Consider the following 72,089-nt stretch of genomic DNA (forward strand, 5'->3'; position numbering starts at 1 on the left):
TCAAGTCTCTCCCCACTCTAGCCCATCTTCCACTCTGCTGCCAAGATGATCTTCCTAACAAGTAGATATGACCACATCACCCCTTCCCCTTCACTTAAACGACAGCAGCTGCCTATGGTCAAACAGACAATTCTTGTTTGGCCTTTAATACTCTCCGCAATGTGGCCCCTTCTGCTTTGACTCCCTTTCCTGAACTCTACAACTCAGTGACACTGGCCTACTCTCCATTCCTCTCTTTCCATCCTCTGTCCATTTCTGATGACTAATTTTCAACTACATATAGAGAGGACTCTTGTTCAAGAATAGGTTGGACTGTATGTCCTAAAAGTCCTTTGCAAAAATGAACATTTTTCAGTCTACCACCACCCCAGTATAGATCCACTTGTCACTACAGCAGCTTCTCAATTAATGTGTCCAGGCTTTTTCCAACTCCCAATATACTCTGTACATTACTTGTTGCTGTTCAGTTGTTTGGTCATTTCTGAATCTTCATGAACCCGTGGACCGTATCACGCCAATCTTGTCCATAGGGTTTTCTTGGCAAAAACAATGGAGTGGTTTATTTTCTTCTCCACTGTATTAATGAGAGGTGTCTGAGGCCAGATTTGAACTCAGGTCTTCTTGACCCCAGGCCTGGCACTCTATCCACTGAGCCATCTAGCTGCCTCAACATATTACTTACATCTTCCAAGTGAATTTTTTAAAAGTACTGCTTTCCTCATCTCATGTTCTATTTCTGTCACTCCCCTGTTTAAATAGGTCCCTTGCCTAAGTCTGAACACCCAAGTCTGGCATATAAAGCCCTCAATTATCTCATTTCAAACTTATTTTCCACACCTCAAGTCTTCTGTTTAAGTCAGGCTGTTTTTCTTTGTATACCTCAAACTCACCCTATTCTTTTCCATTCCACGCCCTTTTAGTCACACTCCCTATGACCCATACTACCGTTTCCTGATAATACTCTGCATGGTCCTCCTTGTATGTGGGTGGGTTATTCCCTGTGCCTGGAACACACTCCCTCCATATCTTTCCTGATGAGCTCTCATCCTGTAGGCCCAGCTCAGGTTTGACCCCATCCAGGCATTCCTTACTCTCCCCACAGGAAGTAACCTGTCCTAAAATCTCTTAGAGAAGTTTTAGATTCTTCCTTTGCCATCATCACATTCTGCTTTAGATAATTAGTTATCTCTAACTAATGGTTAGTACACAGCTTCCACATTCTAATCCCTATCCAGCTAAGCCTTAGTCCTCCCCAGTCCCTACCTTTCTCTAACCTCTCCATCCATTGGGCTCTCTACATCCCTCACTTTATCATTAACAAACTTCTCCTAATCCCTTAATCCTCTTAATCTCTCATCCTTTTTTTTTAACATGACAGGATTTTAAATATTTTTTATCTTCAATTAACAAGCATTTACTCTCACTTCCCTCACTTTCTCCTTACTTCTACCTCCTGTAATCCCCTCCCAGGAAGAGAGGAGGGGAAACATGGAAAAAAAAAAGCCCCTTTTAACAAACACACACAGTGAGGCAAAACAAACTCCCATATAGGCCAAGTCTAAAAATGTGTCTTGTCCTGCATATTTAGTATATCACCTCTCTGTCAGGAGATTAGGCGCATTTTCATCATTAGTCCCCCGGAATCATGGCTGGTCATTGCCTTGGTAAGAGTTCTCAAGTGTTTCAGTCATTTGCCATGATAGTCAGACATCTCTTTCCAGTGTGTACTGCTCCTTCTCACTTCTTCCCCCACTCACTGAGCCAGGAAAAATCGACATAGCTTTTGCTCTCCAAGGCCACTTCCAGAGCCTCCCTCTGAGGCTGTTCACTCAATAAACCTCTCCTTTGAGGTTTATCAGTCTTTATCAACCAGTCCAAATTCTTGTTGCTGCCATCTACCTGGCTCCAGTTTACTTTCAATTTTACTCAAGGACTTCACTACCAGGCTCATAACGTTCCCTCCCCACAACAACCTGTTTTCAAACTCGGGAACTTCAATAGTCCTGTTGATGTCCCTTTAAGTCCCCTGGCACAGGAGTGGTAGTACCTTAGGCCTCACCATCACAGAATGATCACATCACATCACATCAACAGCCCTGATGATGTTGAACCATGAAAGTCCTGTCTCTAATTGCAACCTCTTGTTCTTCCATCTCTCCCTGTGCCTCGTTCCTTTTAAACCTTTACCTGATCTTCACTATAACCTCCAGTCCTGAGTCTGTCACCTTTGCTCTGGCCTCCCTTTGGTCTTTGCATTCTTAGGCCTATAATCAAGTTGAAATAGTCACTGCCCTTTAGCCTTTACTCCCTTAGCCCCTTGTACATGAGCTGTTCTCAAGTGGCCAATGCACTGGCTGCTTCTTCTTGCCAAGATTAACCCTTCACTAAGGCCCTTGATCACAACTTCCCATACACGTTCAGGTCTTCCCTATCCTTAAAAAATCATTTAACCATGCGACCTCATCAAGTTATTGTCCTTTGTCTTTCATCTCGCTGCTAAGTTGCTAGAAATAGCCATCTACACTTCAGCTTTACTCCCTTTCCTCAAACTTCTCTCAACTTCATGAAATTGAGCCTCTGACTCGGTCACTCTAATGAAACTGCGTGCTCAAAAGCTCTGATTAACTTCAAAAGTCTTTTATCAGTTCTTTCCAGATGGCCCAGAGGGATGACAGAACATGACATGACTGTGACAAGAAGTCACAGAGGTAGTGCCAGAGGTAGAATTTGAATCTTCTGAGTCCTAAGGTACCACCCACATCCATCTCCTTTGGAGGCTGGGGACCTGTCAAAGCCTGGTCTTGAGTCCAACCTTTGTCATTTGCCAGTACTGAAAAACAAACAATCTTCAATCAGTTGCTAATCTTGCTGAAACTTTTTAAAAAATTGTTTTAAGTGTTTTTTAGTTATTGGTGGGAATGTATGATTTCGACATTGTCAGGAACTCCTAATGTGGAAACTCACTCTGCTGATGGAGATTAATTCAATAATCATTTATTAAGGACCTACAATGTGCTAGGTCTTAGGGACACTCAAATGTATCTGTGATCTCAATTATTTTGCGAGGTTACTCCAATAATGTGGATTGAAACTCATCCATGCCTTCCCATCCTGTGAGATTCTGGTCCATGTGACCCAACAGATTTGAATTGACCCAACATGTTCAAAACTAAAGCTCATTTATCTTTCCCCTCCCCCTGTCCAAACTTCCTATTACTGTCAAGGGCAGCCCCCTCCTCCATCCTCCCAGTCCCCCCCCCCCAGGCTAGCAACCTGTCATCCCCAACTCTTCACTACCCCTCCCCCTCCTATCTAATCTGTTGCCAAGGCCTATCCATTTCATCTTTGTAACACGCCTCAAATATGACCCTTCTCTGACACAGCTACACTCTGGTGCAGGCCATCATCAGCTCATGCTTGAACACTGTAACAGCATGCTGGTGGATCTGCAGCTTCGGAACTCTCTCCACTCCAATCCATCCTCCGCTGAGGTGCCAAAGTGGTTTTTCTAAAGCACAGGTTAGCTACCTGGTACCTCCAGGCGACCACATTACCTCCTACTCACTAAAGTCCTCCAGACTCAAGTACATTATTCTCCGGCAAGAGAATTCCTCCTCCCCCACCCCACTCCACGGCAATCTTCCTACATCTCGAACCTGGGTACATACTCTTTGCTCCAGCCATCCTTCTGGCTGTTCCCCAAAGGAAAGCCACTCGATCTCTGTGCTCCAGGCATTTTTTCTGTCTTCCTCGCCTCATCTTTGTCTTTTGGCTTCCTTAAATCCCAACTAAAACCCCATCTTTTCCCAATCCCTGTCATTTTTGGTGCCTTCCTTCCGTTAATTATTCCCTAGTTATCCTCGGTTGTACAACTCTGTCTCCTCCGTTAAGTTGTGATTTCCTAGAGAGACTGTCTTTTTTTCCCCATCCCCAGGGCTTAGCACAGTGCCTGGCACATAGTAGGCACTTAATAAACGATTTTTGGCTGAGTGACTATAATTAGACCTCAGCTGTAATTATTTTAAAATACACCCAAGGGATACAAGCCACAGGTGCTCCTCATCTGTTTTCCTGAGACAGCTCCCCGGTAGGTCAGGCCCTGGGAAATTCTAACTCATTTTCCTATTGTTTTTTTTCTCCTCCGCAGTGACTCGTCCCCAGGCTGGAAATTCCTGGGGGCAGTTTGCCCGGGAGCGGGGTATGGGGGCGAGCGGCGGGAAAATGAAAATAGGCAGGGCAGAGCGGGGGAAAAAGAACTTGAGACGTTTCCAGAAGGTGCCCTCGCGGCCTGCACGTGGGCGGCACCGTCAGGCGCCCACGGGGTCCACGGGGGCGCGCAGACCTCCAGCCCCCTGCAGGCGCCCAGGGACGAGCGGCACGGAGGAGCTTCGTAAAGCACGGAAGGGGCTTTCCAAGACGAGCGGAAGTGGCTCTCCTCGTGCCTCCCTCAGCTTCCGGTTCTCTTTCTTACCCCTCCCCCCACCCCCCCCCCCCCCCCCCCCCCCCCCGCAGTTCCGCGAGGGCGGAGCGGCCTTTACGGGCACTGCTAGGGCGGGGTCGCCTCCCGCAGGAAGAGCTCCCCTTCTCCACCCCCTCGCGAGGACCCGCCCGAGCTAATCGCTTACTTCTCCAGAGCCGGTCCCAGCCAGAGCCAGCGCCTGGCACCGCCAGTTAAACGGTGATAGGAACCGCCTCGGCTTCTGTCGGCAGAACAGAGCAGCCGCCGCGGCCTCCGCGCGCGGGTCCGAGGAGCCGGAGACCGCTGCGAGAAACGCGCCGCAGCCATGGGGGCGTGTCCCTGCCGCGGGGCCTGGCTCCGCTCCGTGGGGCTCCTCGGGGTGCTGGCGCTGCTCCGACTGCCGCGGGCCAGCGGTGAGGAGGGGGCGCGGGGGTGGGGGTGGGGGTGGAGGGAAGAGCCTGGGGCACGGGGGGGAGGGGCCGAGGGACGACCTGCGGCTCGCTCCGGGGTGGGGGGGCCGGAGCCGCGCTCCCTTACTGCTGCCCCCCCCCCTATGATGTATGAGCCTCAGGGGTGGTCCGCGCACCGCGAAACGGTGTCCACGCGTGCTTTCCATAACGCTCACACTTACGCTGTTGATTTATGGCAACGGAATCCGAGGCATTAAAGATTAATCCGGCGTTTATTGAGCACCTGCTGTGTGCCAGGCGCCGTCCTGTAGCTGGAGAGGAAGATGAAAGTGAAACGTATCTAGCAGACCTCCGTCCAAGGAAGACGAGGGCTCCTCGAGCTCAGTGACCTGGCCACGGTGGGGCCCGAGTGGGGAGACCGGCCTTCTGGGGGCTTTTAAATCGGCTAAAGGGGGAGTCGATTTCGAGACACTCCCTGCACCCCAATTTTTGTTCTGTTCTTGTTTTGTTTTTTGACCACTGGAAGAATCCTTAGAATAACCGAAATAGTTCCACCACGTGACTACTTTAACAGAAATAGAAAAGTTATACATATATATACATACATATACGTACACGCACACACATTTTATATATGTACACACACACACACACACATACACACATACAGATATGCATGGAGAGAGAGATACACAAGGCATTTTTATCACACTAGAGAGAATGCTTAGGTGGGCTAGGTATCTCTGCTTTAAATTGCCTGAGAAAGTTGTGTTATGGTGGCCCATATCGGGAGCTGATTTAAAGACTGCTTCAGACCTACAGTTGTGGGTTAGCACTCATCCTCATTTCCCTGAAGGGTTTTTGAGCAAACAACATTATTGAGAGAGTATGGAGCATCCCTTTTGTCCCAGCGATGTTATCTTGCATGGCTCCTAAGCTGCCATACAAGCTAATGTAGAATTAGTTTAGTTTTAGTTGTTTTTTTTTTAAATAAGTTATAACTTGCGAAATAACTTGAGGTTAACTGAATCAAGAAGAGGGAGGAAAAAGGTATTCACAGTCGGCAACAATTCCACGTGTGTCCTTCCTTTCTAAAACTATTTGGAAATAATCATTTCATCAATGAGTTGGGACACTACTCAGGATTCCACATTTGTTTTATAGTGATAACTCTTACTTCGTCAGAGCAGTTGAAAGCCCAAATCTTGGAGCTGTTTCCATTGAAATGAGACCAGAAAAGTAGCTAGAAATTTGTGAATGAGGTTTTGAAATCAGATCTTTGATTAACATATTGCCTCCCCAGAACATAGACTCATGTTAGCACATTCACTGTGATAGGACCCAAATCATATCATACCTTCTTTCCTGAATGTGTATGCCAAGGGTGAGAAGAAACCTGGTTCACGTTAGAAAAAACGGGGGAAGGGAGTCAGCATTTATATAGTGCCTACTCTGTGCTAAGCACTTTACAAATATTATCTCTCTGAAGCTTCTCAATAACTCTAACAATTGTCCTGCTGTTAACATTATCCTCATTTTCTACTTGAGACCTGCCCAGGGTCAGACAGCTAGTAAATGTCTGAGGCTGGATTTGAAAACAATGTTCTTAGATAATTAAGATTGTTTTAATGAATAAGTCTCCCTTCTTACTGGAATTGTGTATGGTTTGTAATACTTAAATCACTTTTTTTTAGGTGATTGTAGTACTCTGCCAGCAATTCCTCATGCTCATCCTGAAGAAAACTATGATGCTGATAAAACTTTTAGTGATGGAACCACCATAACTTACAAATGTGATACTGGTTATGTTAAACTACCTGGAAAATCAAACTCGATTACTTGCCAGGGTGGGGAATGGTCAGAAATTCCACAATTTTGTGATCGTAAGTTGTTAATTTAGGTTTGTATTTAAGGTAAATAACTTGTTTGTTAAAAACTAAGTACTTGACAAATTGAATAGAGGTAGTATGGCCTGGTAGATGGGACACTGATCTTGAAATCTGAGTCCATATTCTGCCTCAGAGGGTTACTGATCAAGTGGCCCTGGGCGAGTTAGGTAAACTTTCTGTGCCACATTTTCCTCATCTGTAAAATGAAGGGATTAGGCTCAGTGGAAGGTCCTTCCAGCTCTAACTCTATAATCCTGTGAATTTTAACACTTATTTAAATATCCCTAACAGCTTATTCCCTTTTCCTTCTCTCTCCTGTTGTTTGTCAATTATCAATATTTGTTATTTTTTTTTCACTCAATAGGACCAATTTGAAAGCTATATAGTAGTGCCTTAAATTGTTTAATTTGTATTTCTTTGATCTGTAGTGAGGTTGAATTTTGTTTCAGGTTGTTACTGACAGCGTGCTCTCACTTTTATAAATTGTCCTTTGACAATGCAAAGTGAACTGAGTATTGCCCTTTATTATTTGTGCTGGTTCTTTATTTTAGATGTTAAGTCATCACATAATTTGGGGGGGGGGCAGGGCAGTTGGGGTTAAGTGACTTGCCCAAGGTCACACAGCTAGTAAGTGTGTCAAGTGTCTGAGGCCGGCTTTGAACTCAGGTCTTCCTGACTCCAGGGCCAGTGCTCTACTCACTGCGCCACCTAGCTGCCCCAGTCACATAATTTTTGATGTGATATTCCTAATCTTTTGTTTTTCTTTTTGTGCCTTGCAGATAGTAAGCACTTAATATTTATTCCATCGAATTATTGGATAATTTTTGTTTATAATTTTTCATGCAGTTAAATCAGTTTTGTTCCTGATAATACCTTATTTATTTAATAATTTTCATATGTCCTTCAGAACTGAGACAGAACATTCAGGGGATCATTTTTAATGATTACATTTGCATGTTTACATCTGTAATACAGATGCAATTTTTTATGGTATGAGTTGAGACTCGTTTTGTATTTGTCATATCGCTGTCTGGTTTTCAAAAAAAAATTTGTTAAATAATCCTTAACCTAGTTTTTATTTTCCACAAATTCTATCAAACATATATACATTTGAATCTCTGTCGGTTTTGTTTCTGTGATCTTTATCCCATGCCATTGGTTTTTTTTTACCCCTGAAGAATGAAGTAATGTTGATAACCAACTCCATTCGATTAAAGATTTTATAGGAAGACATAGACAAGAGTTGAACAGGATTAAGAGGGTATATAGATATGTAACAAACTCCATTGGTGGAGGGAGTATTCACATTTAGTAAGATGTTTTCTGACTTATACCTCACTTATTTAAAGTCACTTAGTAAGCATTAGCCTGAGTTGTAATATAGCAAAGAACCCAAAAGTAAGCAAACATAAGTCTCTTAAGCCCAAAAATAGATATCTTGAAGTCTCTACAGTAGTGGTTCGTGTACTTTAGAATGGACCCTTTCCTCACAGGCTATTCTGCTTTACCCATTTCTGAGTTTGTCAGTTACCTGATTTCAAAGCCCATGCTAGGTTAGAAGAATCAAATTACAGAATCACAAAATCCAAAGTAGAAGAGAACTTAAAGGCCTCATAACCCAAACCATCCTTGAATAAGAATTTCTTCTATAATATAATTTATGAATAGTAATCCAGCCTTTGTTTAAAGACTTGCATTAGGATGGGAGTAGAGTGACTCAGTATATCCTGAGATATACCCCATTTCACTTTCGATAGTTATGATTATTAGGAAAAATTTCCATATATCAAACCCAAGTCTGCCTCTCTCTAACTTCTGTCCTGTTGCCCCTAGTTTTATCTTCTGAAACCAGGGAGAACAAGTCTAAGCTCTTTAAAAACTTGAAGACAGTGATCATGTTTCCTAGTCTAAATCTTCACATTGTCAAAGTAAAAATTGTTGGTTCTTTCCCCTTGTTCTGATGTGGCATAATTTCAGTGCCCTTCACAATCCTAGCCTCCCTTTCCTGTATGTTCTCTCTCAGTTTCCTTTGTGCTTCCTTCCACCTCAAAGTCTACATTCCAATAATCCTTCCTAAAAGGTGGTACCCTGAACTGTACATGTTTATTCATGTGTGGTCTGGCATTGACTCTCTAATGCAGCCCTGGGCTCCATCATACTTCTTTGGCTGCCATTCTATACTATTGATTTATTGAACTGTCAGTCTGCTAAAACCTTCAATCTTTGTCAAACAAATTTATACTCTAAGCTTGCCTTTCCAATCATGTACCCAAGAAGTATGTTTTTTGAAAGCAAGTATGGAAATTGAAATTTAACAGGGATAAATGTAATCTTACTAGAGTTTAGCCCAACAGTTGGTCATTCTTGATCTTTTTGGATCCTGACTTTGTTCACTGTGTTAGCTATCCCTCCTAAACTTCATGTCATTTGCACCTTTAATAAGCATTTTGTTGATTAAAATGTTAAGCTAGAGCGATCCTTGGGATGTTTTACTGGCAACTTCCTTCCAAGTTGACATCAAGCTATTAATGACTAGTCTTTGGGTCTGTTAGTAAGGCAGTCCACAAAATCTGTTCACTGTCTCTTCATCTTTTTTAGCACTGCCTTTTAGTGTTGTTATTGTAATCATTGTGGAACAAATTTTTTTTTTTAATCCAAATTAGTGAATGATTGGGTTCCGTGGCTAGCCACATCATTGTTTAGACAACTCCCTCCTTTTTCCACAACTGAGTGATTTCTGTCTTTAGAATTTCCTCTGGAGCTTCTCATTCTTTCTGGGATAACTTTATAGAATTTTTAGGCCTTGGAATCCTACCTTTCCTTCCTCTGAAGGAGAAATCTGTTCTCCTAAAATCTAGGGTGATTGCCAGACTTTCTAGCTTTCCTGGCTTTCTCAAACATGAGTTCTAAAGATAAGTAGTTATACAATGTTCTTTGCATATTTACTTCGCCAATTTTCTCTTACTAGAATCAGGTATAAAATAGTTATTCCCTTTAGTGGTTTCTATATTACTTTTTAAATTAATTAATTTTTAATTTTCAACATTCACTTCCATAAGATTTTGAGTTTTAAATTTTTTTGTCCTCCCTTCCTTCCTTCCTTCCCAACACAGTGTGCAGTCTAATATAGGCTGTCCATATACATTCATATTAAACATTTTCACATTGGTCATGTTGAATTAGAACCAATGGGAGGAATTGCGAGAAAGAAGAAACAAAACAAAAAAAAGAGAACAAATAATGTGCTTCCTTCTGCATTCAGACTCGATAGTTCTTTCTTTGGATGTGAATAGCATTTTCCGTCATGTGTCTTTTGGAGCTGTCTTTGAACTTTGCACTGCTGAGAAGAGCAAAGACTATCAAAGTCTTATCAAAGTTAACAGTGTGGCTGTTAATTCTGTACAGTGTTCTCCTGGTTCTGCTCACTTCACTCAGCATCAGCTCATATAAGTCAGCCTGCTCATTTCTTATAGCACAGTAGTTTTCCATTACATTCATGTACCACAACTTGTTCAGCCATTCCCCAATTGATGGACATCCCTTCAATTTCCAGTTGTTGGCCACCACAAAAAGAGCCCCTATAAATATTTTTGCACATGTGGGTCCTTTCCCCATTTTTGTGATTTTTTGAGATACAGACCTAGAAGTCATATTGTTGGATCAAAGGGTATGCACAATTTTGTGGCCCTTTGGTCATAGTTCCAAGTTGCTCTCCAGAATGGTTGAATCAGTTCACAACAATGTATTAGTGTTCCAATCCAACATTTATCATTTTCTTGTTTTGTCATGTTAGCCAATCTGATAGGTGTGATGTGGTACCTGAGAGTTGTTTTGATTTGCATTTCTCTAATAAATAGTGATTTAGAGCATTTTTTCATATGACTATAGATAGCTTTAATTTCTTCATCTGAAAACTCCCTGTTCATATCCTTTGACCATTTATCATTTGGGGAATGACTTGTATTCTTAAAAATTTGACTCAATTCTCTATATATTTTAGAAATGAGGCCTTTGTCAGAGACACCGACTCTAAAAATTGTTTCCCAGTTTTCTGCTTCCCTTCTAACTTTGGTTTCATTGGCTTTGTGCAAAAACTTTTCAATTTAATGTAATCAAAATCAGCCATTTTGCATTTCCTAGTATTCTCTATCTTGTTTGGTTATAAATTCTTCTCTTTTCCATAAATCTGACCAGTAAACTATTCCTTGCTCTCCTAGTTTGCTTATAGTATCAGTCTTTCCATCTAAATTGTGTACCCATTTTGACTTTATGTAGGTATACGGTCTAAGATGTTGGTCTACGGCTAGTTTCCGCCATGCCGTTTTCTAGTTTTCCCAGCAGTTTTTGTTAAATAGTTCTTATCCCCGAAGGTGCAGTCTTTGGGTTTATCAGATAGATTACTCTAGTCATTGACTGCTGTGTCTTGTGTACTTAACATATTCCACTGATCCACCACTCCCTTTCTTAGGCAGTACCAAGTTGTTTAAGATCTGGTATGGCTAAGGCCATTACATCTCTTTTCATTAATTCCTTTGATATTCTGGACCTTTTGTTCTTCCAGATGAATTTTGTTATTTTTTTTTGTAGTTCTATAAACTAATTTTTGAAAAAATTTTTTTAGGTTTTTTTTGGGGGAGGGGCAGGGCAATTGGGGTTAAGTGATTTGCCCAAGGTCATGCAGCTAGTAAATGTGTCAAGTGTCTGAGGTTGGATTTGAACTCAGGACCTCCAGGGCGGGTGCTCTATTCACTGCGCCACTTAGCTGCCCCTATAAAATAATTTTTAGTAGTTTGGTATGGCACTGAATAAGTAAATTAATTTAGGTAGAATTGTCATTTTTATTATATTAGCTCAGCCTACCCATGAGTGCCTAATACTTTTCCAAGTATTTAAATCTGACTTTATTTGTGTTAAAAGTGTTTTGTAATTGTGTTCATATAGTTCCTGGTTTGGTTTTGGCAGGTAGACTCCCAAATATTTTAGAATATCTGCAGTTACTTTAAATGGAATTTCTCTTTTGATCTCTTGCTGTTGGGTTTTGTTAATAATATATAGAAATGCTGATGATTTATGTGGGTTTATTTTATATATCCTGCAACTTTGCTAAATTTGTTTATCATTTCAAGTAGTTTTTTTACTTGATTCTCTAATTATATCACCATCATCATCTGCAAAGAGTGAGACATTTGTTTTTTCTTTGCCTATTCAATTTCGATTTCTTTTTCTTATTGTTAAAGCTAACATTTCTAGTATCTAGTGGTGATAACGGACATCCTTGTTTCACCCCCTATCTTACTGGAAATGCTTCTAGTTTATCCTCATTACATATAATGCTTGCTGTTTTCTCTGTGTTACTTTCGAAGAGTGAAATTGTCATTAAGGCAGTTTTGATAAAGGAGAATGGCTTTTAGAGGCAGTAGTAGCAGTTGATACCTTGTAAATGGAGTAGGATACAGATAAAAAAGCTGTCATAAGAACCAAAAAAAACCCATAAGTCTAAGGATGTTTAGTGTCAGGACAAATCTTACACACTTCTCAGTTACCTTGTGAGGGAGTGGGTATGGGTGTGTTGTGTGTGGAGTTGGTCCTTAAACAATTAATATCCCTCGCAGGCTAGTTAATGTAATAACAGATGGGGCTCATAACATGTTTTAAATGAAACACAAAGACTTGTTTATACCTTACTATATCTTTACAGAATCTGCAGTTTCACTGATGGAATTGGAAGGGTTCATCTTTGGTGTCTGGCAGCAGATTGACTCACCCAGTGGAGTACTCTGTTTCATGTAGGGAGCAGAGAGAAAGGGAGAAAGCCAAGTCAGAAAGTATATTGGTGAAGTGCTATCAGAGCACACAACAAGGAGTTTAGGTGGATTATATTTCTTAGCCCCACTGTCCATAGCATCTTGTCCATTGGTCCAGTAGGAAATACTGAATCCAGCACAGAATAGAGAATCAGTGGAAATGGTTAAAGGAGTATGACCCCCTAACAGCGGAGAAGAGAGCCAAGTATAGATTCAACGACTTAGCCCAGACATTGAGGAGAGGAGCAGACTAAGAGAACCTATTTGAGCAACCTGCTCAACAGACATGCTACGTAAGAAGGGCATTGAGGCCCTGCGGTACTGAAGGCATTAGTTAACCTAGGCCACATATCTTTCCTGCACGTATACTTCACTACCAGTATACTCTTAGTTTGTCCTCACTCTTAACTGATGCTTTCTGTATCTGGGGGAGAATGTACCCCATGTTTATGGTATATGGGGAGGTAGAACTGTTGTATAGATACTTACTATCCTATCTTAGTAAATGTCTTTTCCTTGGGGTCACTGTATTTATAGGCTAACTATTTAAAGATAAGTGTACTGGTTGGAGCTCATGAGCTATAATTTTAGGATTGTGAACCTATCAAGTTCCTTTAAACCCTGGAGGTATGATTTTCCCCTTTTGGGACCTAACCTACATCCTTCGAATGCTGGAGTTAGAAGAAAGCGCTACCAGAGAGGACTGCGTGGTATTATAACACTTAATTATAGTTATCATTAATTGATACCAGATTACCAAAAAAAAAAAAAAAGATTGAATTTTATTCACCATATTCTTTTAAGGAGGCAAGGGAATTTGCAATACAATTTAGATTTTTACCCAAAATACTTTTTTTAAAAAATTTAAACAATTTTAGTGTTTTAGAGGGTGAACTTCAACTACTCAGGAGGCTTATTCATATGGATTAGCCCATTCCCTGGAAGTGCCAAATAAATGGAAATGATGTTGTATTTTAAATGTTTTAGCACATTATCAGTTTAAAGTGTGTATTATTTTCAATTCAGTAAGTATCTCTTGAGCAACTAATAGTTTAGTTCATGCTTACGTTTTTTGGATATCCCACTGTGTAGAGTATTATGCGCAAGAGACATGAGAGAATATAGAAGACAAGTCTCCTGCATCCAGGACATTAGTCTTTATGAGAAGACCTAATGGGTGCTTGAAGTAATAATTAAAAAAATATTTACAATGCTGTTTGTCATTGAAATCAGTACAAACTAATCAATCCATTAGAGACCTGGACCTCCAGAGGAACTCTCATCTTCTCCCCCAGTTAGTCCACTCAGCTCTGACCTGGATCTGAGCTATCCTGATTGTTGAATGACTAAAAACCTCATTTAGCCCCTTTCTATCTACCTGGTTCCTGACCACCATTTGACCTCCCATATAGCCATGCATAAGGAAACTAGGGCCTGTTCAGCTCAAGCATCTGCTCTGCCACTATGAGAGTATTCTCGCTTCCTTATAACCCTCCTCGTTATCTTGTCCTAGGAAAAGCAGTCAAATCAGTGATACCTTAGCTACTAGAATGACTGTAACAATCGTTCGTCCCTATAGAATTACCCTCAATTCCTGTGACTTCCTTCTGCAGACCAAAACTCCCATCCCTGGTTCCAACTTCGTTATATGTGTTTTTTACCCAATTAGAAAACTTCTTTTATAATTATATCTCCACTGCCTAGCATATGTGCCTGTTGCATAGTAGGTACTTAATAAGGACTTTTTCATTCATTTGATTGTCAAGGGATTCCTGGAAGAAATGAGTTTTGAATGTAGTAAGAGTGATAACATTTTTTAAAAAAAATACAGAATGACAACTCCCTGTTGCATGTACTGTTGAATTAGAAGCTCATTCCTATACAAACATTGTGGAGAATTTTTTGGTACGCAGCATGCCAAGACATTGTAGGTTTTTTTTTCCTTGTAAGCTTTTTGAAGAAAATATTTTGCTCCTCTGTTCATGACTGCATTCTTTCATTCGTATGCTTTTCCTTTTGTTCTCAGGTAGCTGTAATGCCCCGGGTCGGTTCACTACTATGCAGCTGGATGCCGCCTTCATAAATAAAAATTACTTTCCTATTAACAGCACTGTGACTTTTGTATGTCGGCCAGGACATACTCTCAGTACATTCGGTCCGCTCATCAGTACTTGTCAGGATGATGGAACATGGTCACCGGTCTCAGGGTCTTGTAAAAGTGAGTAATTCTATCACATACATTGTATCTTAGTCACTATTATTGGAATTTTCCATTCGTTTAGGTTGGACTACTGAAACCATATTCTTTCCTGTGCTGCATTTTTAGACTTAACTACAGGCTACCATATACTTTTCAAAATATTCATTGTTTCCAGAGAATATTTGTACTGCTGATTTTTTTTTCAGCAGTAATTTTCATTGATGCCTTTTGTTTTTATACCAGTTATTTCAGAATGATCTTCCCTCCTGGCCTCCCCACTCTTTACGAATGGACCTTTGTACCCAGTGATCAATCCCTATAACAAAAAAACAAAACAAAACATTTATTTTGCACCCATAATTTCTTACTTCTCCACCAAAAAAGGAGATTCATTTCCTCATCTCTTTTGATTCAAGTTTAATAATTAAAATGACTTAGCAGTTGGCTTGATTTTAGTGCTCTTTTCTTTTGTTATTTAGTTGAGTATATTTTCCTTTTCAGTTTGTCATTCTGCATTACTTCATAGAAGTCTTCCCATGCATCTGTGGTCATCAGATGTATTTTTTTTTTCAAAAATTAAGTTTTTCAAAAGAATTGCAAATTTAACCATATGAAAGAATATAATTCTGAGGGCTGTGTGATAAGACAGACACCTTAACATGCTGTTTGAATTTATGAATTTATGTAACATTCTGAAAAACAATTCAGAATTATGTGAGAAAAATAATTAAATTCTAAATAATCTTTGAGCCAGAGATGCCACAACTAGAAAAAGAATGAAATACCTCAGTACTCACATGACGTTTAAATGCTTATGTTAAGCCATTGCCCAATTGGTGGGAACCTATTTTGTTTGTAATTTTTTGCTACCACAGATTTGCTGCTCTGAATGTTGTGGAATTGGAACAAAAGGAGCTACTTGGTCATTCAATACCTAGCTCTAGCAGAAGGCTATTCAGTAAGGATAGGCATTGAGGTACATCAGGTTGATTTAGCTGAGCGAAGCTTCCCTGTCTGAGATGCCCAGGGTGATCTATCAGCCAAGCATCAGAGCTCCCTGAAAGCGATTCCTAAGGTAGTGAGGAAGTGGCATCGACAGCCTGAACCTTTAGTTACTTGAGCTAATCAGGTCTTGGAAAAAGGCTTCAGCACTTCATAAGGTGTAAAACTTGCCTACCTAAGTGGGAGATAGAGTTGGAATATTGTTCCTTCCACACACCAGATACCACAACAAACCCAAAATGCTTGTGCGACTTGGATAATAAAGATCAGACCATAAAAAAAATTAGAAAAGAACTAGGTCAGGTACTTTTTAGCAGCTATGGCTAGAGGCAGAATTCTTTGACCAAGCAAGGCAAAAAGAGAGATGATCACAAAAGATGAAATTAGTTTTTAGTTGACATGAAATTGAAAAGCTTTTGCATAATTAGTACAATCAGGAAAAGAAGGGAAGGTTTTGACAGAGAAAAATATCTTTATATATCTCACAAATGTTAAGACCATTTTCTAGGAGATCAGTTCTTAAAGGATAGGAACATACAGTTCTCAAAAGAATCGCAAACCATTAAGCATTTGGAAGATGGCTCAAAATCACTAATAAGGGAAATGCAAATCAAATAATGTAAAAAATGAAAATCAAAAAACCCTGGATTTCACCTCGCACTCAAAAAATTGGCAAAAATGACTGAAGGTAGTCATAGTCATTATTGGAGGGGCCATAACCAGATATTATGCTGCTATGTGGCAACTAGATGATTCAGTAGATAGAGCACAGGGCCTGGAGTCAGGAAGGCTTGAGTTCAAATCTAACCTCGGACACTTCCTAGCTGTGTGACTCTGGGTAAGACCCTTAACCCTGTTTGCCTCAGTCTCCACAGCTGTAAAAAGAGCTAGAGAAGGAAATGGCAAACCACTCCACTGTCTTTGTCAAAAAAATCCCAAATGGGGTCATGAAGGATCAGACACAACTGAAATGACTGAACAATAGCAAAGGCACCTACCCAAAAGTAGTGAAAGAAATACGGGTCTTATTTATTCAGATATTCATAAAACACCCTTTTGTGCTAGCAAAGATGTATGTTGATTAAGGAGTGGATAAACAAAATGCAATATGTAGATGGCAATGGGATATTATTGTGCCATTAAGAAACAATATGAAGAATTCATTGAGTTGTGGGAAGATTTATATGAATCTATGTAGAGTGAAATAGGTAGAGCCAGGACCACAATTTCTAGTATTATGGCAGTGTAAGGGGAAAAGCTAAAAAATGAGACTGAATGCTGTGTAATTATTATGACCAAGATTAGCCCCAGGTAACAGCTGAGAAAATGTTCACACTTCCTTTTCTTGTAGAGATGGGGAACTGGAGGTGTGAAACATTTTTTATACTCTTAGAAAAAATTAATGTTGCTTGGATTTTTTTTTCCTCATCTAAATTTGTTATAAAGGTTGGCTCCATGTTTAAAGGAAAGGTGAGGGATCTATTCAAAATTGAGGATGAATAAAAGTTAAAATTTTCATAATAAAATTATATTTCATTAAAAAAGAACACTTCGTATCTTTTGACTTTATTTGGGGGGGCAGGGATAGCTCTTGGTCTTACATATTTATGTTAATTCCCTATATATCTTGACTGCTAGATTTTTATCAGAGATGTTTGATGCAGATTTTTTGCAGTTGAGAGTTTTCATTTCTATCCTAATTGTATTGATTTTGTTTGTGCAAAATTTTCTTTCTTAGTTTTATGTAGGCAATATTGTCCGTATTCTCTCTGTTGACCACTTTGTTATTAAGAATTCTGCCTCCAGCATAGTCTCCTTCTGTTCTCCTCTATTTTGTCATGATGCAGTCTTTCATTTAGTTTGCACATCCATTGGGATCTTACTTTGGTATGTGTTATAAGACTGTTGTAAATAATCTGTTTTTTTTCCATACTACTTTTTAGTTTTCCCTGCATTTTTTTTTTTTTTGGAGAGGAGAAGGCAGGGCAATTGGGGTTAAGTGACTTGCCCAAGGTCACACAGCTAGTAAGTGTGTCAGGTGTCTGAGGCTGGATTTGAACTTAGGTTCTCCTGATTCCAGGGCCAGTGTTCTACTCACTGCGCCACTTAGCTGCCCCTTCCCTGCATTTCTTGATAAGTTTTTTTTCTTTGTAATTATGAACCTTATTTATAGCCAGTAATGAGATCTATAACAGATGAATCAAGAAAATATTCTGGTGAATTGAGGATTTAGTTTGTGTTTGGGCACAGAAAGAACTCATTTTAGTCTTTCAGTTGTTGAGTCATGCTGGAAAACATCAAGGAGTATGTAAGCTCCGTAAGAGCAGGGGCTGTTGAATTTTTGTCTCTGTATTCTTAGCCCCTAGCACAATTCCCAACACATACTAGGTAGGCATTTAATAAATGCTTGTTGGTTGGTTAGTTTGTGTTATATTCAGTGCACTGAGCAAGTGGCATCCTTAATATTCTTGTGTTATTTGAGATGCTGAATTTGGAGGCAGGAAACCTGTGATTGAGCCTTGTCTCTGATACTTTGAGGCTGGGTGAGAGCATGCAAGTTACTTAGCCTTTGGGGCCACAGTTTCCTAATCTTTAAAATGGAGATAATGATACCTGTTGTGCCTTCCTCATTGGGTCACTCTGAGGCTCAGATTAGGTGTTTTGTAGATGATAGATTGTTAGATAAGAAATCTATAAAACACCTAATTTAATTTCTTGCTGTATAGATATCGATATCTATGTTCATGTGTGTATACCACTTTTAAAACTTTACAATGCTATGTAAATGTTAACTTTTTTTTCAACCAGAAAAATCATGCCCACATCCAGGAGATTTAGAACATGGTCGAGTTGATATACCAACTGATACCTTGTTTGGTTCACAGATTGAATATTCTTGTTTTGAAGGGTAAGTTGTTTCTTAAAGAAGTGGAGTTGAGTTAACTCATTTAGTTTTGTATTTTGCTTTGCTATTTTTAGGACTTGTAAAACATCTACCATAATAGGCATCCTTATCTGGTTGATTGTAATTCAGCGATGGCTTTACCTTACTAACTGTCATAGTGTGGATTCTTGACGCAATGCCTTTGTAAGTACAGGCTCTGCAGATCCCATTAACCTGGAAAGGCATTGTGGTATGGTCCCATGGTGGCTTGTATCCCAGTTGCTCAGAGACAAGTACAGCAAAGTTCAGAAGTGGTATTACTTGACCGACTTAATCTTTGTGGCCATAACTCTCAAAGGTTCTTTACTAAGATGTGGAAGGGTTGGTATCTGTTTTGGTGGTCGGCTCATCCACTAATGAAATCATAGATCATTGAGGCATTTCAGTATTTATTTGTATTCTCCTTTCATTACACTGATAACATGAATATGTCATTACAGTAGAGCAACTCTCCATATTTCCTATTTTCTGCTATTTGCAGTCTTTTTATCCATGTCCCAAGAAAAATGAGAGAGAGGCTATAGGGTGGGATATAGGTTGTTATACTGGGTGAGGGAGTTACTTCATCTGAGAGGTCCAGTCTCTATCCTTTTATCCTATTGACTGTCATAGCTAATTATAAATATAAACAGATTGCAAATATCTAGTTTAATGGTGCTCATTGGAGATTTTGTCAGAGACAAAAAACTGAGCCTGTTGAAGGGAGCAGTCATTAGTCTTGTTTAATTGGAGCTTCAGCCTAGGAAGCATTCCAGAAGGCGTTTATGAAGGAGTTTGCTACTTTTTTTATTTTTAGAAGATACACTCTTCACATTCCTGAAGGAGGCTGTTAGGTAAAACCTCAGTGGTGCTTACCTGCCTCCTCTCTGTGCTGGAAATGCCCATGATGAGCCATGAGCAGGAAGTTCTGTAAGTGGCTTACAGCCTGAATGGTCATCATTTGTTTGATTGTGATCCTCCAGAATATTAGACAGCTGCAAGGTAGTGGTGCTATGGTCCTGTTAGTGCTAAATATTCAAGAACTGTTTGTTTTCTATTCAGAATAATTCCAAAGCAAATGTTGGAGAGAATTGAGTACTGACTGCAAGAAATCATAGTACAATTAATTGTGATTCAGTACGTTATTCAACAAATATTTATTAAATGCCTACTATGCACATGTTGTATCAGACACTGGAAATACAAAGATGAAATTGAAGTCCTTGTGGAATTTAAATTTTTTCTCTACATTAGTAATATGGAGAAATTAATGGAAATATGGAAATAGATAACCCTGTAAAGGTATTTTCATCAACTATCCTTCCTTTAGATACTGTTTACATAATCTGAGTTAATAGATACTTTGTACATAGTAGCTACTTAGTAAATATATGCTGTAGTGTATACACAGACCTATAAGATGTGGTCCCTGCCCTCAAGTAGCTGACAGTCTGTTTGGAGATGTAAGTTATAGGCATATAAAAAAATTCATTATCCAAATAAGATTGGTATGATAGTAACACATAAAATAAACTAGAATATACCAGAATTTCTAGAGATTACTCTTGGTTGAGATGGCAAGGAAAGATTTCATAAATGAAATGACTAGCCCTGGAATGATGTGGGAAATTAGGCAGATATGATGAGGAATGGTATTCAAGTTGAGATAAACAATACAAGCTAATAAGCAAAGCATTTTAAAAATAAGGTCAGGAGCGTTGAGAAAAACTGGCAAGGTCAATTTCATGTTAAGTGTGTTTACTCTTCCCTTATTTAAGGGCTGGGTATCAGGGCACACTGTAAGTGTCTTTATTTGATTAAGTTGTAGGAGTTTCACTTTTGTGATGTATTTCTTGAACCTTTATCAAGGCTTTGGTGTCACTGTAGTTTAGCACAATGAAGGTAATGTACCAGTCAACTAGCCTATCCTAGAAGTCATATTGTTCTATAACATTTCCTCTTATCTTCAGCTACACTTTAGTAGGTGATGCTACTAGACACTGTCATATTGATGGAAACAAAGTTCAGTGGACTGGTGACGTTCCAGTTTGCAACAGTAAGTAAATAATGGAATTATACACTTAAGAGTTTTTTGGATATATATTCGTAAATTATGTGGTGTTTATCTTTTAATCTGTTATTCAAAATGTAAATTGAAATTCATACTAAAATGTTATTTGTCTTCGAATGGTCTTGACTTAGCATGGTAGTACAATAATCCCCAACTTATAAATTGGTTATGTTTCTAACATTCATTTGTGAACTATGACAGTGTCCTGGGTTAGCTTACCAAAATACATTTACTCATGATATAATTGACATATGCTAATAATACCAGCCTTGAATACTGTGTCTTAAAAGTTTAGAGGAGAGAGAGTATCATTTCTTGGGAAAAAGACCAAACCCAAAGTAGAATTTAGAAATAGACCACTTTTCCTTTTACATCCTCCTATCTCCTAGTGCCCTTCATGCTGCCAAAAGACTGACACTCTGAATCCAGGCCCATATTCCAAAATACTCCCTACTCTGAAATTATGTACTTGTTCTTCCTCACCTTTTCTGCAGTCAGGTATCCTATTCCTTTCATGTTGCCTTCTCAAGCCAGGAACAAAACAGTCAGAACTAATTCACACTGAATGCTTCAGTTCAATAATGCAAATATTTGTTAAGTACCAGCAATATAGAACACACTGTGCTAAGTACCAGGGATATAAAGAGAAAGAACTGTGCTGTCCTCTGAGGCCTTTGCTTGGGGGCAGCATTTAAGAGGAAGGTGGGATATAACATTAAGAATCCAGTAAGGTGAGTTGAAGAGTGAGAGGGCACTAACAACCAGGGGAACCAGGAAAAGCTTTCTGTCCTGAGTGGGAGGATAGCACCTGAGTTTTTGGTCTGGGAGGAAGCCTAAAGATTTTTGAAAGCGAGGAAGGTCAGCATTCAGGGCATAAGGGTATAGAAGGTAAGAAACAGATTTGAAATAAGTCTGAAAATGTAGGCTGGAGCCAGACTGTGAAAAGCTTCAAGTGTAAAGCTAAAGAGTTGGTATTATCTTGATCCTCAAGTTCATAAGGAGTTATCGAGACTTCTTTAACAAAATAGTTACACGACCAGACTGGTTTAGGAAGATTATTTTGGCATCTCTGGATGCAAGGAGATCAAGTAGAAGTGTGATGTATAAAAAGTTCGAGAGACATGATTTCTGGGTAATCATTTTATTAATAATGCTAGAATACTATTGAAAAAAGGATGGTCATTTGGCTGTGTCTCAGACTAAAGACCAATCATGGACTGGACTCAATGCTTACACACCCTTGGAAGAGAATTAATATAATGGGAAGTAGACCTATTCTAATGACGTGCTGGGGACATTTACTTACATTTTGATCCATTTACTTCCAAATCACCTCCAGCCTTGGGCAATTTAATCAAAGAATTTATCTCTACCCAAAGCTGAGTAAAACACAGGGCAGGAATCCACCTAGGTGGGGTAAATTTTTGGCAGAGGTCAGGAATGTCCTTCAAAGACTGCGCTTCAAACAACGAATTAGGACAGGGAAAAAGCCTGGATCTCCCCCATAATTGGTTGGTAATAATCATTTCTCTCAGAAGGTTGTAATAACAATCCAGGTAAGAGTTAAGTGATAGGTATTTGGATTACAGTGGTGGTCGTGTGGGTGGAGAGAAAGGGATGGAAGTAGGATTAAGTGGTTGGATATAGGGGGATGAGGGAGAGTGAAGAATTGAGGATGACAAGCTGCAAATTTGAGTGGTTGGAAAGATAGTGATGTGTCCTCAACAGAAATAGGGAAGGTTAACAGAGAAGAGAGATGGGATTGGAGGCAAGATGTTGATTGTTTATTAAGTTCTCTGGAGAGATTTGTGTTGTAAAAAGTAGTGTACTAACTACATTAAATCTCTTGGTTAGATTTCAGGCTTTTTTGACATAGTGAAATTAAAAAAAAAAATTTTAGAAACATCTTTTTTTAATTGGGAGACAAGGATTCTAGCCAGGCTTTGTTCCCTTCCGCTTATTCCTGTTTTTAGAGCAGCAAATACTTATTAAATACCTGTTGTATACAAAGTCAAAAGCACTGAAATCAAGACAAAACTGCCATCTAGGATTTTATGTTGTGTGCTTGATAGCACATGAACCCAGAAAAGTAAATATAAGATAATTTGAGGAAGGAGAGGGTAAACTAACAATTCTGGGAGCAGGATAGGATTCCCAGAGGAGATAGCACCTGAGCTGAACCTTAAAGAAATAGAAGGAATCTAAGAGGTGTGTGGATGGCGGGGAGTGATGAGTGAGAGGTAAGGAAGGGATTTTGTGCACAAAGGGCATGAAAGGTACAAAAGTACACCAAGGTTGGACAACAGGTAAAAAGTGATACCTAGATTATTGGCCATATGAATGCAGAGGAGAATGGATGTCAGAGAAGTGGGGGTAGAATTGGTAAGACTTGGAAAGTCATTGTAGATGAGGGGAGGGGTTTGGGAGAGGGGTAGGTTAGAGATAAATTTCAGGGTTGGGAGGATGTTGGTGCCCACAACAATAATAGGGAAGCTTCACAACTCCTCTTTCTCTGCTTCTGGAGCCACACTCTTCAAAGACTCACTTCCCCTCCTTAACCCTCTTCTGATTTCACTAAGCCTGTATAGTCTTGAAAAGTACACTGTTCATAGCTATAGGTAAATAAGTATTCAATGCCTAACGAGTGTGACTCCAGGCCTTCTCTCCCACTTTGTCTTCTGTTGGCTGGATCCTTTTTCCAAAGCAAAACTCATCTTTTACTTACCCAGCAAAAAAACTTCCCTAGGATGATGCTCATAATGCTCCCACCTAGGAGCCTGGCACAGGCTGTTTTCAGGATATGAAGAACAAGCACCATTTCCCCCTCTGCTCCTACCAAACAGATTCTGGTAATTATGATAAAACTGGTTTGATGCCCTGGGGAGGCTGTGGGCAGGAGCTTCTCTTGGCCTTCTTCTCTCAGCCTACCCTTTCACCTTCTTCACCTAATCCAATAATTGGGCCAGTACAACCTTAGGTTGAGTTTCAGCTAAATGGGTAAGGTTTTCTGTCCTCTTTAAAGTAATATTATTTTTGGTTCAACAAGTGAATAAAAGAAAATTCTTACATTTAATTTTTTTCTTTTCCATAAGTTATTACTTGTGCACCGCCTCCAGATATCCAAGATGGGAAGCACAATAGTGTCGACAAAGATTTCTTTAACTATGGTGAGGCAGTGACTTATCGCTGCGAGTCAAGTGGTCGAAAGGGATTGTCACTTATTGGAGATGCCACCATTTTTTGTGATAAAGATGGACAATGGAATAAGTCGCCCCCTCAATGTAAAGGTGATGGATTTCTTTAAAGTTTTTTCCTTCTTGATCTATAAATAGTAAAAGACTACTTTGAAAATAATCATAATGGGTTTAGCAGTGTGTTAGTAGAATTAATGCCTGTGTTTCATGATCCTTTTAAAATGTGCCTTTAACTTAACTAATATGGCAGGTATAGAATAAAAACTGATTGTGTTTCTGGAAATGTTATTCCTAGGGGGGGAAATGATTTGTGTAGTGTGTGCTTTTTGGGGTCTGTAATATGATGATGTAGATATTCAAGGTATTTGATTAGGATTCAATACAAGAAAAAAATTTGTACCAGTATTTTCACATAAAATTCGTTACTAATTGTGAGAATATCATCACTACAAATGGAATGAAAATTTTAATTCATTATACCTATGTGGTAGGTTTACGTTTGTGTCACTTGTATGTTGAGTGGAATTTGCTGGTTCAGCTTTAAACAAGTTTATTCATCATCCAAAGAACCAGAACTAGTATTAGGACACATGTCTCCCACCAGGCTAAACAGGTTTAAGCTATAGGCATTGTTAAGTTTAAAAGTACTTTAAAAGAGCTGAAATTAAACAGTAGTATTAAGTTCTAAGTTAATGGTGTTACATATAAAGAAAGCTTTTAATAGCTAATGGTTATATAAAATTTCTAAGGAAAAAATATCCAGTGTGTCTTTTGGCCCCTTATTTACTTATTTTTTAAATTGTTATACGGCATAATTTTGATCTGATTTTGGTTTTATTTCCAGACAGTTTAAATAGATAGCTCTTTACTAACCTTCCTTGAATCCTTCCATTGAAGTCATACCCCATCTAGGATTTATCCAGTTCTGGATTTTTAAAAAGATGTAACATCAAAAACCCTTGTAGGTTTTTACCGGTGTAAACTTGTTGATATTTTAGTTTCAGGCAGGACTTGAGAAAATTGTTTTGTATTTAGGAGCTAGTCCACCCCTCCCCAGCCAGATGCCCCTTTTTTTTTTTTTAAACATAATGACATTAACAAGTGTTTTCAAATAGTATAAAAAATATTTTAAATTGTTTCCCCACCAGGGAGTTTGTGAACTGGTTTAATTCTGGAGAGCAATTTGGAACTATGACCAAAGGGCTACAAAACTGTGCATACCCTTTGACCCAGTAATACCACTACTGTATCCCAAAGGGTTCAAAGAAAAAGACATATATGTACAAAAATATTCACAGCAGCTTTTTGTGGTGACAAAGAATGGGAAATTGAAAGGATGCCCATCAATTGGGGAATGGCTGAACAAGTTATGATATATGATTGTGATGGAGTACTATTGTGTTATAAGGAATGCTGAGTAGGATGATTTCAGAAAAACCTGGAAAGATTTACATGAACTGATACAAAATGAAGTGAGCAAAACCAGGAGACCATTATACACAACAGCAGCAATATTGTACAGTGACCAGTTGTGGATGGCTTAGTTGTTCTGATGAATACAATAATTCAAGACCATTCCAAAGGACTTGTGATAAAAAATGCTGTCCACCTCCAGAGAGAGAATGACAGAGTCTGAGCGCATATTGAAGCATTATTTTTTTCACTTTTAAATTTTTTCTTTTCTCTTTTTTGCAGCATGACTGATATGGAAATGTGTTTTGTATAATTTAACATATGTAATTAATATCACATTTTTGCTGTCATTGAGCGGGGGAAGGGTGGGAGGGAGGGAGAAAATTTGCGCTTCAAATTTTTTTTTAAATCAGTGCTAAAGATAAGAAATTTATTTTTTAAAAAATTTCCCTACCATGCATACACACAGAAAATTTCGCAGGCTTGAGTTCCCACTGTGACTTGATCCACAACTTTTCCCTCCCTTCCCAAACATGCATGAGAGATATTGTGAGAGTTAAGCACAAGATGGGAGGGAGCAGACTAGGTTAGAAGATTGGTGGGCATCAGGGTAGGTGTAGTGTTTTCCTCTCATGTGATATATCAAAAACAATATGGTAGATCCAGAGGAATTTGAAAGAGTGCAGCCAGTGCAGGTGTTTATTTTTATGCTAGAAACAAGAACAGGGTACAAAGTATCGTTTGTGATGGGGTAGAGACCTTGTGTTTGAGATCTTTTTTCACCTCCAGCCTCTTGCCCAGCCTGTCTAGTTCTCACAGTCCTCATGTCAGCACATTAACTGAGAGATACTTCCTCCTGTCCCAATGAGTAAAGATCTAAAGACAACACAGTAACTAGAATTGAGATTTTTATTGTACTTGTATGTGATGTAGTATTTAAATCTTTCTCTTCCAGTTTGCTATCAGATAATTACTTTGGAAAATAGTACACATTACCATGATATAGAATTGAATGTACTTCACAGGATTGCCTCATACGCCTAGTGAAAAATCACACTTCCCCCAAAACTCCTATACTTTGTATTTGAGAAGGTAGTGTATATTGTGCTCCTCATTTGTGAGGAACCCAACTCATTTGGTTCACTTTGTTTCTAAGAAGCAGTAAAGTATAGTATATAGGTAATTAATGCTATAATCTTTAAAAGATTTCTCAGAAATTAGTCTTCCACTCCATCTTTATCCTAGGTTCTAGAATTCAGATGGCAAGGCTGCTTCTATATCTGGAATGAAAATGTCATTTACTTTAGATTTTAATCATGTTTGTCATTTATTTTCTTGTTTTTTGTTGTTGTGAATACTTTCCTATTTCTGTTTTTTTGTCCTTGACATACCATTACACACACCAACCAAGTACTGATTACCCCTCCTTCTTCAAAGCAAGCTTTTTAAAAACTTTCTAAATTTTCTTTTGTAGAAGTCAAATGTAAAATTCCACAAGTCGACAATGCAATCCAGATGTCAGGATTTGGACCCTTTTATACTTATAAGGACACAATTGAATTCGCATGTAAAGAGGGTTATATCTTTCAGAATAACAGCAGAATTACCTGTGAAGCTGATAATAATTGGAGCCCTGCACTTCCAGTTTGTTATAAAGGTACAAAAATCAGTGTTTCACTTCTTTCACTTTGCTATGTCTAACATGAGTAACAACACATAGTGACTTTAAAGAAGCCATTGTCACACGTGCAGCTTGTATTCATTTGATATATTGGCCAATATATCCTGATTTAATTGGTAATGTTTTTCAAGCCTCAGCTCAATTATTGCTTATTATTTGAGGACCCTTGCTCATTCTCCCGGTTTTAGTGTTCACTTTGACTCCCCCCCGGAATAAGACTGTTTCCATTTGGCTTTATTTATTTTGTGTTTATTTAGTGCATGGAAGCAGATGTTTCATACACAGTTCAGATTTGGACCTAGATGGTTCTGGCTTTCAGACCAGATCTCTGTTAATCCCAATGATTCTTTGCACCTAACTGTCATGTAAAGTCTATTTTCTGTACCCTACTGCCTGCTCCCTTATTCTTTTATCCACCTCCCTTACTCTATCCACCGCTTCACAGCCCCATTCAAAATGTACCCACTCCTTCCATTCTGCTTTTGGAATGCTAGCAGCTCTCTAGGGACAAAACTTGCTCTCATCCTTTCCTGCTCCTTCCATCTTCTTTCATTTTACTGAAACCTGGCTCCCTTCCGGTGACACAGCTAACCTGGCTACCTTTTCCTGCACTAGTTGTGCTTTCATTCTCACCCTCCATTTCACTGGTCATGATTGGGGGATTTGAGAGTCCCCCTTGCTCCCTGTGGTTTCTTCTATGCCATCCCTTTATTTACCACCATCAATTAGTAACCTTCCCTCTTTTGAAGTTCACTTACTCCACATCTACTACCTAATTAAGACTGTTAACTATTTTCTACCAACTTCTAGGACATTCTTTTTCTTTCCTCACTGAGTTCGGTGCCTGGCTCACGTCTTTCCACTCCTCAGCTACTGCCCTCATACCTACTGATCCTCCTTCAAATACCCTTATCTCCATTTTCTTCAACTTACTCTTTTCCCATGACTTGATCCTCTACCCCACCTCATCTACACATAGAGATGGTCATACCTTTGACCTTGTTTTCACATACACGTGTTCCACTTTCATGTTCATGAATGCCTTCTCTGATCCCAGTCAGTTGTCGTTCTACCTCTTCCTCTTTGTGCAGCCCCAAACCTTGTTCTTTGTTTATGCCATGACCTCCAATCCCTCCACCTCTTCAGTTCTTTCCCAGGACATTACCCATGTGTTGTCTTCACTTGCCCTCTGTCCCCAACTTGACCTATTGATGAACTAATGCAATGCTATAGTGTCCTTTTGAGGCCCTTGCCCTCTTTTCCCCTTTCTAGTCTTTTTCTGTCAAGCCTCAGCCTTGGATCACTCCTACCATCTGTTGTCTTTTGCTCCTACTCATGTGCTCCTGAATGAAGCTCAAGAAAATCACAAAACCATGCTAACTGGGTCCACTACAAATTTATGTTACATCATCTCTACTGGGCCCTCATTACTGCAAGGAATTCTTTTTATACCTTCCTAATCAATTCACCATCCCACTCACCATAGCAGCATTTTCAGACCTTTTCATCCCTCCTCAAACTTCAGTTCCTTTCCCCTCCCTCACTTTCTAAGCTGAGAGCTTTGCCTCTTATTTCACTGAAAAAAAAAATTGAGGCCTTTGTCAAGAGCTTCCTCTTATCCCTTCTTCATCTTGTATCACTCAGGTGCCTTCTGCAGCTGTCTCTTTCACTCCGGTCTCACATGCAGAGTTAGTTCTTCTTGCCAAGACTGGCTCCTCTACCTGCAAAAATGATCCCATTCCATTCCTTCCTAGGGATTGACCTTCTATCATCCCAGCTCACTCATTAATCTTCAGTCTCACCCTCTCTACTGGTTGTTTCCCTGATCCCTTGAAACATTCGTTCATCCTTCCTAGCTGTTATCCCATCTCTTTTCTCCCTTTTGTGGTTAAACTACTTGAGAAGGCCGTCAACAATTGGTTCTTCCATTTCCTTTCCTCTCCCTCTGTTCTTAACTCACTGAACTGAAACAGCTTTCTCTAAAGTTTTCGATGATCTCTTAATTGCCAAATCTAAGTCTTTTCTTAGTCCTCATCCTTCTCGACTTCTCTTTCAGCCTTTTATGCTATTGATTATCCTCTTCTCCTTAATAGTTTCTTATCTCTTGGTTTTAATGACACCAATCTCTCCTGGTTTTCTTCCTATCTATCTAACCACTCCTCAGTCTCCTTCATCTTCATCCATATCATGCCCTCTAACTGTGATTCTGTGCTGGGCCCTCTTCTCTTCTCCCTCTACTGATTCATTTGGTTGTCTCATCAGCCCTCATGGATTCAGTTATTTCTTTTTTTGATGATTCCCAAATGCACTTATCTGGCTCTAACTTCTCTCCTGACCTTTAGGTTCTCATCTCCAACTGCCTATTGGACGTTTTCAAATGGACATCCCACAAATATCTTAAACGCCACATGTCCAAAACTGCACTCATCTTTCCACCTCAAACCCCTCTTCTTCCTAGCTTCCCTCTAACTATCAAACCTGACATTGTCTTTCTTCTGACACTGCCACTACAATAGTACCCTCATTATCTTATGCCTAAACTTGCAGTAGCTTGCTGGTTGGGTTCCCTACCTCAAGTCTCTCTCCACTCTAGTCCATCCTCTATAATCAGTTGTCAAATTGATCTTCCTAAAGGGCAGGTGTAATGTTGCTCTCCCCCATTCATTTAACCCAGATACAATATAAAATCCTCTGTTTGATGTTCAAAACCTTTCATGACCTGGGCCCCTTCTCTGTTCCAGTTTTCTGCACTCCCCGTCTTGTACACCCTGAGATCCAGTGGCACTGATGACCTCACACAAGATACTTCCTTCTCCCAACTGATTTTCCCCTGCCAGGCTTATCTCCATCTCCAGGCCTCCTTGGCTTCTGTAAAGTCTGAGCCAAAATTCTGTCTGCAAGGAGACTTTCTTTATTCCCCTAAGTGCTAGACTCTTCCTTCTGTTGATCATCTCTAATTTGTTTTATGTATAGATGTGTGTGTATGTATGGATAGCTTTTTTTTTTTTCAACCTTTCTTAGTATCCCCAGCTCTTAATGCAGTGCCTGGCCTACAGCACACACTTAATAAGTAGTTGTTGAATAACAATAAAGAAAAATTACAGGAATTTAAACTTTTTGACAAAATCTACTTTCCTTTTTTGAATTCTAGGACCTGTTATTCCTCCCAGTAAAGAACCGCCTGTCTCAAGTCATCCAGGTTCAGTAATTCCTCATCTAGAATATATTGTTAAAAAAAAATCTTACAGTACTTTGGGTTATCATTCATTCATCATCTTCATTGAACCAGAAATCCAGTGGTGATACAAATGAAATAATATGTGCAGTGAAAAAGGAAGGGGAAAAGGCGAAGGTTCAGTTCCACCTCCATGTATTTTTCTGGTGGTATTTAATGACCCTTGCTGACTAGTCTTCAGTACGATTCCTTTTATGGAATTCATCATAGTGTTTTTAATTTTTCAGAGTTCAATCCGTTTGTTGTGTTCTGAACTGTTGAAGGTGCTTGGAGCTTGGGAACTGTTCTCATATGACCAGTGCAGTATTCCTAGCACTCACCTGATACTCTCTCCTGATCTTGCTCAGAACCTTCCCATACCCCGCTGTTGCTGGGACAGTGAATGGGGATAGCAGATGGCACCTGGACATTTCATTTGTCATAGAATCATAACTGGAAGGGGCCTTGGAGGCCATTTAGTTCAATCCCCTCATTTTATAGATGAGGAAAATGAGGCCAAGAAAGGTATGATCACACAGATAATGGGGATTAAATTCCCAGTGAAGTACAAAAGCTTCCCAAAATCTTACCAAGTATAAATGTATAAGATTTTCATATTTTTTTTTTTTTTTAGGAACTAAGTAGTCATTAAAATACCTAGGTAAAATGTATAAGTCCCATAAATACTGTCCCACTTTCAGCGTTCCCTCTGCCCCAAGGTTTCAAGAGGAAATGTCCACTGTTTTTCACCTCTTTCAGATTTATTTTTTCCTTGTTGGGGGCCTTTGATTTGCAGTTAGAGTAGAAAGTATATGGTGATTGATAAAGTGGGAGAAATGCTATTTTCTAGAAGTAAATACGAAAGGACTTAAGTTTTCAACAGTTGTGATCAAGCCTTCTAGACACTGTCCAAGGGGAGATGTACTTCTGACTATGGCACTTGAGTGTTATTTTGAGGATCAAATATGGCAATATCAATATTTTGCAAACCTTAAAAATGCTCATATAAATGTTAGTTCCTGTCAACAGTGATAAAAAATATGCCTTGAATCTTTTTTTTTTCTCCTAAGAAAGGGCTATAAAATATCTGGGCTAGGAATTATTTTCATGTGCTGGTAAATACCGTAATTGAAAGAATCTTTGGTCTAGGATTCCAATATAGGATATGGATATGGTAATACCCAAATAGGATATGGGTCTAGATTCTGTGGATTTCTGTGGGATACAATATAAAATAATAGCCTACGTTTCATAAGGATTAGTTTTTATTTATTGGCTGTCACTTTTGCTCATTGGCAACTCATCTTATACTCTTGTGTCCATTGTGAATAGATGTTTATTAATGTATTTCACCTTATCAAATAATTCAGAATGTGTATTTAATTTGATTTTTATGGTTTTTGGTAATAACTGGAGTTTACAAACTATTAAATAGAAAAGAATAGTAATTGGTTAATAATCAAAGTCATTAGGCAAAGAGAAACGAGTTTTCGTTTTTTCTGGAGATTAAAAGTACAATACTTGTAACATTGTACTGACGAAACTAGAGCAATGGTTTCTAAAGTGGTTTTATTTTAATTAAATCTGCCTTTCTTTGGGGGGCTTTTCTAGGATCTACTATTACTTCCCAACCGGAATCACCTGTCTCAAGTCAGCCAGGTTCAGTACTTCCTCATTTAGCAGTTTTTATTCAAATTGTAGTTGTTTATGATGCTTTTCACCCACCATCTTTTGTTGACCCAGGATGATACTATCCTATCAGTAAGGAGGGAAGTGGAAAGGGATGTGTATTCTTCTCCTTCTCTGTCTCTCTTTAGGGATTGGTTCAATGGCTCTTTCTAGTTCTTCCTTGGAGAAGTGACAGAGCTGCCTCGCTGTTCCAGGGCTTTTTCCATTCTTTAGAATACATGTAGTTTGGTATACTTCCTCATTCAGCAAACACTTATTAAATACCTACTGTGAGCAAACTGCTCTACTAGGTTAGAATAGTTCTGAGGTGACCAGGGAAGTTCCCTATTCCCTTGTTTTAAGTATTGGTATCTGTTATCTTTGTATCACTCACCCACATTTTCTAATGTGTTCCTCCCAGGGAAGAGTCCTCTATAACGATAAATTAAAAAGAGGGGAAGCAGTTCAGCAAAACTAACCAACACATTGATTTTTCCCCACTTCTGGTCCTCCCCGCTGGCATGGCAGAGGAAGTTGCTTTCTCATGTCTCTATACTCAGTCATTGTAATATCTCAGCATTTACAGAGTCATAGATTTGGAGAGTTGGAAGGGACCTCAGAAGTCCTCTAATCCATCCCGTGCACCGAAGGAAAGCCCACCATGACATACCCAACAATTGCTTGTCCAGCTTCTGCCTGAAGACCTCTCTTTAGTCAGGCCAACTCTCCTTTTGGACAGCTCTGATTGTTAGGAAGCCTATCTTGTCCTCTTTACAACTTAGAACTCCTTGCTTATTGTGCTGCCAGTAGAACCAAAATAGAACAAGTTTAATCTGTCTTACAAAGACAGCCCTTCAAGGTATCAATGACAGGTAACGCATCATTCTTGATTCTTTTGTTTCCCAGGCTGTCATCAGGCTCTTCAACTAATTTTCATATGACCCGGACCCAAGGCCCTTCACCATTCTGGTTGGCCTCATGGATACGCTGGCTTGTCAGTGTCCTTCAGAATTGAGCCCAGTATTCCAGACACAGTCTAATGAAAGGCAGAGTATGGTGGAACTATCACCTCCAAATCCTGAAATCCCTGCTTTTCTTAGCGTAGCCTGAGATCACATTAGCTTTTCTGTATGTCCCACCGTATCATTAATTCAGTAAGCTTGTACTCCAATGAAAGCCCCAGAGTTTTTTTAGAATAACAGTTGTCCACATATGGCTTACCAATCTCATACTTATGAAGTGGATTTCTTTTTGGTACCCAAGTACATTTATCCTATTTGAATTTCATCCTACTAGATTTAGCCCAGTGTTACAGCCTAGCAACATTCTTTGTATTGGTATCTCTCTGATTTTTGTCATCCGCAAGTTTGAGTGTACCATCTTTGCCTTCTTCCAAGGCATTGATTACTGATGTACGCCACTGGAGACGTCCCACCGTATTGACAACTACTCTCTGAATCCACCTGATTGTATTATTTAATCCATGTCTTTCCGTCTTCTCCGCAAGAATAGTATGAGATATTTTTCAAGTTTTGTTAAAATATGGTAAACTATATTCACAGCATTCCCCCCAAGTGTACTAGCTTAGTAATCCCATCAGAAAGGGAAAGGAGATTAATTTGATGATAACCTGTTCTTGGTGAAGCTGTGCCTGGCTCCTTGTAATCGTCACTTCCCTTTTTAGATGTTTGCTAACCGACTATTAATGATCTGTTGCAGTATTTTCATAGCAATCAGAGTTGTGCTATATATAGTTCAGAGATTGTTATCTTCTCTCTTGTGAAAAATCAGGACTACATTTACCCTTCCTCAGTGTTGTGGTTTCTCCCATTTTCCATGATCTTTCAGACCCTTACAGTGGCCTAACAACCAAACATCTGCCAGTTCTTTCTGGACTCAAGGGTCAAGTTACTTGAATTCAGCAAGGTTAGCTAGGTACTCTTTCTAGCTCCTTAACTCAAATATTAACTTCCAAGTAGTAATTTTTGTTCTAATTTCCAACATGAAGGTCATCCTCTTTTGCAAAGAAAATAGAAGACCAAATAGGGATTGAGCAGCCTTTCTGTTTGTTGTCAATTTTCATTACTCATCTACACCAAGGAAAAGTCCTACTTTTTTTTTTTTTGAGGCAATCAGGTTTTAAGTGACTTGCCCAAGGTCACACAGCTAGTAAGTATCTGAGGTCACATTTCTACTCAGGTCTTCCTGACTCCAGGGCTAGTGTCTGTCTATTGAGCCACCTAGCTGCCCCAAAGGACCTATTCTTTGATCTTCTTTTGTCTCCCTAAACACCAAAACAAAAAAAAAAACTATAAGAAACTAGAAAAGAACTGGAAACAAAAGGTGTTCAGTTGGGGAATGGCTGGACTTTGAATGGAATAAATGATAGTTATCATTAATAAATGATAAAAGATATTTTCAGAAAAAGCTGAGAAGGCTAGTATGAGCTGATAGAGCGCCAAATGAGTAGAATCTGGACAGTTTATACAATAACCACAACTTTGTAAAGAAAAACAATTTTGAAAGACCTAAGAACTCTGAGCAGTATAATAACCATGATTCCAAAATAAGTTTGCTTACCCACTTCCTAACAAGAAGTGATAGACTCTAGTTATACATGAAGATATATGTTTTTTAATATGGTCAGTGAGTTGTTTTTTTTGTTTTTTTTTTTTTGTTTTTTGTGTTTTTTTTTTTTTTTTACTATTTTTTTAGTACACTTTACTATGCTTGTTACAAGTTGGGGTTCCCCCCCACCTTGGAGGGGATTTAGATGGGAGAGTTGTATTAATGATTGTGCTGCCAAAAAAAGAAGAAAAGAAAAAAGGTCATTGAGCCATCTTTTTAAATGCACAGAGAGTTGATCAGTACTCACCCAATTGTTTACATTCTGTAAAAATACTCCTTAAAGGAATAATTGTATCTATGCAGTTATTAAGTATTCTTTGGAATACTGACTCCTATATATTTTATGTATTTTGTAATTGTTTTAAGTGAGGCTTTTTCCATTTACATTTCCCTTCTGGATCTTGTTTTCACTATATGGAAATGCTGTTCATTTGTGAGTTTATTTTTAACTTTGTACTTTACTGAAGCAATCAGTGGTTAGAGTTTATTGATTCTTAAGTAAATCATGTCATCAGAAAATAGGGATAGTTTAGTTAACTCTTTGCCTTTTATATCTTATTTTTTCTATTACTGCTCTTGTTGGAACTGTGTCAAATTACAGAGACTTTATTCTTATATTTATTGGGAAAGTTTTTAGCATATTTCCACTGCATATAATGTCAGAATTGACTTACAAAATTTCAGTAATAAAACGAAACTTGTAACAGCTGATAAAAAGCTTACAAGGGAAAACAAAATTGCAAGAGTTTTTCTTTTAACAGATGAAAGGTAAGACAGTATTTATAGGAATCACTTTACTCATCTCAGTTTTTGGCTGAATCTGCTTTCTTTTTTGTCTTTTCCAGGGACTTCACTTCCTCCCAGTAAAGAACCATCAGGACTAGGTTCAGTAACTCATTATATAATATTAATAATGCAGACAGGAAAAGTTATTTGCTATGGACCAAAATATTCTGTAATGAAGAGGAAAAGCTAAAGGCTAGACTGTTCTTTCAGTCTTCACTTCTATGTAGTGGTCCTTGTTGATTATTCCTTGGTAAAGTGCTGCCTCTGATGCAAGAGTTCTTACCCTTTTTTTGTGTCATGGTCACTTGTGGCTTCAGACAGTGTCTGGCACAAAATAGGTGTTCAGCAAATGCTTACTTTTGACTGACTGTGGTAGGCAAGTGAAGTGTATGAATCTGTTTTTAGAAAAATACTTTCAGTTTAAATAAAATACACGGAGTTCCAAAGGAAACTAGTTATTAAAAATACAGTTAACAAAATAGTTTTTTTTTAAGGTCACAGACCCCAGGTTAAAAACCCCTGCTTTAATGAGTGAGGTGCACCGTCAGCCTAGAACTTTTCTTTGACCTGACTGCAACTGATTTGTTGCCTTCTGGACCTTTAAGTACTCTTAACCTTCAACAATTTTTCCATCATCTAAGCAGTACCTCTGACACTTACCTCATCCCTTACTTAATGTGCACATCATACACAGATTTCTCTTCATGATATTTTAGAAATAACAGGCAAGAAGAAATAATATGAAAGTTGACAAAGCTAAGTTATATGATTTTTGACTTATGGTACTCTGGTTTTCAGGGACTTATTTTTCCTTCTGTCATATTTTTTGGCTTCATTCATTCCAGATCTAGGTTAAAGTCCTAATAATTCTTCATGTAAAGGTCATTCCTTCATCTTTGTCAGTGAAGGAGAAAGATTTAAGATTAAAATGTGATTCTGGTCTTCCTTCTTGGGGAGCAGTAAAATTTGAGCCTTGCTAATGGGTCATGGTGGCCTGAGGCAAAACACTATGCATTTGCACTTTTCTAAGTTGAGTTGTATATAAATGTTTGTTCTTGAATTTTCATAGGTGCCTATTTAAATTCCCAGGTATGATCACGTGCTCTGACATTTTGTGAGCATTTTTTGAATTGCTCCTCTGTAGGATAGGGACCTTAACGGGTTCTAGATGTTAGGCAAACACTGTATTTAAGTGAACTCCAATAAACATTTTCATGGACATGTACTCTGAAGTTCCTAAACTTGATTGTAATTGGGACACATTTTTCATTAATATGAAAACTAAGCCTAAACCAGATAATACAGGAAATCATAGAAATGGATACTGCAATAGCATAGCGAAGCATTAATTTATTTTTCTTCTACTTTAGTCGTCATAATTGAAATATTTACTAAGTACCTACTGTTAGTAATGCACAGAAAAATATAAAACTAGGTTGCTGCTCTCTTTTCTATATCACAGCTTGAAAGCTAAGTGTGTTCAGTGAACTACTGGCTTTAGGAGTAGTTCTAAAAACTAGTTATAGATTGAACCATTTTTAGTGGTCTAGCTCATATGGCATAGAGACGAAAAATGCACAGTATTTAATGCTGAATTACTTTAATTTTTCTTAGGTGCTGGCATCGTTGTCCTGATAGTTATTATTACAGGTAAGTAGCACAAAATCTTAATAACCTTGTTTTAAAGTGAAGCCTGCATAGTTGAATGCCCGAAAGCAGAATTACTTGTTTCATTTTGTTACTGTTAACAATCATCATTTGGTCTTGTAGATTAATGGTCTCCAAATATTTTTGATTACTCTTATGTATCAGTGAAAAGTGATTGAGTTTGCATTTCCCAGTATATGTATGTTTCTTTATAAATTAAGTTCATATATTGCTGTGTTAATATGTCATACACATTATAAGATACACAAAGTTGAAATTAAGGATGAGAATAAAAAATGGAATATTTTAAACATTTTGTTTTAAAAGTCATTAATAATGCAAAAAAACCTTGCGCATTCTAAAATTAGCATTTTTAGTGAGAACATTGTTATTAACAATATAAAGGTCTGGGTCGAGCAAAAAAAAAAAAAGTCTTGCCCTCAAAGAGGTTACTTTCTAATAGGGGAAGATAGTACGTAAAAGGAAGCTGATAAAGGGAGAGGAGGGGGTGTGGTGGAGAAAGAAGTTAGGAGTAGAATGAAGGAGTGACCCTGACAGGCATAGGCACTTTGCTTAAAATGGGGGTTCTTGGAGAAACTGACCAATTAAAGGCCAGTGCCACAGTGATGCTAGGATGAGAAAGGTGCTGAAGGCTGAGTGATCTTCTGTATGAGAAGGCTGGAGAAAGAAGTCTAGAGCCTCAGATATGTAGATGCAAATGGAAGAAGTGCATATTGACTAGCTTATGGACACGTGCTACTTCTCTCTTATCCACCAATTCTCCAGAGGTATTTTGTTCACATTCAGTTGGTAACTGCATCTTCCTTGATGTCAGTTATTCTTGCAAACTAATTGAAAGGTTTTTCATTTTATTCTACTTTTGGAAGATTTTTAAGCAGGATAGAAAAGTCTCTTTCCAGGACATGTCCATAAATGAGAATTTTTTTGTGACACATACATATTGGTTTCATGGTGTATAGTGGTGGAACTGTCTCAAAGAGTTCAGAGTCAGACCACCTCTAATCCAAGTATAGGCATTTATTGAAGATTGAAGCCTTTCATGAAGCAGGCTAAGTTCCAAGAGGAACCAGCAATTTCAGAGAAAGCAAGATGGATTTTCATAGGGTAAAAATGCAATTATATAACAGAAATTATGAATATTAAAAAGGCAGGAGGGGTTAAGGGATTAGGTAATGGGGAGGGGTCCCAGCCTCAGTGAAACTGCATGTGATTACCCACAATGCATACAGAAAAACCCATTTGGGGGGATATATGTTTATGATATAATAAGCCTTTCATAAGTTCACTCTAGGTCAGTTTTTTACTATTACTGCAAAGGGAAGGGAGTACTAGTGCTACTTAGGGAAAGTCCTTTCTATTGTTTTGGTGGTCCATACCTTGCTTGGGCATCCTAGTGGTGCTGCTTTCTCATTGACTGGCTATTGTGGTCCTGGCTGAGACTAGATGAATGTGTTGGTGGTTGAGTGCATGGACATTCCTGCTGTTCCTGTGGGAAATGTGAAAAATGGGTTTGGGGACAGTGGCTAGCTAGAAGCAGTGGATGGGATCCCATCACATGGACACGCCTGCTGTTCTGTGAGAAATAGGAGTTCATGGACACACTTGTTGTTCTAGTGTGCAGTGAGGCATATATGAAGAAGTTAGGATATTGACTGTGGTGGAGCAGGGGGAGGTGTGACAGACTAGTTAGGGATAGTGGGCCTGCTGTTCAGTGGGTCTGATAAGGAAGTTAGAATACTGGGGAGGGGGCAGCTTTATTAGGATGCCATCACATACTGTTTTAAGGAAGCAGAAGCTTATGTTGATGCTTTTTAAAGTTGTGATGACTTAGAATACTCTTAAAAAAATAAATTTCAAAAACTTGTGATGGCTTCACTCTAATATTTTGAAGGGGCGAAAGTACATCAATGATAAGGATAATAACTAATATTTCAAATAATTTTAATCTGCATTTTTTGACCAGCTGTCCTATTTTATCAGATCGTTTTTAGCTTGCTTGTGTAGATGATGAAGTTTGTTGCAGTAATGGAAGTGTAACCTCTGCTATTGCTGTTTGCCTGTGCTCACATTATCTTCGGTCCACAGCAAAGGTTCCCAAATTTATGTGGCCTACCACCCCCTTTAATTTCCCTCCTGGAAATCCTTTTTTTAAACCCTTTAACAGTTTTTTTTTAAAATCTGTGTCACCCAACCTTACTACTATCCCCCTGAATCGTTCCAGTGCCCCCAGGGGGTGGGATGGGAACCTGATCTACAGTTTCTTTATAGAAATCTTTTTTAAAATTCTGGTCCATTTTGTGGAGACTGGTGTAAATCACTTAATGGGGCATCATCTCAACTATATGCATCACAGTAATTGAATGAACAGGTGAAAACACCACGCCACTGAGTGGTAGAATTTTCATTCTTCTTCAGGATACCTTGTGTTCCTTGATGCATAACTATAACATACAGATCTATTCAGGGTACCATTGTCGGTCCATAAATTTCTTTAGTTTTAGATGAAAATAAATGAAAAGAAGTTGTAATATTTTCTTTCCGTACCTTCAAAGGATCATATTGCATACACTCCACTTTGGAGACCCTCATCCTAGAGTGAAATAGACAAATCTCCTTAGACACAGAATCACACAATCCTACTTTGTCATAGTGATCCTGAAGGACTAGTTATACTTGTAACTTATAACCATTCAGTCTTTTAAACATTTCCCCCCTAATGTTCAGTATTCTCTGGTAGCCTTGTAAGTTCTGCTAGGAATCTGTTCTTACTGATTTTTAGACTGCTTGACAGGCCAAGAGTAATTTGTACACTGAAACTGGATGAATAACGTATACCTATATATACATGTATATCTATGTGTCATTAAATTACTGAAGAAGCTTACTGTTTTTCCACATTCCATGATATTTGAATTTTTTTTTATAGTTATCGTGCTTGCGTTAACCAGCTTTATCATTTATCGTCAGTACAACAAGAGAAAAGGGTGAGTCAAAGCATTTTTTAAAATGGATTTTTTTTTTACAGTTCCATCCAGAATTTTTTCTTTTGCATTGACTTGTACAATCAGTATTTACTTTTTTCCAGTATATTAATGTTAATGCTAGACTTTGCTAATTTGCTTTGTTTTTAAGAGCCAGCTCAAATTTTTGTCAGGGAAAGGGCATAGGCAAAATTTTTGGCTTTCAAAGTAAAAGGGAAAAGAAAATAGGTAATTCACTCCATAAGATTATGGTGTCCAAACTCAAATCAATGTGCCACTCCCAACATGCACAACTTAGTCCATAGATCAGAGCCATAAATGGGACCAGTAGGAGTCAGACTACCCCATGCTAGTACCTTCAGCAAGTGGACCTCAAGCTGGAACAGAATCATGGATTCTTCAGAAGTCTTTTTTATTGGGAGGAGGGAGTCCATGATGAAGCCACAGATCTGTATTACATTTTGCTTTCTTTCAAGTATGTGATGAACTCAACATGTTATTTTCAAAGCTGCTCTTTGTTTTCAGTTGATGATCCTGTCCCCTTATGTGCATTTAGAAAAATACTTAAGTGACCCCTTCCCCTTTCCTTCCCCCCATTTTGGTAACCTTAATACTGCATACTGAACTTAAAGAAAGAAAACCAAATCCATACATTGGCCATGTCTGAGGATGTATGTCTTATTCTGCACCTTGACTTCACCACCTAATAATATTTAATCACTAATCCTCTGGAATCACAGCTGGTCGTATTAGTCTGAGTTGTTAAGTATCAGCTATTTTTTTTATCATCTAAATTGTGTCTAAGATGTCTTCCTGAATCAAACCCCTTGGTCTTTTTTTTACAGGGCAGTACTATTGCATCACATTCATATACCATAATTTGTTTTAACTAATCCCCCACCAACGGGACCCACTTAGTTTCCAGTTGTTTGTCACTACAAAAAGAGATGTTATAAACATTTTTGTACGTATGGGTCCTTCCCTCTTTCTTTGATCTCTTTGGAGGTATAGGCCTAGTATTTATATTTCTAGATTAAAGGATCCACAATTTAGTGATCTTTTTGAATGTAGTTACAAATGGCTAGATTAATTCATAGCTCCTAAGAAATCTAAGGACCCTCCTAGGGCAGGTTCACCTAGTCTTGCCCATAACAAGTGGTACCATCCAGTGTCATAAGTATTGCCTTTTCTTTTTTTCAGATTATCAGGATAAATATGCATAAGCACAAGAACAGTGTATAATTTCTGAAGTTTTGGGTAAAATTGAATTAAAAAAAAAGAACCACAATGCAATAAATAGCTCAGTGTCAGTGCGGTATGCTGTAAAAGGAAAATATTTTTATCCCCTTTGCCTTCTTTTGTAATCATTGCACAAGAATTGATTAGTAAAGTTGCTTTGTAAGTTTTTTGACCAAAACAGAAGGCAGTTCTTTGTAACTAGATAGTAAAATTTTGTAGTGAATCATGGACTTCTTCAAAACCATTTCATATTTCAAAAAGGGCTCAGCAACCAAGAATAATAATGATAATACTAATAATACCAATAATACTAATGATAATGCCAAATATTTATATAGCACGTTTACGTCTGTAAGCCACTTTCTACATAAATTTTATTATTTATATCCCATAACAACCTTGTGAGATAGAGAGATATGAGAAGTTTTTCTTTGGAAAATTTGAGTGTGCCATTGGTATATTGGTGACAAATGTCATGTTTGCCCCCTATACAACTTGGGGGACATTCATATGTGGCTGTAGAAGCAATATGGTAATCCCATCTGAGAAATTAATTTTAGAGTTGACCTTTATAAGAACTATCTGCAGATTTTTTAATTGTTACTTGTTTTCTTAAATTCTTCTTAATTTTGGAGTTGCAACTTAATTAGTTGTAGTTAAAATTTAAAATGATGTGGTTAAACTTAATTGTAGTTGTTGACAGAGTCAAGATCTATAAGACTTAGCAAATTAATAGCATATTTGTTAGCCTTTTACAAATGCAGAAAGCTTGAAAAAGCAAATGTATAGTTCACTGAATAAGAAAGGAAGATGATGTAAATGAAATATGTTTAGTTTATTGCCAGCAGGTTTTGAAAGTAATCATTAGAGTGAAGCAGAAATGGAAGTGCTTTGGAGTATTTCTGAGGAATACAGTGTCTTCTGACTGGTTCTGCTTATAGGAATACATCACCACTTTAATGACTTTGACATTACCTCTTAACTCAAACCTAGTGAACTCAAATGTTAGCAGATTTCTGTACTTATTATTAAGCATAGATAAAGTGCTCTGCTTTATACAAAAGGCTAAAGATCTTAAGTATTTTTACTTTTATTTGTTCATTTTACCTTTTGAGAATTTATTAAGCTTTCTCTTTATTTTCTTTTGCCATTATAGATAAAGCCTGCTTTTTCCTCGAAAATCTTTTCTTCTTCATTAAGATTGTTCATTAAAGCTGGACAGAAGAGTATATGTTTGTCCATGATAAGTGTTAATGGATAAAGAAAGCTTTCGATAGATTTTTTTTAATTTTACATTTCTATGTTACAAGCTGGTTTTTCTTAAATTGAACCTATGATTTTGTTAGAGAAATGAGCCTATTAATTATATAATTTCTTGCTATATTTCTTATAATTTTTTTACTTTCTGTATTTTAAATTTCATTCTGCCTATCTTTAAACAAATGTTTATGGAAAAGCTCATTTTTACTGTCATAGTAGCCAAACTGGGATTTGTAGGAATGAGTGAAGTTGAGTTGGTATATTTGAACTTTTTTCTGCTTGCCTCTTTGGTTCTTAAATAGGCAAAGCACTGTGATGTATGCTGTTTCACTACAGTCTGTTCTGCTTTATCTATATAAACATGTAAAAGGAAACAGTATCACAAGAGTGCATAAATTATGATTGATTTGGTAATAAATTCTTGACTTAAATGCAGGTCTGACTGCTGTTTCTGTGAAGTGATGAATTGTTTGCTCTTACAAGGTATTAATTAAAGAAATGAAAACTTTTTTCCAAAGTTAATCTGCCCTTTGGATAATCAGTGGACATACTTGGAGCTGAATTGAATGTATTGGAAAAAGTTCTTGCCATAAAATAGAACAGTATTAAAGTATATCTCCTCTATAGGCATATTCAATAACCTGCCAAAAACTTGGAGCATTAGATACCAGTACTATTTCCTTCGATATGATCTTTTGGTAGATGAAATAATTTTAGATCATATATCTCTGTGCTCTACAACCCTCATGCACAGGTCATCACTGGGGCAGAGGTTTGGAATTTCTCCATTTGGTTAAATAGTCTTGTTCAAATTAAGAGCGCACATTAATTTCAATTAATGTTACATTTTTAGTAAAACCACGGAGACAAACCTTAACTTTTTTGCATTACTTCCTATCTCATAGAATTGATTTTGCTTGTTTTTCCTATCCTCACTTCTTCCTTTTCTTTGGTATGATTGATCATTCATATTTTATTTAGTCAGACCTTTTCCCTTCCTCTGTTCAGCACGTACATAATTGATGAAATCCACAAAGAAGAAACATATTTAAATTCTCTTACTCCTCCCAAAGAAGATACCTTAATGAAAGAAAGGTTTACTTAAATCATTAAAAGGTATCTGTAACTCATATTATGTCTTTAAGTTATACTCACCTTGAAAAGTATTCAGAAATTTTCATTGGGAACTAACCAAAGCTGTGGCATATTTGCAGGGGACAGAAAAAAGATCATGCCATGTTTTCTTTGCTACACAATTGAATCTTTTAGCCCTGAACTTAACTTGATTGTAAAACTTGACTTTCTAAAAAAGTTTTCTAGAGAAACTTCTAAACATTACAGACTACTGCTTTGGAAGAAAGGGCCAAAAAAGCCCTAAGTATTCTATTTATGCAGGTTGGTCCCTCGCCTTTCTTACAAGGTACAAATCCAGAACTGAAAAAATCCTGTGTCAACATGTATCTGCTTCCAAGCCTATCAATCTTGGTAGCAGTGTTCCTTCCTAAGCAATTCATATGTGCCAGGCACTGTGCTAGATGCTAGGAAGATACCGATTTAAAAAAAGAGAAAAGAGTTCCTGCCCCTCAGGAAGCTTATGTTTACTCTTTATTTTACACAATGCTTAGTTATCTGAATTTCTCTGGAAGCTCCCAAATCCAACACAAGTTGTCAGAAAGAAACAGAAGTCCTATTGAATAGGGGTTGGGGATTACGGAGAGGTCAAAAGCCTTTCCCATCTGAGGGCTGCACTGACACAGGAGATGCTAAAACAGCGCAATGGCCTGGGGACATCAGAAAAACATTTTTAATTTCAATCTTACATTACATCTTTTCCTGCCTTAGAAATACAATACAAATCATTTATTGCCAAGAAGTTTTAACCTGAGCTTAAAAGAAGTTTACATCTACATTTGGTGGATGCTCTTGTGCTGTTGTTGGTTGTCAGGAATATTGCACCTTCCAAGAAAAAACTTCTTGGTAAATGATTGGTTTATATCCAACTTATTATGAAAGGGAAATTTTTAATATATGCCAGAAAGACTGCCATTAAGATGGTTTGTGTTTTGATTATCATTTAAAATGTTAGGCATTAATTAACTACAGAATTCACTTTCCCCAGAATGTTTTGTTCTCCTATTGCTGCTAAACTGACATTCCTCTAATTGTTAAAGGACTCATGTCTTCAGAATGAATCTTCTTTTTAAAAGCATCAGTTGAGTCCCAGATTTCTGAATTTTAACATGTTATTCAGCTGTCCATCTGAGTTGTTTTCCTATTGCAACTAAATGAAAATTAACTCAGTTTCAACATGTGTGAGTTGGTTACCAACTTTGTGTAAAGTAATATACCACTGTTTAGGATGAGAAGACACTTGCTCAGAGCCAGAATTATTTTTCAAACAGGTTTGCTTCTTTGGTGGTTGGAGTTGGGAATCTCTAAAAAGAATTAGGAATCATTTAGAAATAGTTTCCTTTATATATCTACCCATTTTAAAAATACCTTTATAGTTTAACTTCTTACTGTTATGTAATCTTGTTTGACTGTGATTCTCTTTTTCTTGTTTTGCCTTGTAGGAAAAGTGCAGAGATTGCTGGCAGTGCTGATTACAAAGCTTGTCCGGAACAAGGGAATCATTCTGAGGAAAGCAAGTCTATGGTTTAAGTAAATTAATGTAACCACGAATCTGGCCTGTATTTTAGTTGAAATGTTAAGCACTTTTCTAGTTACTTTCAGCGTAGCTCCTTTGCTACTTGAAAATGCAGCTGTTAGTTGGAATTTTGATGTTTTAAGACAAGGGTTATTAGTGTCCTTACCTCCACCTGTGTGGTGCTTTAAATGGAAATGACGATAGTACACACGTCGTTGATTTGCCCTGGTCATCACTGCATTTTGCGTAAGGTTTGTCAGAAGGACTATGGCAAGATACTATTTTAAGAAAAAAAGCTTTGCACATGCACTTAAAGGAATAAGAAATCTGCAATATTTTCACTGGATAATTTAAGAAATTAAGTGACTTTGAAAACAAGGGGGTTGGTCACGATCAACTTATGGATAACTAAAGAAAATTTTTGTAAGGAATGTTCTTGTCAAAAAATGGTACTTTATCCTATTTGTAACAATTTCTTTTGGTAACCAGTGTACTAATTTAGGACAAAGTTAAGAAGTCAGCTTGTGCACAGCTGTGAAGTTGCCATTTATTTTTACCAGTCAATGGGAAATGGGTCAAATTTAAACAAAATACAAAAAAGGACTATTTCTGTAAGGGACATTAGTGTCTGGCCAAGAATTCCAGCACAGTGTAACCAATGAGTAATACTTGGGGGCCTTACCATCTTTTTCAGAGAATTCCAGAGTGGAGAAAAAACATACTAAGGTTTAGATCTGGCTTGATTCAAATAGGGCTGGTGGTTTGTGGTCTGAATATACCCCTGTTTAAAGCATATTAAAATAAAGCCTAAGAGGCAGCATAGAGGGGAGTACAGCATGATAACATACTAAACTGGTCTTGCTCTACACCAGTGTTGTCATACTTAAAGAGAAACTTAAACTTAGGAAACCACAAATTAATATCCATGTTGTTTAATAGTTTTGTTTTCCTAATTTTAGTCTGCCTTGGCCAACGTAAAGGAGCACACCTGTGCTCTAGGCTGTTCTCTAAAATGCAATCCATAAGCAAATGTTGCCAGTATGTTTCAGGAAGGGGAAAATTTCCACACCAGGAATTACCCGCACTTCAGGCTCCCCTTCCCACCCTCACCCCCCCACCATGTAGCCATTTTTTTAACATCAGGGAATATGTTCAAACAATGACTTTAAGCCTTAGAATGTACTCTGTAGGATTGTGCCCCTCAGTGCTTTTTTTTTTTAAAAGATCTTTTGTTACAACTGGGCCAAGAGAACGAAAAATACAGTTATAACTGTAACTATATAAAAATAGTATCTGGAGAAGGCAGACTGAACTTCAGAAAATTATACAGATCCTTTATCACTGCCTTACTTGTAACTAGAAAGCCCAATATGCAGATTGCAATCTCAATTGCATTTGGGTATCAATGTTTGGTCAGGAAAAACTGGAGACTCTGTTATGTATTTTCATTTATGTATGTGTATATATACGTGTGTGTGTATATAATGTTTGAAGTATACACATGCACATGGGATTCATGATTTTTTTAAAAAATCTTGGTGTGGGGGCAAAATGTTCCCATTCCCCATTGGGGGTGTTTGTGTGTCTGTCTATATATATATATACACATATGTAGGAATAAACCCATCAGGCCCCCCATGCCTTAATCCCATAGATGAGACTCCTTTGGGGTTGTTACTGGTGTGTAGTAAGTACCCCTTAAGTCCCACTATTCAGTCTGCTACTACTGACCTTATTCTTTTTCTCTCTTTGTATTCCAAGGTTATAAATAAAATCACCTCCCAAGTTACATAAAATACAAACTTTCACTACTAATTCATTAGCTTTGAGCCCCTACCCCAGGGGGAAGAGTGGGATGGTAAACTAGAGGAAACCTCTTTTTCCTATAAAAATTTTCTCATCTCAGACCCCAAGCTTATAGGTAGTAAGCCTATATAATTTATTAACAGTAACAATACAATCTATGAATATTTAAGCAATGTCTCATCTGTGAGAAATGTCCCAGCCAGAGGCCCCTCTGGTATGGAACAGCAGAGTTGCTGAGACTGTCTCACAGCTGTAACTGCTGGCTTCTCCAAAATTCTAGAACCACAGTTGGCTTAAGTTTGTTGGTAACAAACTTCTCAGAGTGACACTTTACTCTGTTCTGAAAACTCCATTAACTGATCATCTCTCCTCGGAATAGAACAGTTGTGTGGACATGAGAATCACAGTTGAGTCAGTTCCCTTAAAGTGTCTCTCTAGACTCCAAGCCTCTCATAGGTGCATTCTTTCGTGACAGTTGACTGTCCCAAGTCTCTTCAGAAATTCATTTCAGCTCTTGGTGCCTCTCAAAGACTCCTTCAGAGATGACCATTAATTTGTCTGACTCAGGATTTTTTGTTAAAGGCTCAGTAACTACATCCAAAGTCTGCAAGAGGGGCCGTGTAAGTTGGAAGTTAAAATACATAATGTTACAAACATATACACGTGTATTTTGAAAGAAATGAGTGGGGACATAAGAATTCAATATACCTCACCAATCTGGACCAGTGCACAGTAGGGAGGAGTTTCCCTTTTAGTAAAAATGTATTAAGTTCTATTTTGAAGGACAGTAACTCCAGCTAAGCTAGGAAATAGTACTGTTATGAATAAGCATAACTCCTATGTAAAGGAGTGCCTCACTATTTGTTGTAACCGTATTTGTACTACTTATGAAGAATGAGTTATGCATTTGTGATGTTGGGACTTGATTTCATCTTTTTCGTGTTCAGGTTTTTAGAAATGCCTTATTAAAGTGAAGGGGGATACCCATTTAAAAATGGTTAGATGACTCTTCTTGAACCAAACTTTTTTGCAAAATAAAAGTTTCTTTAAACCCAACTTTGGTGTTTAAGTATATTCTCTTATGCAGGCACTTACTAAATTCTCTATTGTGGGTGTAATATATTTATACCTTTAAGCTTCTTGGATATCTTTAAAACTGTCTTAGGATTAAATGTCATTTTCCTTGTACACATGTACTATCAAATAGCTAGGAAAGTAAGTTTTGTATAAACAATGGCTGTTCAACAACTTGTGCCTTCTCTGTTAAGAATTTGTGAGAAAAGAAACATCATCCTACTTGAATAAAAATTATTATAGCTGTCCTTGGAAAAAGGGTGAGATGGCAAACCAAGTGATGTGTGAATGATTCTAAAGCTGAATAAAAATACAATTATATCATTATCTGAATTGGAAGAATCTCAGACCAGAATCAGGGCATGTAGGATTGCTGAAGATAAGCCAGCATTAGCCATGACTAATGCTTCATTAAGAATAAGTGATGAGCTATGCAAACCTGAGATTCTGCACAATTCAAATACGGCATGAATGAAGGCAGCTCCTAAAGTTTATACACACTACTGTTCAGAATTCCTATAGTTGATTTGTATTCCTTTAAGATTCTTTTTGAAAAGACTACTGGCTGGTCTCTGCATGTTTTCAATGAGGCTCACTTTTTAAGTCTTCTAGATTTATGTCTGTAAGACTTTTCAAAACTTGAGAAATTAAACATGGATATTTATGGTGTGATAGCATTTTACTTTGAAAGTCATTTCTTCCGTAAAGTTGGTAACCCCCCCCCCCAACCATGCCTACCCCTTAATTTGGGGATATTCTAGATTACTTGTCAGTGTCTTTTATTCTATTTCTTCTGCAAAAGCAGCCACTGACACTTGGTAAATCAAGTTAAAAGGGCAGTAATTACTCAAATGTCTGGAATGGAGACCTCCAGTTAGATTTTCAAGCTAAGGTTGGAGACCCATTTGTCAGATGTGGGGGAGTTTTGTTTACATATGGGTTCATTTAGGTCAGGAATTAATTCTTAACCTGGGGTTCACAGACCTGAATATTTTCAGGAAGGCCCATAAACTTGGATGTGGAAAAAAAATTACATCTGTATTCTGGTATTCTGATTGGTTTCCTTTACAATCTTCTATATTTATTTTACACATATAAAAATACTTAAGAAAAGGGGTCATGCTCCCCACCTACGTTGTCTCTAGATTGCTTTCCACACAGGAGTCTGTGAAAATCTTCCTATTTGGGGCCCTCTAGTGGCAAGGCCATCACAACCCATGTAGACATCGCAGTGAGGAGGACTTTTAAAGGGTCAACTTCCCAGACTGCCAGGAAAGGGAGGAAGAGATCAAGAGGGAAATTGGCCTTGTATATAAACTAACAGCTTGATAGGACAGTTGTCATCCAAGATTTTGGAGCTGCTGTGTTAGCTTCCAGAAGGATCATAAGTTTAAAGCCTCATTTCATAGAGGACGAAACTAAGGGCCAGAGAAGTTTAAATGACTTACCCAGAGTCACAGTGTCCAAGGCAGAATTTGAATCAATCCAGGTCTTCTCGATTCCAAGTCCAGTGCTCTTATCCACTATACCCCTTAGCTGTACATACAATGTATATAGCAAGGTGAGAATAGTTTATTTTCCCAGTTCTGTTTGTCCTATCCTTTATGCCTTCTTCTTCTCAATCTCATGGAATTGAATGGGAAGGAGTTGAAAAATAGACATGACAAGCAATGCAGGAAAAAATTTATTAGAGTATTTAACCTTATTATCAGACTTAATCGTTTTATAGCACCTCAAAATTACAAAGAAAAGGCAAAACTTAGGATTGGAATCAAATCGTGGATTCATGTGTCCAGAGAACATTTATCCTTTAGGCTGTCTCTTACCTCTGAGTTTTAGATGCTTCAATGCAGTTGCAGTTGGTTAGTAAGAACTGTGGTCTTTTGTTCCCCCATGATTCAAGAAGCAAATGCTACGACTAACCAACCAGCCTTGTATGGGGCTCCAGGACTGCTGCTTTTCCCCCTACATCATAACCGATTTCAAATGGTGCTAGACAAAAACAGACTCTGAACACCAAGAGAAATCGGTCAGCCTGTGTAAGAGAGAGGTCCAGTAGGGTTTGTGGAATTCTGCTGTATTATAACAATGACTGACATTTTTGCATGTACAAATAACCTTAAATTTTCAGGCAAGTAACAGAACAGTTTTTGCCCAGGGTGGCTATATCTACCCTTCTCATTATTCCAGAAAAACACATCATCACTCGATTGAAGACTAAAATCATGACATTCATTAACCAAATAGTGTTTATTTTATGAAACTATTAGGACCCTACCATGGTTGGGCAGGAATGTTAACTAACATTCAATAAGAGTATTATCATATTCATAAAATTCTGCCATATATCCTCACAACAACCCTGTGAGGTAGGTAGGTGGTGAGTATAATGCCCATTTTGAAGAAGGGAAAACAGAGATTTTTGACTAGTTCAAGCTCACACAGCTAGTAATTGGTTGAGATTAGAACCTCAGGTCTTGAGATCCCCAATTCGGTATTTTTTTCAACTGAGCTATGCAAAACTGGCCTCAGTTCCTTATAGCATTATCACTGGAGCTGACACCTTCATGATCCCACCCCTTAATTTAATTTTTATGACAATCATCCTCCTGTGGAGGGAGTGTTTTCCCAGCTCAAACGGCAAATCTAAAAAGTAGATGAGCCAACTGAAACTTCTTTGTGTGTCCTTCCCTTGCCGCAATTCTTACTCCTAAAACACTGATTTCAAATGGTGCTAGATACAGAGATGGAAAAATCTAAGCCACCATGTGAAACCAGCTTCCAGAAGAAGAGGAACATCCTGAAGAGGGGGAAGCCTCAGCCTCTGTTCTGAGATGGAAGGTCTTCTTGCTCCTCCACTGCTGACAAAGGGTGCAATTATCATCATGGCACATAAGGAGACAGAATCATACAACGGCGACTAAAACAATGCAGAAATCACCCTCTTACTTTCTAAGGGGGCAACACAAACCCCCTTCTGGATTCACTTTATACTATCAGGTCAAAAGAGACCAGATTAATCATGTTATTGCAGATATAAATGCGTTAAAAGCTCTTGCTGAAACGCACCATTAGGTATCATATGATGAGGATATTTTCCTCACCTACGCCACCATTTGGCCTCCTTTCATGGAAGGAGGTTTAGCAGCCACCTGTGATTTCCTCTCCAGCCTGTGCAGAAACCATTGACAAGTTCAGTTGAGGAGCCCCTCCCGTGTATAACATACATGGGGGGGATTTTCCTGGTTTGCCTGTATATGAGCCTCCCAAAGGATTCTTCTAAATTAGGACATGTGCCATGCATTAATTCTCCTCATACTTCCCCTCCCTCCCTCTTTCTACCTATTCTTCACCTGTGGTCCATGAACTTTAAAAAAAAACAACTTTTGATAACTATTTCAATAAAATGTGTTTCCTTTTTAATACTACTTATTTTATGTTAGGCATTTAAAAACAGGATTCTGAAAAAGGGTCCATAAGCTTCACCCAACTACCAAGAATCCATGACATAGAAAGGATTAAGAACCCTTGACCGAAATGACCTTTAATGTTGCTCTCAAATCACCAGGCCAAACAAACAGACACAGGCTTATTCAGAGTTACTTTCCTGCTTCCAAATCCAAAGGGAACAGAAGAGGACGCAAAATACATTATGCTACTTTGCTAACTCTCATTAGGTTAAGGGCCTAAGGTGCCTTCTTGTCACTACTGGGAAATACCATCTTACACTTTGGAAACAATTTGTTGATTAGAATCTCACCTTTGCAAACTTTGTTTTGGGAAGGCAGTGGCATTGCTTCCATCAAGCCTGAATCTCTTCACTAATCTCCTAATTGGCAGGCAACAACAGCAAAAGAAAAAACAACTTCCCGGTGGCATGCAAGATTAAACATGCTCCCTTCAAAGACACAGGGATTATGGAGACTGCACGGCCTAGGCTCCCTGCTCTATAAAGCCTTGTCTGCCCATCCTACCACAAAGCTGTCATTGACTCTAGCCTTAGAGCCACAGCTAACCAAGCTAACAGATTTATTTAGATGCCCACTATGTGCACGGCACTAAGGCACCGGGGATACAAAGGCCAAAGCAACACCTCCCGATCTCAAGGACTTTACCCCCATTGCCTTAGAATATGGCCAAGCAAGAGCTGACCTGGGCCGGAAGGGAGCATTCCGGAGATTAACCAAACCAACCAACTTGGCAACACAGTGACCAAGGGGGTGCTAGGCCTCAAACCATACTCCTAGGTGATGTCAACCAAAGTGGTAAGAAAAGTGAGTGGGCAGGAATAGGGAGGAGAGGGGTTTTATCTGTATGGCCTTTAAGGAAAAGCCAAGTCAGGGTTGGGACAAGAAGTAGGTTTGGAGATCTTGAGCAGACTAAAAGGGTGGAGCCCCTAGCTGTATAATCAATGGGGCCTAGTGTCTTTGCTCACAATCTGGCCTTCAAGTTCTTTTCATGAGCAGGGACCATGCTTTCCGTGGTTCTTGTGCCTCCGAACATGAAGCACAGTGCTAGGCACACAGCAAATCCTTGATAAGTATCTGATTAAGAAGAAAATGGAGATGTGGCAAATGTAGGGAGGGAGGAAAGAGAGGTAGGGGAATCCTTACACATTAACGCAAAACCAAAGACAGTGCAGACGTAGTGGACATGTCCACTACAGTGAGCTGTACTGCAGCCATCCTCCCTGAGTCTAAACAACAGGCTTTCACTGTGGAGGCAGCAGCTTTCCATCCTGTTCTTGCCTCTAGTGCTGAGTCACAGCTACTTAACATGATTGATGCAAAAAGCAAAACAAAACAAAAAAGTCCTACTTCCGGCCACTGCATCCAAGGAGGCCAGGAAGCAGGAAACCCTGCTTCTCACCACTGGCAGTCACCGTCCTCCACCTCCATGGTTATGAAGAGGAAGGATGAAATGAGGGGCCTTTGGGTCACAAAGGAACCTCACGTGGTGGGGGCCAAAGAAACTGTAGGGCCAAGCTCTGCTTTCCAGCATACCCTGGCTTCAGGCCCCCAGTACCAAATCAGAACACATGGCTGCCATTTGCCAGGAGAAGAGGAGGCCCGGACATTTCATTTGGCATTCACAGCTAACCTGCTATAGACTGTGACTCAATGGGAAACTAGCCATTCTGCACTACCAGCATATTACTCTTAAGAAAGCCTTTATGTAGCTCTCACTTACTGTAGGAACCATACACAGAGAAGTCATACTTGCCTTTCCTAGGAAGCAGTGACTGGACAAGGCCTCCACTGGTGGTCAAGGAGCCCTCATTCAGGCTGGTCATTGGGTGATGACATTTTTAGGCCACAACAACTCACAAAGCCCAATTATAAAGTATAGGAGCTGGAGGCTAAATGAGCAGAGGAAGATCCCACACTCATGAAATTCCCAAATGAGGATCCCTAAAACCAGCCTTTTTTGGTTTACCTGAGGGCAGCAAGGGGGAAGGCCTAGGCTTCTGGGACACTAGTTCCTAAAGAGGTTTTCCTTGTTTTTTTCCACCCCAGAATGGTAAACAAACTGTTAGAGCCCCATGTCAGGCCCTTAATTAATATCAGACTCAGACGTGGGGGGCGGGGAAGTAAATTTGGAATTCTCAGTTATCTAAGCTGGTGCCCCATGGGCTGGATGATGTAAAGCAGCCTGTGCTAGGGGATGGCTTGGTTCTGACAGACCAAGCTGAGTGACCCCTTCTTGGGGCGCCATTCCAGAAGAGAACAGGCATGTGTGTGAGCATGTAGGCACACACGAGCTCACCGTAGCGGTTTCTTGTGGGGACACGGACACGGACACACACACACACACACACACACACACACACACTCCCCAAACACTTTTGTTCTTCAAAGTTCAAGTCCAAATTCTCAAACACGCACCAAAGAATGCCCTCTTTGGGGTAGGCCACTTCAGTTTGGGGAAGGTGGATTCAAAAGTGAAACTGCGGCTGTGGGTGAACTCTAACAGTCAAGGGCTGGGGGTGATGTCAGGAGAAGCACTGGAGGGAGGAGACTAACGAGTCCCTCATCTCGCCATCCTCTACCTCCATGTGCTTATGGTTGGTCCTTAATGGCCCCCGAGCTGGGTGAGCACCCTTCCCTTCTCCCCACCCTCCTCCCCTGCCCCCATCAGCTGCCGAGAGATGGCCAGCAGGCTGTGTCTCCTACCGGGCACTCTAATACTGGGTACCTGCTCACCAGAAGATCTGGGGGAAACGGCTTGAAGGAGCCCATGTCTTTGCCTCCCCTTCACCCTTACGTTCTCAGGAGTCGGCCAGGTGTCTATGTCCCCAGCACAGCTTCGACTTCTTCCGGACAACTCCAGAACCCTGTGTCTTGAAGGAAAGGGCATTCTGACAGGTCAGATGTTCTCCCTACTGTCTCCCTAATACAATGCCTTCCTGCCCACCTTCTTTCTTGTACTGGGAGGTACTGGGCATGTTAACTAACCTCAGTCTGGCAGTTCTGCCCACTGCCTGGGCACACACCTGGCAGACAGCGCATGAAGCTGGGCACGCCCAGTGACGCAGTTCCACTTTCCTCTTTGGGGGGGAAGAAGGAACGGGGCTGGGCCAGTCATGGGGTAGGTTCTGAGCCCAGCGCCAACTTTCAAGCACGCCCTCTTGCCTGCTTCCCCTAAAGCATGATGTGGCTAGTAGCTGGACCCAGGCTGCCCACCAGCCTCACTTTGTTATCAGGACCTGTCTCTGCCAGTCTTATGACCAGGAACAGTGAGTGGGGGAGGGAGGGGTGGAGGAGGAAGTTTCACAGTCTGGTGCATTCCCATCAGGAGGGGGAGGGAGAGAGAGAAGGGGGGGAGGGAGGGAGAGAGGGGAGAGGAAGAGAGAGGGAGGGAAGGAGAGAAGGGGGAGAGACAGGAGAGGAAGGGGGGGAGAGGGGGAGGGAGAGAGAGAAGGAAGGAGGAGGAAGGGAAGAGGGGGAGAGGAGAGAGAGGGGAGGAGGAGGGAGGAAGAGAAAGAGAGAGAAACACATCGACACTTTCCTTTAATGAACTTTGATGTCTCCCTTTCATTTCTTTCTCTTTCCCTTACTGTCAGGACTGACGCTGGTGGGGGCGGGTGCCCAGGTACCAAGCCAACTGGGCTCTGGCCCGGCTCTATCCCAGGCCTGGCACTCTCCCTCCAGCCGTTACCCAACATGCACTTCTGCCTCTTGTCGGGGAGACCTCACCCTCTTGTTTTCAAAGTTTTATAACAGTATTGTTTGTTGTTGAGCAGATTAAATTCTTTAGAGGTTGGGGGGGGGAGCTGCAGAAGAGCGAGAAAGTCTACTGTTGCCAAGAGATTAAATTAGCTCCTTTCTGAACACAGAGTTCACCTGTCTTGGAAAGGGACCAATGGCCAGGAACACGTGTTCTCTCTCTCTCTCTCTGCCCTCTACCCTCATGCTTCCCTCCTTCTCTTCCTGTCCTGGGGAGACACTCTGAGTCTGACAAGGACATGCCTGGTTGCATGATCAAGGGCTGGGGCTTTAATGGTCAATGAGCCAGGGTTCAAGACGAAATGAAAGCAACTGAATAGGAATGGAGAAACTGACCTGTCCCTCCCCACGAGCAGCTGAGGTGAATCCTGTGAAAATGCCCCAGACCCTGTCATGAGGGTCTTCATCACCCCCCCCAAGGGTTTGCCACCTTGGTCCTGGACCATCCTGGGGTCCTATGGGCAGTTCCCAGGAGCTCAGTCTGGGCACACAGTTTGCTTCTCAAATGAGTTCTGGCTTCTATTTAAAACTTTTTTTTAAAGGTTAAGTGACCCGAGACATTTTCATAAAGATGCACCCTAATGTGCGCTAATCAGTGTAATGCAATAGACTGGCCATTATGGGAAGTGGGTATAAGAGCAGTTCTCTACACACAGACATGAAGGCGAGTGGACACAACTAGCCTCAGGCAGGAAAACCCAGGTTCAACTCTTTGTCTCTGACACATATTACTGTGATACTTGGCAAATCACTTAACCCTGCACTGCCTTCATACAGAAGTGGGGAACCTTTGGCCTCTAGGTCCTCAAGTGCAGCCCTTTGAATGATTTAAAGGGCCACACCTGAGGACCTAGAAACTGGACGTTCTCTAGACCAATATCAGTGCCCCCAAACTGATCCATATTATCTGTCCACACACACACACACAAGCGCGCGCACACGGAGCCTGCCCCCATCCATATATCTGTGTCACTTATGTGCACATGTCAGAGGCAGTTCGTGTATGTGTGTGTGTATGTGTGTGTGTGCACCCGTGCATGTGTGTGTCTGGTCTATGAATGGAGCAGGAGAAAGATGAAGAGTAAGAAAAGACAGACTGTGGGAAAAAATTTAAATTTTGAGTCCGAAGAGCTGGGTTTCAGATCCAGCTCTGCTATCCAGTCAGGCCACAATCCCTCTGAGCCCCAATCTTCTCATTTTTAAAACGGCTAGGAAGGAAAACACGTTTGGAAACCTTAAAACATAACAGAACCGTGAGCTATCCTCCTCACTGTCCACTAAAATGCTGCCAGCTCCTTTCCTGCACTTTCCAGCAGCCTAGGAGGCAGAGACCAAAGGCAGAGAGATCTATGCCACTGCCCCTCCCACCCATCCCCTGGTGAGGGAATGCAATGGAGAAGCATTTATTAGGCCTTTACAATGGGTCGTGCATTATGCTAAATATATGGTCCCCGCTTTCACGTAGTTCACACAAACAGCAAATGATGCTCTTCTGTTAAACTCTACGCTTACCTGTAGCCTTATATTTTCATCCCCTGGACCCTTCAGTTCATATCTAAGAAAGAGCACGCATACTTCCTGTGCCCCAGGTGCGGCCCCGCCTCAAACCGCTAATACTCATCCACCACCACCCCAAGCCATTTCAGCCCGAGAGACAGCCATTTCCTCATAGATCTCTACCTTATCCGCAAGTAAGGCCACAAGGCTGGCGGGGGATGCAAATGATTCTACCTCTGTCCCTGCCCCTTCCAACCTCCAAAAATTATCTCTGGATAATTGTGCCAAGCTCACACCTTCTACTGTGTCGGGCCACAAAGCTCCCTCCTACACATCTTCAGAATCCCTGGCTGTGGGGCAGGTGGGCAGTGCCCAGGCCTGTGGCTACAGGTCCCACCCAGCCTGAGGCTCCTCCCTTCAAGGGATTGGTGGGAACATGTCCTCCTGGGCCTTTTCTTTTCTTTTTTTTACCCTCATAAAAAATGCTATTTCTGGGGCAAGTTCCAGGAGCCCACACAGTCAGGTTAGGGGGTGGGTTGCCAGGACAAAGCTATTGACTCTAGTACAACACAACTCACGGATACTGGCTCAGCAGCTACAGCATAGAGCAAAGAGAGGCCCAGAAGCAGAAAGGGGGTGAGTGCCGTGGTGCCCCAGTCCTACAGCTGTCATAAAATATGAAAGTCACGTAACTACGCCAGGGCCAAAAGGGCTCTTGAAAAGGCTCTTAATATCCCATCGATCCACTTTCACAAATCCCTATCCTGGAGTCAACTCTGATAAATCAGCCCTTTCTTCTAGAAAACCCCAGCCACTATCTGCTGATCTGGTTTCTCTCGATCAGGAAGTTCTGCCCCACGTCTAACCAAAATCCACCACACTGCAAACTTCTGCCTATCTACCTCCAAGAGCTGCTCATCCCTCATGGAGCATCCCCTCAGAGACCGGAAGGCTGCTGCTTAGCACAGAAATACAGTATTTCAAGAGGCTCACAGAGAGGTCACCAAGAGGACGAAGCCCCACCTCTCCCCCCTAACCCTCCCCAGCTTCACAGAGTTGTTGAACACCACCAGTGGACTCCCCCGTGAAAGGGTCTTGCTTTAGTCCAGTTTCTTACAGCACATTTGAAAACAAAACCTCACCAGGGAACTCAAACAATAGGAACCAAATACTACCCGTCAGACCGGGTCATCCTAGAAACACAGCAAAAGCAATGCGCCTTTCACTCCATCCTCACCAACGTCCCACCAGCTCAGAGTTCTCCTATCACCGAAAGCCATAATGGTCAAGGCATACAAGTTGACAAGAAGTAGGGCTTTATAAACACAAACATACAAACACACACACACTCTTTCTCTCTCTCCCCGCTCAAGCCCAGGCCCCAAAAGCAGGGATTCTGTCACTCAAAATCCATCTTTACATCAGCCCCAAACCAGAACTGTTAAATAATAATTCCTCCCATGCTTCAGGGATCTCTGATTTAATTGGTGTAGTTGCACCCTCCAAGGAAGCAGATGGCAACCTCTCCACACCTTAGCAGACATAGTCTATTTGCTTCTGTAGCCAAAAGAATTCATCACCTAGTGACCAACCTTCTGGTTGATGAGCCTCTCAGCACTTATCCAGGCTGATTCTTGGAAGACAGCCATACAGGCCTTCATGGGGCCCAATTAAATGGAACGTTTTGAGATTTGGATGGATCTCCCATGCCTCTACATCCTGTGTCATTCTCACTCTGTCTTCCCAAGCTGTTCAAGGAAGACCCAGCTAATGAACTGGAGACAACCTTTAGATAATCTTCAATGGCCTTGTCACCTCATCAGCAGGGTTACTTCCCCCAAACTATGCACGCCATCTCTCTCATGTCCACGTCATCCTCATACATCTCCCTCACCTTCACCTTCCCAAACAAGAGGAGCTTAACTATTCCTCTGCCAAGGAAAAAGAGCCCATTCCTCATGCGCTCCCTTCCCCTCATCCCGTCCTGGCTTGCTTCCTATTTCCTGGACTTGGGGCTTCCATGTCTCCCATTTCTGTACACTCTCTGATGGAGAAGCAGCCCTTCCCTTCCTCTCTGTGTGCCCTTCATCCCCTCCCTTCCTACCTCTTCCGGGAGGTTGCCCCCCTCAATCCTCGCCAACCTCTCTAATCTGTGCTATCTTCTGTCTACCGGCTCCTTTCCTGATGACTACAAACTTGCCATCACTTGACCCTTCCATCCCCTCAAGCCATTATTCTACGTCTCTTCTCCCTTTTGTGGCCAAACTCCCAGAAAAAGGCATCTACACTTGCCTCCATTACCTATCCTCCCACTTCCTTCTCAACCCCCTGCACTCTGACCTTAACACTCCAACTCTCCAAGTTTACCAATGATCTCCTAACTGTTACACCTGATGCCCTGTTATCCAGTTCGCATTTCTATTGACCTCTCTGAAGCTTCTGCACACTGCCGACCATTCCCTCCTCTTGGGAGCCATCTCCTCTCTCCTTATTCTCCTACCTGTCTAACCACTCCTGCTAAATCACTTTGCTCCACCGACTCTGCCTCGTGCATCTTAAGGCTCTATTGAAGGCCCTCTTCTTTTCTCTCGTTACATACTACCTTGGTATGCTTATCCGCTTCCACAGATTCCAGTATCATCCCTCTGCAGAAGCCTCTCAGATGGATATACCCAGCCCGAACTTCTCTTCCCAAGCCTGCTTTACTAACTGCTTGTTGTGGACACCTCCAGGTGGATGTCTCACAGGCATCTCAAACTCAACACGCCCCACACAGAACTCATTATCTCTCCCCTTAAACCTGGCCATTCTCCCTATTTCTTCATGACTTTAGAAACGCCCTTGACTCTTCCTCTTCCTTCCCTCCCTATACTCGATCAACTGTCAAGTCTGTCGTTTCTACCTCTTCTACATCTTCAGCACCTATTTCTTCCTCTCCACCGATTAGATCACCACCCTAGTTCAGCCAGTCATTAGACTAGTGCAATAGCCTCCTAATGGGACTTGCAGTTTCCAACCTCTCCCCTCTCCAATCCATTCTCCACATAATTGCCAAAATAAATTCTCCAAACCTTAAGTCTGATTATGTGACTCCCTTGCCCCTAAACTGTCAAATTTTTCCACTTGGCATGTAAAGTCCTATACAATATGGCACCCATCTACCTTTTCAGGATGAGTGTACTTTACTCTCCTTCACACCCCCTTGGTCCCAGCCAAACTGGCCCACCTACCATTCCCTGATGTTGGCCCTTCCATCTCCCACCTCCACATCTTTGCAACGTTCCCCTCTTTACCTCCGCCTGTTAGAATCTCTAGCTTCCTTGGAGGTTCAGCTCACTGACCCTTTTCTATAGGAAACCCTTCTTGATCTTTTAAAGTGTTGATGCTCTCTTCTCCCTCCATCCCAAATGATCATGTATTTATTTGTCTTCACGTGAGGTATTTCCCCACCAACCCCAGTAGAAAGTTATGTTTCTTGAGGATGGGGACCATTTTTTCATCTTGCCTTTGAAACCTCAAGCACCAACCAGTGTGCGTACACATAGTAGGTGCCTAATAAATGCTTGTTGGTTTGGATCAGAAATCTTCCACAGGGGTTGCTTACCTTCAGATGGACACCAAGGGAGCCAGCAGATTGTCCACTGGTTCTCTCTCACTCGCCATGAATGACCCACTTTTCCCTGGTTATACATCTTCCCAACAACATTCTTTATGCCACTTCTCTTGCACAACTCACGTCTGGTGATGCGTTGCAGCCAACTCAAGTCGCCCACCGGCACTTCTCCATTGCCCTTCGCGCGACCCGCAACTTTCATTCTACAGAGAATCAGGGTTCCGTGACTCATGGCCACATGGAATCCTTGGGAGACTGTTGTTAGAAGAGGCCCTTGTTTCACACCCATCAAGCCATTCAAACATTTGAATCCAAAATATTTGTTTCAGACCCATCAAGCCTATAAATCCATTCAAACCCATAAATAACAGTATACATTCTCTTAAAGAGTAAATCAATAAAAGCAAATGCCCTTCCCCATCATTATGGAAACACCATTGACCTGAACGGAGCATATTTAAATTAATGTCGGCCGCAGTAGTGAAAGTGGTCAAGAGGCCACATAGATCACTTGCAAATCCGAGCATGGGACCTAGCTGTCGGAGGCTAAGGGGTATCTATTTGATGAGATCAAATCCCATCCTGACACTTATTGGCTGTGGGGCCCTGAGCAAGTCACAACCTTTCCGGGCCTCAGTATCATCATCAGGAAAATATGAGTATTGGACTGAAAGATGCCCAACATCCCTTCCCGAGATCTGTATCTATGATTCCATGAGCCTATTCCTAAGAAGTTCAGAAAAGCGAAATCTACCACAGGCCTGAAGGCTTCAGAGACAGTGCCTCCTATGTATGTGAGCATACTGTTCCTTCTTCAGGGAAAATAAAAGTACAAGAAAATGTTCCCTTCAGTATCTTACTTCTTGCCTTCTCAATAGGTGGGGGACAGAGAGAATTTCGAACTCAAAATAAAAAAAATTAATGTAAGAAAATTAAACTACAAGATGATTTTTAGAAAGAAAATCTCTCCTGGTGTGTAGTTTAATTTAATAAAATTAAGCACTCTCAAAAATACAATTGTGATATTGAAGGTGGTCCATTCACCGCCCCCCCCCCCCCACCCCCAACACACACCCTTGCCACACAGGAGCATTTCTGCTTCCTGTGACACATTAGTCAGGTCCTCAGGCTAAGGTCAGACGTTTACTGGCTAACTCCAATAACCCACAACTTGGAAGTATGTTAGAGCTGACTCACAGCATCACTTACCTTACTTAAGGGGAAGATGCATATCTCAAAGGACCCCACTACGATGTTATAAATAGGCATTTAATAAATAAACACCCAAGTGAACTGAATCCTTTCCTAATGGGAACGACTTGGGCTAACTCTGTGTCTTCAGGAGCTTCAGGAGTGAGCACCATCTCTCAGTGGTGAGATTCTACCATGGGAGGAAACCCAGCCAATCCCCTCATATTAAATGTGCAAAGCTAAATGCATCTTAACTTTGCCTCATGCCAACTGTGCAACTTAGTTGAGTAGGGAAAAGGCAAAACCACTAGAGGGAAATGATATTACAACCTGGCTCCCCCAGCCAAGAAATAAAACTCCAGTTCTAACCTGCCCAGATGGTCAGAGCTGCGCAGAATGTCTGAGCTGGAAGGGGCTAATTTAGAGAGCCTAATCCCTTGCTCTGCAAATGAGAAAACCAAAGCCTGGGCAGGGGTGGGGGTGGGGAGGGACTTGTCCAAGGTCATGCAGCTAGTTTGCGGCCAAAATGTTAACTAGAATACAGTTCTCCTGACGCCTGCCCAGTCCAGTCCAGCTCCTCCCAGTTACCCTGTACTTAGAAGAGAAACTCACAGGTTATAACTGTTACCTGGTAAATGTCTCCAATACAGGCTGACAGATGGATTCTGGAGTAATTTACTTCAGGAATTCAAAAGATCAGTGATTAATCAGTTCGTTCCAATCCAATAAGCATTTATTCAGAGGCTAGTATGTGCAAAGAACTGTGCGGGTCCTAAAGATAAGAAGATAGAATGAAAAGGATGCCGCCTCCCCCCCCCCCCCCCCGCCCACCGTCCCCCTCCCCATCGCTCACACACACACCATCATCATCATGACATCATTATCCATCATCAGATATATATTTAAAGTTCTCAAAGGACTTATATAGTATGTAGGGGTGTGTGTGCGCACGCGCGTGTGCATGTGTGTATCTTTAAGATTTTCAAAATATTTTACCTCTCACATATATGTATTCTATAATCTCATATATGTACCTATAGATACACCTAAAAATATGAGTTATTATTACTAGCAGAGCTTTAATGGTGGCAGCTGGAGACACAACTTTTAAAACAGTACATTCACTCTTCAGGGGAGCTCTTGGGGGCCTCCTGATGTCCCAGGGCTCCTGCCCATGCGGCCTCGGAGGCATCAGGGCAGTGACAGAAGTATGCCACCAGGGGGCCACACTATCCTACCATCCAAGATACCACCTAGGAAAGACCAATCAATGGTCCTTTCCATATTTTTCCCCAAGAATGGTTTAAAACCAAAAAAATAAAGCAGCTTTGGTGACTGTTGGCTTGTTTGTTCTCCCCCCACCCCATAGATGAGCCCACAGGTGGGCACTGAGGTTGGACTAAAAAGAAAACTTTCTGAATAAATGCTTATTGGATTGGGAGGAGATGATTTTTTTAATTTAATTTTTTAATTTTTAAAACACTGATCTTTTAAATTCCTGAAGTAAATTTCTCCAGAAACCATCTGTCCTACTGGACTCCTGAGGGTAAGGCCGGTACTCAAAAGAAGACAGTGAGTTTGCAAGGAGGCAAATCCTCTCTGGGAATAATCAAAAATGCCTTCTCTGAACTCTGTCCAACAACCCAGTTTTCTCTTCCATGGCATTTTGAGTCAAGGGCCCTAAAAAAGACCCATCTTCCCAGGAGACTGGTACACACTGGTCACCTTCCTTTCCCTAAACTCATCATCCAGGAGGGTGTTATGGCATGTGGTCTCTATGAATTTAATTAAAGCATTTTCTAATTGTGAGAGTCTGTGGTTCTGCAATTTTAGGAAGACCTGAGTTCTAATCCTACCTCAGACACATAAGCCGTGTGACCCTAGGCAAGTCTTTTTACAACTTCAGTTTCCTTCTTGGCAAAATGTGGCTAATGCTAGCACCCACCGTTAGGGGTTTTGTGAGGATGTATAAAGTGCTTTACAAACCTTAAAACACTAAACAAATGCTAATTATTAGTTACTGAGCTTCTAAATGGTGCTGTGAGTTATATGTGAGAAGCATGAAATCAGGTCTTCATCATGAGGAGTTTGGGAAAAATGAGGTTTCTAAAACATAAAGCAACTGGGGGACCATGTGAGGGACCATAGCCAGAAAGACCTGGGTTCCAGTCCAGCCGCCTACATATATGGACTGGGTGATCCTGGGCAAATGACTTACTTTCTCAGGGTTCTAGGCCAGTGGCATTGAACTTTCCAGCAGAAATAAGGGCCGCCAAATCTTTCACAAGAATCCCTGAAGGCCACATATTGATTTAGTTTTAAAATGTAACACTATTTATGGTTTACTGTATTTTTTATTTATCTTATTAAACATTCCCCAATTGTAATTCCCAAACCAGAGAGTGCTGGGGTGGTCACATAAGACACCTGTGCTCTAGGCCACTCTCTTAAGAGAGAAAGGAGAATTTTCCCTACCTGAGAGTTCTCTGTACCAGTGAAACCCCTCTCTGTTCAATGAAAAGCTATATAACCAGCTGTTAAATTGTGTGAATGTGAAGGGTGCTCAGGGATCTGAATACCAGGCCCTCGTACTTACTTCTTAATGACCACTTCCAGTGGTCTTGAATCAACCTGGGCCTCAGGGGGACAGACTAGCTGATCTCTAAGGTCCCTTACATATCTATATCCTATGCTCCTATGACCCCAACTGTACTCAAGAACTAGTAACTGGCCCCCCAGTTCCAGGGACTTCACCAACCCCATCCTGGGGCCCTTCCCTGCCACATCCTGAAAGACTTCTTCAAGGATGCTTCCCCCGACCATCTTTGTCTCAAGGTAGAACCATCCTTACCCTAGCCTAGGCAGCTGGAGGGTTTTATTAAGGGGGTTCCCCGGGGTCCTCTCAGTCTGGTGGCCCCTAATCCCTCCTCACCTGGGAGTCTTCCCTTTCAGTCAGCCCAAATTTCACGTACTATGATCCAGGTCCATTTCCCCTTGTTCTCTCTCCATAAAAAGTTCCCATAACTGTCCTGCCCCTCAACTGCCCCTGTGACCCTTCCCCAGCCACACTGCCAGCCTCTGACATCAGCCATCCTGGCCTGAGCGGGCAGCCAGTTTGTCAGGGATGGGGATCCCAGAAATGAAACACTTCAAGGCTCAACTCAAGTTCAGCCTGACCTGCCTCTGCCCCAGAGGAAACAAATCTCGAGCTAGCGGCCCACACCCCGAACCACCCACACACTGACACATCCCACCCTCAATCACCAATGACACTGTACTACCTTGACCTTTATGACACCTCCCCAAATGTCAGGGTAACAGGCACAGTCCTCCCCATGCAACTGCCCCCACCTGCTTAAGCGAGAATCCCTTGGCACCTGTGCCCTCTCCTATCCGGGTAATCATTCCACAGCCATCTGGGTCAGCCAGAGCTGAGCTGGGAGCCTGTGGCCTGCGGGTGCATTCTTCACCAATGACTTGGCGAAGGCTGAACCCAAATGTTTCTCTGCCCCAACAAGTGCAAAGTTCTCACTGGCCACGCTGACACTGGGTGGGTGGGGGGGACGGGTGGGGTGTTGGGGGTGGGGCGTTAAAAATCCAACAGAGGCAGCCAGGCTATCCTTAACTCACTTCGTGACCTTGGGTAAGTCACTTCACCTCTGTAGGCCTGACATTCTGGCCTGGGACGTGAAAAGAATCAGCCCCACCTTTCCTGTCATAAATAGTAAGTCCCATGAGTACAGTGTGGGGGAATTCAGAGAACCCTGCATGGAGTCAGAGGACACTGGTAAGAACCCTAGTTGTGCGTCATCTCAAGCAGGTCAATTAACTTCTTTGGGCCCGTTTCCTTGTGTGAAAATGAGGGGGCTGGACCCTTCCAGTCTTAAATCTATAATCCTATGATCTTGGGACTAGAGGGGTCCTAATGCCCTTTTCAGGGCAAAGGCGATGATTTTGCTTTGAGTATTTTGAAACAGAGATGAGGGTCAGAGCACCACACAGCAGCCCCCCTGGCTGGCCCGGGCAAACAAGTGCCTATGTAATTGATCTCCTGTGTCTCAGTGACCACCTGGGCTCCTCTCAGTCTGGGGGCTCCCAGGACAGTTTATGTGCCTCTGTTTTTGGGGACCTGACTCACAGCTAAGTGTCCTTCAGGTGACAGCTCTCTTCCCACTGGGTGACGTCTCAGCCCTTAGAAGCTGGAAAGTTTTCCCCAGATTGCAATCTGGCCTGAGATTTCCTTTGCTTCAGCCCATGCCAGGTTTACATGTCCTTCTTTTGAGGTTTTCTTGGCCTCTGTTCCTCTGTCTTTCCTCTCCAAACCTCAAAATCCCCACCCCCACTTCAGAGTGTCATGCCTCATTTATGGAACCGATATCCACACCTCCTTATTGCTTTAGAAAGGCACATTGTCTCTCCCTCCCTTCTCCTTCCCTATCTCCCTCTCCCTCCTCTTCTCTCTTTTCTCTCTCTTCTCTGTCTCCATCTCCCTCTTTCACTCTCTTCTCTTTTCCTCTCTCTCTCTCCCCCCCACTTCCGTCCCCACCCCCCGCAATGCTGGCCACACTCACCCCACGGCCTCTCCCCTGAACTGTGCTGGGACAGTTGGTAGACAGCCTGGTCCCCCAGATTCACCTACTCTACCTTCATACAAGACACCTGCTTTGGGTCCCCTCCACATCGTCATCAGCCTTGCACAGCAACCAGGCCTAGAGACCACATCATTCCTCAGGACCCTACTGACCCCTCTTGCACAACTCAGAGGAGGAAACTGAACCAGGCCCAAATCTCATTTGCTGCAGACTCCTGAGGCCCAAGAAAAACAGCAAAATTAAGGGACCCCACGGTCACCTGTATGCAAATGGCAAGAAGCAGCCTCTGCATCTCTGGGAAACACAGCAGGAGAGAGAAGGCAATCAGCACCAACCAGACAGAACGTGCCCTGTGGCTGCCGCTGAACCGAGGCTCAGTCTTGCTAGGGGTGGCCTCTGCCCTGGCCGGATCCAAGATCCCTACTGAACATTTCATAATGCCATTCAGCCTGCACTTGCCCAGACCCATGACTAACCCTCAAGATGGGGCTGACCCATCAAGTCCCCATTATGCACAGATGTTCCTTCCTCCTCTATGGCAAACCCCAGGCTCACACACCATCATCCTCCCTTCCCCCCCCCCCCACTAACTGTCATCTTGCAGATCTGTAAGCCCTCAGCTGGACCCCAGAGGAAACCCAAACAATGTCTCCAAGGCCTTGAGGGCGAAAGGGGCAGAGAGGAAGTGCCAGAGTTTTCTGGGGTCATCCCTAGTCAATACTGACTCTTCCCTTATCAATGTACTCTAAGAAGGATACAATGTAAGAAAGCCCAAGACTCTTGGATCCCATAATAAAGGTGGGGGAAGGGGAAGGGGAAGTCATCGGTCTGGAGGTGCGGCGTGGGGGGACATAAAGACGGAGTGGAGTGATGGGGCGTGATCAGAAGAAAAGAAGTAGAAAGCACCAGGGGGATATCAGAAACCCCAGCAGAGACAACGATACCCTCTCCCCACATTCCAATTCTGCCAAGGGTGAGGCCCTGTCCACAGGAACAGTCAACTGCCCACTAGGCTAACCCAGACATCCAAAAAAAGCTCCATTTCCCATTAGGAGCTTCAGATACATCTGGCTTCAGCCCCACCCCCGGCTCCCTGGTTCCTACCTAGCCCAGGGCAGGCCCCACCGGAGACATCTTCTGGGGCTTGGTCGGCTTCCACGTTTGCATGTTCCTGGCTACAGCTTAGTTATTCACAGAGGGAATTTCATTCCAGAAAGCCCCAACCACCTAGATCTAGTTGAAACTCCTATCTGCCAAGTTCTTTGTCTATGTGTGTGTTGGGTGAGGGGGAGGGAGGAAGGAATGTGGGGGTGGGGGGGCAGAGGGCAGGGAGAGAGATGAAGAAAGGGTGTAAGAAGAGTGAGTATCAAAAGCAGGGTCCCTGAAACTTACTCCTAATCCTCCCCCTGGGAGGATCTCAAAGCCCCACGCAGAGTTCAGACCCCACAAAGACTAAGGTCTCAGATGGCTGTGTCAGAGGGGAAAATGTTCCAAGGCAGAGACAAAGCCAGGCCAGAGCAGCCTGGACAGAAGCTGGGGAGCGCTTGGAGGTGGGGGGAGCCGTCCCATCGAGGGCTCCGTTCTCTCACAGTATCTTCTCACATTATCCAAAAGCACTATCAAAATACAAGGCACGATTATTTTCTTGACACAAACGGATTTGGTGTGGCTAATTAAAACAGGGCCTATTGGCCAAGTACATTGCAGTGATTTATTAGCGGGGCAGAGATTTCCTGGTGACGTGGCCAGAGCTCAAAAGGGCTGCTTTCTCAACTGTCACCATAACATGACTGACGAACCCCCCCAGCCCCCCAGCTCTGCCAATTGTCATTTTTATTATGGTTGCTATAATGTTACTGGTATCATTTCTGTGTCGACTGCTCGGAAATGTTTGGTAATCGGCCTGCTGGACGGGGTTCAATTTTTTTTTTTTAAAGAGAGGGCAATCAGGGTCTTGAGAGTCAGGGTGACTCAGTCAGTAACCCAGCAACTTAGGGATGGAAACCCAGGGTCCAGTCACCCATTTCCATAGTTTAACCTACAGACCACAGTCCCCAACTAGGCTGTAGACCGAGACAAAGGTCATTCATTTTTAAGGCAGAAAACCAGCAAAAAGCATCAAAAGAGGACTCTTCATGCTCCTGGCACTGCAGCCTTTAATGCCCATCTCCCCAAGTGGGCTCTAAGGACCACTGAGCTGTGAAAACTAGCCGGAAGTCCTAAACTGTGGGGAAAAGGGATGGGGTGGGGCCAAGTTTCCATTCAGTTACTCAGGAGAATTCAGTCCTCCAGTTACCTTCCTCCTCCAGCCACCCTCTTCCCATTATAGTTCTAGTTACAAACGGACACACCCAGCAACGGACGGACTCCTAGACCTCCCCACCCTGCCTATTCTCAGGCAAGATGGTAAGAGACTGCAGTAGGTCTTTCCCCTCCTTCCAGCCCCCTTCAGTCTATCCCACTGGCCTCGACAGCCCTTCTGACCCCACTTCCACAAAAGTATGGGTAAAGAAGGCAGGCAATTATTTATCATAGCACTGGAAGACCCCAGAGGCCAGCTAGTCCAACCCCTTCATTTCAGATGAGATGACTGAGCAGGATCTTTCTCAAAATCAGACTCATCCGGGGCAAGAACTGAACCCAATTCATCTGACACCAGAGACAGGCCTATTTTTTATTTTTCCTTTAAAAATTTTTAAGATTGCTATCTCTCACTTTTCACTCAATTTCATTTCTCACTGTCAGTGGTTATTTTTTTCTATTGTACCACACTGTCCTCCCCTTTTTGGAATCTGAATTCCACTTGGGGATACCCCACCAAATGAGCTAACCGGTCAAGATCTGGTAAGGGGGGGGGGGACAGTGACACCAGGATTCACTCATTTGGGAGGAATGCAAAGGGTGAAGGCCTGTGTAGTCTGACCACAGCTAATTTTCTAATAAGCAGCCCAATGACCCACTGGTCAACTCATATCACATTAAAAAAGTTCCCTCTGCCACTGACAGACGAGTCCCTGGGCCAAGCAGCTCAGCCTGAGGATGAGGCCAGGGACAGTTGGGCAGGTGAGGGATAAAGGGGGAACAACAGAGAATAGCATACTGCCCACCCCATCCAAACCTGGAGTGGGACATGTTCGTCCAAGCGTCCAACTTCCTTCTGTGGGCAGTTCTCTGTTGTCTGTTCTAGAAAAACTAGTTTCAGAAACTCAAAAATGAGCAGAGGGAGACCAGGGGCAGTGTTTAACAGGGTTTTTATCGAAGGCTATTCTGATCTCCAACTCAGATGTTTCTCTGCTCATACCCCTCTGTGCTTCTCCTAAGAGGGGTAGGCATAGAAATGAAAAATAAAAGGAAGAAGAAGGAAAGCTAGGGAACCCAGTGGGTCAAAATATGGGGAGGCAGGTCAGAAGACTCCCTGAGCAAACAGGAAATGGAGAAGCTGGAAGCTGAGATCCCTCATGAAGTACAGCTGGGTCTTTGTTCACATCATGGGCCCTCAAGCTGTCTTCTGACCCCCAGCACTTTCCACGATGCACTGGACCCCCAAAGATCAGAGCCACAGAGAGATGCTATCTAACTGGCTTTGTAGGTGAACACTGATCACAGACAGTCAAAGTCACTAGGTGCCTGTGGGGTATTTTCTCTCCTGTTTGAGCCAAGAGACTAACCCATTCCCTCCTAAGGGGAACCACTGATTCTTTTACTACACCAGCATCTGCCATAAGTGAGGTTATGTGAAAGAAGACACGAGGTCTCTTAGCCACATAATCCAACCAAGATGAAGGCTGCAATTCCCTCTTAGGTACCAGTTCCCTGATAATATCACCCATGAGGGTCCAGCAGGTCTCCCCTTGGGATAGAGTGGGGACAGCCACATTAGGTGACAGCAACATAACATCGGGCCACATAGACATGGAAGGTTCCCAGCAAGACTATACTGTGATGCTAGAACTTGGCAAGAAGCCACAGTGGGAGCATGTAAGACCAATTAGCCTGGATTAACAAACAAACTTTATCCCAGCCCCAGGCCTGAAGGCAGTAAGGACAGACAGGATCTTCAAGACCATGGTGCACAACACTGTGTCCTGGTCCCCCTCCCCCAAGTTGGGTGATGGGTATCCACTCTTCTCTAAAGCAAGAAAAGTAAGATGCTTCTGAAAGCTGAAGGAATGGACTGGGGATCAGAGGTCAAGACCTCTTCCACATATTTAGCCCTCCAATAGCGCAACAGCAAATCTAGCCCACATGAGGGTGGAAAGGATGAAATGAGTAATGAAGGTATATTTCTGAAGGCCTAAAAGAAGCTGGCAAACACACGGACCACAGACAAGCCAAAACCACACAAGGCCTGCAGGATATCTCTTCTAATGAAATCAAATGAGATAACATGTGTAAAATGCACTGTGAGCATTGAAGCACTACACAAACGCTGGTTATTATTATTGTTGGGGCTGTTAGAGCCAAAAGAGACCAACCCAATCCCTCCTGGCCCGCACCAACTTCACCTTACCGTTGAGGCTTGTGTGGATCAGGATCCATCATGGAGGCGGGGAGGTTCTCAAGGGCCCTCTGAGCTGAACGGATCCTGCATCCCTGCAAGGAGGGAAAGGGAGAGACGTGAGCTCAGATTTGTGCGGCCGAGCCCCGGACCGACTGTTCACGACCCAACTGAGGACTGGTAGCTAAGGGCATTAGCGATGGGGTTGGAAATGCAATTCTCACAGCCCTTGCTGGTCTGTGATTGGTTCCTGCTCCCCCATCTGAAGCCCAGTCTAAGTCTGAGGGGGCCCATTTCTTTCTCCTGATAAGAACTGGTCTGTTGGACTGCAGAGCTCTCTGAAATGCAAGATGCTCACATCGTGCAACATGGACCTAAGTCATAGGATTAAAAGCACCCCTGATAAACACTTCGGTAAAGAAGGAATGATCAGGGGAAATCTTCAGCAAAGATCAGAAAGCATATCCAGCTCTGCTAAAGGCGTCCCGATCCAACAAACCCAAGGCTTTCCCTGATCGCTCCTGCTCTGTTTTTTAAAAACAACATTTGGGGGTTGGTACGCATGCCGTGGAGGCTTGCTCTGAAGGATGGTGAAGAAATAGGAGAGGATTCAGGGGACCGGCGACTGACCCGTGAACTTGAGGACAGGGACCGTTCACTATTGACTTTGCACCCTCAGTGGCTTGCTGAACTGAACTATCCCTGGCTTCCTATGACGAATGTCATCTTGGTCAGATTTCACAGTTCATGCTCAGCCTGCACTCTTCCTCCTCTCCAAATTCTAGACAAAATTTTGAATGAACCTTCAGGATGCTCCATGGGGCAAGGAGGGGAGAGCCCTGATTCTAACTTTCACTTTCAGGTCATGGCAAAAACAGCGTGTGTGGAAAGGGAACAGGGAAAGAAGGGTGCTACCCAACTAAATAGAATCTGATCTGGCTCTTTCCCTCAGTCCCCAAGCAGAAAATGCCTGCTCATACCACAAACGAACCGCCTTCATCTGATGACTCTGGGAAGCAACAGAAAAAACGGAGGGCCTGGGGAATGGTTTGGCCAGGGTTCAGGGGCAGTGGGCAGCCGGTCCTTGCCCATACCCCTGGGATGATGAGGTTGATGGATAAAAGGAGCTAGAAATAAAATTCTGTGCAGCACAGCCAGCTTTAGAAATATCTAGAATCCTATGGCTCCAGAGCCTAACACAGTGCCTGGCACATAATAGATGCTTAACAAATAAATATTTATTGACAATATGCAGAAAAAAATAGTGTTGAGGACCCTTTACATCGTGAGAATAGTTGAGAAATGACCAAGTAGGAAACTTGCTCCAAATCTGCACAAAGAAGGAAAATGGGAACCCAAGACTAGTTTCCCAGTAAACTAACCATTAGCCTAGCCAGTGACTCAAGCTCTGACAGACTCAGAGGCTACATATCAGTGCCTCAATGAAACACAGAC

General features: G+C 41.2%; 1 protein-coding gene across 10 annotated transcripts; it reads left to right on the forward strand.

Moving 5' to 3' along the window:
- Window positions 1-4,354: 4,354 nt before the first annotated feature.
- LOC118845551 (membrane cofactor protein-like) lies at window positions 4,355-47,999 on the forward strand. Of its 10 annotated transcripts, none has more exons than XM_036753505.1 (13): window positions 4,509-4,872; window positions 6,564-6,752; window positions 14,589-14,780; window positions 18,573-18,672; window positions 20,658-20,743; window positions 23,851-24,045; window positions 26,840-27,022; window positions 30,198-30,245; window positions 31,872-31,919; window positions 35,402-35,440; window positions 36,957-36,992; window positions 39,937-39,994; window positions 45,064-47,999. In XM_036753505.1, the coding sequence occupies exons 1-13, from the start codon at window positions 4,785-4,787 to the stop codon at window positions 45,149-45,151; spliced, it is 1,350 nt and encodes a 449-aa protein (XP_036609400.1). In that variant the 5' UTR covers window positions 4,509-4,784; the 3' UTR covers window positions 45,152-47,999. The 10 variants fall into 10 exon arrangements, with proteins under 10 accessions (XP_036609406.1, XP_036609402.1, XP_036609400.1 ...); XM_036753504.1 differs by lacking the exon at window positions 45,064-47,999 and adding an exon at window positions 43,499-44,527 and having other exon boundaries at window positions 4,580-4,872; XM_036753510.1 differs by lacking the exon at window positions 45,064-47,999 and adding an exon at window positions 42,387-42,921 and having other exon boundaries at window positions 4,581-4,872.
- Window positions 48,000-72,089: the final 24,090 nt, after the last annotated feature.

This window comes from Trichosurus vulpecula, chromosome 4 (genome assembly GCF_011100635.1).
Source record: "Trichosurus vulpecula isolate mTriVul1 chromosome 4, mTriVul1.pri, whole genome shotgun sequence".
NCBI classification, from domain to species: Eukaryota; Metazoa; Chordata; class Mammalia; order Diprotodontia; family Phalangeridae; genus Trichosurus; species Trichosurus vulpecula.

Coding starts and splice junctions, on each gene's coding strand:
- LOC118845551 (XM_036753504.1), top strand. CDS start 4,785: ATGGGGGCGTGTCCCTGCCGCGGGGCCTGGCTCCGCTCCGTGGGGCTC. Junction 4,873..6,563: donor CCGACTGCCGCGGGCCAGCG/GTGAGGAGGGGG, acceptor ACTTTTTTTTAG/GTGATTGTAGTACTCTGCCA. Junction 39,995..43,498: donor CAGTACAACAAGAGAAAAGG/GTGAGTCAAAGC, acceptor TCCTCTGTTCAG/CACGTACATAATTGATGAAA.